This window comes from Malaya genurostris, chromosome 2 (assembly GCF_030247185.1).
Source record: "Malaya genurostris strain Urasoe2022 chromosome 2, Malgen_1.1, whole genome shotgun sequence".
In the NCBI taxonomy this organism is placed as follows: Eukaryota; Metazoa; Arthropoda; class Insecta; order Diptera; family Culicidae; genus Malaya; species Malaya genurostris.
Genome location: NC_080571.1, coordinates 44,203,699 through 44,275,787, shown reverse-complemented (window position 1 = coordinate 44,275,787; position 72,089 = coordinate 44,203,699). Strand labels below are relative to the sequence as shown.

The following is a 72,089-nucleotide window of genomic DNA, read 5'->3' as shown; positions in this document are numbered from 1 at the left end:
CAGCAGTTGCAAGATTCATATGGGTGGCCTATAATAGAACAGAATCTGAAACAAACGTATCTCCAGCAAGCCGTTTTAATTTTATTTATTCGAACAGATCTAATGTCAAATTTAAAACTGGTAACCGTTCTATTTTTTGTATTTTTGAAACACGAGTAAAACACTGCTGGGGCTGCCTGTTTTTCTTGCTATAATTTCCAGATTTAAATTTCGAAACTGACATAAATTGTGCATCTAGAACTGGAACACTCCTGAACATGCCCTTAGTATATCAAAAAATTCCATAACTCAGACTTGAATGTAGGATTTTAAATCCGTAGAAAACTTCGTTCGTTCAATTGCAAGTGGATCCTTTTCGGTTTTCACAACAGAAGAATTCTTTTAACAAATCCGAATGACTAGTCGATCCACTGCTTTGATGCTGAAGCAGTTTCCATGGGAAAAGATTTTCCCACTCGGAAAATCCATTTTAATTATTCGCTTTAAAATATCCGATTTGCAGTTTGTTGTGTTTACATTTCTCATGTGCAGTAACCAAGGTTATGGTAACTGTTAATTAAAATCAATAATTTATCAACATGTGTTGCCAGTTTCAACATTTTCTAAGGGATTACGTTTTGACATTACCAGTTACTGAGGGGTAGTTAAATTTACGATACAGTTTTAATAGACGAGTGGCAGGTCGTGTCGTCGTACAAGCCCTCAACGATCAACAAAATAGAACGGCCTGCTGAGAGGGTTTTTGAAGAAAGCTTGTAAATAGGGGAAATGGGGTAATGTGAACCACTAATCAATTACTTGTTATTAATGTTTACTTTATTTTACATTATTATTCATTTCCTCAACCATAAGATTATTTGATGGGGGATTAGTCATTGTAGTTCATATCATCTAGAGATGGGCAATTCGTTCGTGAACGGTTCTTTTGAAAGAATGAATGAGCAGTAGTTCTTTTTTCGAGAACGGCAGTTCCTCAGTTCAAAGTCGTGGGAACTGTTTTTTGCTCGCTTAACCTTTTTTTCGAGAAGGGTAGTTATGTAATAAGAAAGCTGCATCACAAAAGCTCAGTTGCAATTCGTGGGACCTTTTTTTTCTCGCCTAACCTAACAACACTAAGTTCTCATTTAGTCTTTGAACAAACAAACCAACTATGAAAAGAACAAACGAACGGCTCTGGAGAACTAGTTCTTTCAATAGAACTTTGACTCACTGAACGGTTCTTTGAAATGAACTGTTTTGCCCATCTCTAATATCATCACGTACTAGGGTTACCACCTGCACGGGCCTCGCCCGGCATTGTAGCTGCCGGGCTGCCGGACTAACAAAACATCTGCCGGGCCGCAGCACGACTCAACCGTCTCCTGGATTTTAGGGAACTGTTCTTCAAATTTCACTAAAATTTAACTAAAACACGGCATTCGAAATTGTGATCTTGAACCTCTATATTTTATATTGCGTTCAAGCTTATCCTTATAAGATTTGCATATCTTCATCTGGTATTGATAGTATTGTACAGTGATGAGTAAAGCACGAAAATATTTTTGTTATATTTTTTGCTCCCTCCAATTATTTTTATTTAAAAAGCGTTTTTGAAATGATAATCATTAATATATGGATATCCTGGCGAATTTGACCGATTTTTAAATCCAATACGATTTCGAAAAGGTGGAGTGTATTTGAGTTTATAGTTTATATGAATTTTCAACGAGTAAAATTGGAAGAAGAGCTATTTTCTTCATTTCTTCTATTTGACCATTGAATTGCAAAATATAACCTATTTTTTAGTAATAACCTGATAGTGTATTTATTGTTGAACAAATTGAGTAAAAACAATAAATAATGAGACTTAGCCTTAGCTGGTGCTAATAAAAACAGGTCATCTCTAATTTCTGTCCGATTTAGGTGAAATTTTGCAGTTTATAATTTTGATTTAAAATTTTATTATTTATATGTTGCATTCTATTTAAATTCCAAAAATCAAATAGGTCCTGTTTACATGCATATGATTAATTCTACTATTTTACTACACCGAAGAAGCAATGTAAATTCGTCGTGATTTTATCACGTGTACACAGACAAAAATATTTTTATGCATTTTATGCATGTACACAGACAAAAATATGTTGTAGATTTTCTTTTTTATTGTGCACATATTTGGAGCAAGAAATCTTAAACAAAGTTACATTACGGTTCTTTATATTAAACGTTTATTTAAATATAGAATCTTATTTATTGAAAAATCATTTTTCTTATTCTTATTCTTATTAGGTTTTCCATTACTTCTGGTTTTCAATCGAATATTCGATTCATCTAAAGTCGATTTCAAAGCATTGTTGGTTTACATACCGTGTATTACTATTTTTTTTCTGTGTAGTGTGTTGTTACGTCGGAGCTCTTTGTACACTGTTAAAAGTCGGTGAAACGTTGTGGGCTTTGCCGAATGGTTTCTTTTTATCCTATAATTTTAACAGCTGGTTGAATTTTTGAACATAAGTCATGGAAGAATTTTTGTTACCTTATCTTCATGAGGTTTAATATTTTCGCAAAGTATAAAAAATAAAATGGCTGAAGAAAAGACACCACATGTCACTTAGACAATGCAATCCGCCTCTCTCACGCATTGTTAAATTTCTAGTAATTAGATCTATAGTTAGTTACAATTAACATTCAGATAAGCTTCCAGGAACAGGTAATACAACGCAACTATTGCATGTTTTGATAAGTCGGAGTTAAACGAATAACTCTCTAAATTCAAGATCGTTTTTCCACAAATAAAATTACTTCCGGGCAAGGGATGTATACGAGGTGGTAACCCTGCCACGTACGTATGTTACCTTAGGCTGTGAACCATTTCGCCGTTAATTTTAACTTTTGGTTGAAATCGGACACTTGAATGGTTATTTTGTGTCGAGTAGTTAAATTTAACTAAAACTGTGACCCATTTCAAAATTTGACGGACGGAAAGTTTTTTGTGTTTTTTGTCTACTGGAAATAATTTCAACTAAAGAATTAATATTAGAATTTTCAACCATGGATCTGTCAAAACTAACCATGCTCTCGAGCATTTGGTTCACAGCCTTAGAATAAAATAATGACCATTTATTCCATCCATTGAGATACAAAAACAGGGTGCGTCAAATTGATGTTTTCTGTTTCAATATTGAACAACTCTGCCATTTGTCAACCGATTTACTTAAATAAACAATTTTTTCAAATCAGGGTTAGAATACAACATGGATTGAATGACCGTCCCTATTTGATACACGAAAAGCAGCTCTTTGTAGATTAGCTTTGAGATCGTTAATGTTGTTCGACTTGCTGTAATAAACTTTACTTTGGAAATGACCCCACTAAAAAAAAAGGCTGGTATCAATGAATGTGGAGAATGAGGTGGCGCCTAGTATATGCCATATTTTTTACGCTTCAGAACTGTTTATCAATCAAAATCGGTGAAGTTATTCAATGTTGAAATAGACTACATCCAGATAAATATTTCGAGTTGACTATGAGTTCTACTTTAATATTTTTAGAAATAATGGGCCGTATGAATAAAATGTAGCAAAGTCCACAAAGTATAACGCGGGTTGGTATGAATGAAAAAAAAAAACAAGTTCGAACATGTAGTTAACGCTACTTTAAAATTTTAGCATTTACTGCATGCCGTATGGACACGGAGCCGAAAAGCTGGAATAAGCATGAACAAAGCAAGAAACGTACTTACTGCTGCAAAAATGTCACTTTGTTCCATTTTTCTACTTTACTTTATCAGCAAACACACGAGTAGCAACCTTTAGAGCTACCTACCGAAAAACTGTAGCATGCTCGAAAGTTGTTGTGCAGTAAAGTCTCTGCTTTTGACAAGAACGTGATCCACATTTTCTACTGAAATTCAAGCTTGCTACGTTTTATTCATACGGGCCAAATTTTTGAACAAAAAAATGTTAAGTAGTTTGATATTTGACAGTATGACAACAGTTATAATAAAAATAACTTCGAGCAACAATTGCTTCGATTGATGATATATCCACACTTTTTGTTTAAATATTTCCAACGAAAGACAGCATTAGCATATCCTATCTATCATTAGCATGTAAAATCTATCCTGACAATGTCTAGATAATTTAGTTTAGATGCGATTAGTGCATAAAAACATAAATGTTGTCACAATAAAAATTAAGTGAATGTTATTTTTGTAAATGTAAGTCCATTTCTATGGCGGAATCATTTTTTTCTGCTCTTGTATCCAGGTAACGTAACGAAACATGAGAGAGAAATAAAATCGGCTCAAAAAGGCTGCCAAACAAGCGGCAGCTTTCTTGGATGTTATGTGATGTAATCAAACTTGTAACCGAAAATATCAAAACTTTCCTGGCCACCCGGCCACATCGAGAGTCATTTTACACATTTACGAGAGAGCATGGAGTGATATGTAATACGCACAGCAAGCTATGTGGTTTTACGCGACCTACTGGCCTCAGCCCTTAAAAGAACGATCTCACCAATATTCTGTATTTCCCACTGGAATTTCGTTCGACAGAACGATCACAAGGCTATTTCCACAATGTTTGAATCAGAGGATACCGATGATGTACATGTGGCGCTTTGATCGGTCATAATCGTTTACTTTTGGGTGGCATATTCTCAGTAACGGACACTGGCAAAATTTAATATTACCCGAAACAAAATTATAAAAGAAATAACAGTATTTTAATCAACGGATAATATACAAACAAATTACACAGATGAAGTTATTTCAAAAGGTTTTAAACTAGCACTTTTTGTAAGATTTTTTTCTAAGTTTATCAAACTGTCTAAGGCTGTGGATCATTTAGAGAAAAATTCGATACCTACAGGTGAAAAGGGCACATACTACTGTGGAAAAAACTTCCTCGAAACAGTTGTTAAAGTCAATTTCCGGAAAAGTCTTCAATACGCGTAGTGATTTACGTTTGATGTCTTCAATTGACTCAAAACGGTTTCCCTGGAGAGGTCGTTTAAGCCCGAAGTCACACGGAATTAAATCAGACGAATACGGTGGATGCGGAACGGTATAGGTTGAATTTTTGGCGAAAAACAACAATTTTTGGCGACGCTGTTTTTCGAAAAAATTGAGTGATTTTGAAACCAATCGTGCTTTCACTTTTTTAGGCCCAAGTGATCTTTCAAAATGGTTTTTACTGATCCTTCCGATATTCCAACGATTCCAGTAATGGTCGTTCTGAACGTGGTTCGTCGTCAACGCGTTGCACTTGCTCGTGACATAAAATTATCACCGAAAGCCTTTTGCAACATTCTGAACGTTTCGGCACCAGAAATATGATGCCGCACACAAAATTTAATGGAACTTCTTTGTTGAATAATTTGACTCATTGTACAAATCGCCGATCGTGCTTTTAATACTTCCAAAAGACAGACGTATACTAAACACTACTAAATATTTTGGCATGACACTTGGCAACCTAGAAAAAAAAATATTTCGACGAATAAAGTTTCCGCGCGAAATATAATTCAAAAGTCTTACTACTTTTTGTCCACAGTAGTAAGGCTTGTTCTGGACACCCCTAAATACGTATACACCCGAACCTCCGTTTACGAATACATTTTTTTACGTTACCTCTTTTTACGTAAAGCTTGGTTTTCCTGCAAGCACTAACCAATGCGATCTTGAATGTTTCGATACTCGTTTGATAACAGCCAGAAAGGCTGGAAGCGGAGCACAAATGGATCTCAGGAATCATAAGAAGAACGCGAAGGTGAAGCAAACCGCCATTTTGTGGCTGTAAAACCTTTCCAAAGTAACAAAAACGAAAAGGAAAACGTTGGGTGAGGTATTTTATATGTAGAAAGTGTGTGCAAAATTTGAAAATAAGTAGTAGTCTTTGAATGACAATGGACACGGACTTTTAAAACGTGCTTTTAAGAAAAATGCGTTTTAAGTTTATTATATATAAATATGGGCCAGATAGGGTCTAGCACTTTCGAAAAATCATATTTTTTCTTTGTATTTTGTTATAGAAAGCATTTCAAGAATGTTTCGTCAATCTTGGGTCTGCGAGCCGGCTTCTTGCCTCTTGGCAGTATGAGATAAGAAACGATGAAGGTCCATAACTTCCAGAGTTTTGTGGTTTGAAAATTTCACAAAATAGTCTTGAAATGTTGTATTATAGGAAAATACATAGGAAAAATAAATATTTTTTCAAAAGTGCTAGACCCTGCCCGTCCCTCCAGCTGTAAGTTACCGATGTAATGAATATACGAAACAATGGGTCGTATGAATAAAACGTAGCATGCTTGAATTTCGGTAGTAAATGCTACGTGTGGATCACGTTCCGGTCAAAACATGCTACAAACTGTAGTATCCACTACAAGTTTTCGGTAGATAGCTCTAGAGGTTGCTACTCGTATGTTTGCTGATAAAGTGAAGTACAGAAATTAAAAAAGTGGCATTTTTACAGATGTAAGTACGTTTCTTGCTTTGTGCATGCTATGCCAGCTTTTCCGGCTCTGTGTCGATACGGTATGCAGTAAATGCTTAAATTCGGAAGTAACATTAACTACATGTTCGAACTTGTTTTTTATTCATACCAAACCGCGTTATACTCTGTGGACTTTGTTTTTGAGAAGATACTACAAACAACAGACTTTACTACATTTTATTCATACGGCCCAATATCTTCTTGCATTATAGAGATTCTATTTTTACGGTTGCTATGGCCGTTTTCTGCGGAAATATATTGTTTTCTGTTTGACAAGTACGACGATGTTTGACAACTACGGATAGATGTATTTGACAGCTACGGAACACGTGTTTGACAACTACGGAAGATCGAATTTTCGATGATCATGACACCAAAGCAATCAAGCTGGACCAAGATAATACTGTATTCTTAAACTATCTAATTTTGATCTATTTTTTTTCATTATTTCGTCAATTTAAACAATTGCAATATTGCCAGATGTGTGCTAGAACTTTGCATAAAAAGCAAAGCGAAGTCCTGGCATAACATTCCTTTTGTGGAATTTGGCCTTCCTGTTTTAACAGACTTCGCAGCCGATTCTTAGTGTACAGAATCATTGCATGGCTAGTACTATGGATCCTACTGACACTAAGAATCCTCCCAGGTCGGTGCTCGAGCATACGATAACTGGCTTGTAAGACCAGCGTCCTATGCATTGAACCGCCAATCCGGGACTGCACAAACCCATGTTGGAATGCATAACGGAAACTCTATTAGTTTAAGAATTCCACGAACCTGTTGACAATGACTTCGTCATGAGCTTATGTTCTGAAAGATGACACCAGATTTAAAAACTTTCAAGTCTTTTGAATTTGGTATTCAGTCTATCACTTCGTACTTTCGGTGATTTGTTTCTGCTTAACAAATAATTTGCTGTCTGCTTTGTTCGTCGACATTGACCTTGAACGAAGCAACTTAGTCCCTTACAAGCAACAATAAATGAATGACACAGTTCCGTGGTTCTTGCCGAAGTGATTAGATGGCCTCGCAGGTGCTCCACTAAGACGGTTCGATGTTTACTGTTCTAGTGGCACAATGGCTCGTTTTACTTCACGCCCAGTAAATACAAATCACGTATGCGGATAGCACTCTTTTTGTTTATAATTTATTAGCACACCACATACTTACCGTTCTGTCATCACAGGAACTACCATCCATTCCCCGTACCATCGCGACCGTGCCGTTTGCGTTCTCCACATGCCGATATAGCACATGGACTATCCGAACGTGTGTATGTCTTCTTGTCTTCTACGCATTCCTTTGAATTTATGGGCTAGCTGGCTATCAAAGTCATAACTAATCATACCCACTAACTCATCTGCGTAGCTACGAATTCGCTAGTGCCGTGGTAGTGGAAGACCTACTATATTGGGCCCGCTGTGCTAGCCCGACGGCGGCGACGTGACGAGTCGCCGTTTAAGCGATTCTGATACGTGCGATGCATTTGGGGTGCTCGAAAGCTCTCATTTTTTTTCTTCTGGCTGGCTGTTGGGTTAAACAACTGTTCAGAGTCAGTATCACGTGCAGCGGCGATGACAAAATCAACTGGATAGTGTATTGCGTAACTAACATATTAAACGGTTTTGTTTGTTTGTTTGTTTGCCCACTAACTATAATACAATGGATCGTTGCTAGGTAACTACAAGTATGTAAACCTCTTTGCATGTGACGAATTTCGCGCCAACTTGAACTTCTGGAAATGTATGACAAATTCGTTTGAAGCAAAACGCAATCAAAAATTTTCGAATTATTTAAGTGGGTATAATCGAAAAATTACCAATCTTGTGTTGTATGGGTGACTTGCGTGGAATTAGTCAAACAAATAGGAAAACTCCAAATTGAATTCGGCACTGTAAAGAACAGATTATTACAATTCAAAGTCGTTTTACGAATTACACCATTTTCGATTTGGATGAAATTTCGTCTCATTATAGGTAATTATGTTCTCTAGCAAGCATTTATGTTTAAAGATCATCTGGGTCGGTGAATGCACTCAATTATTCCTAAATATCGACTAAGGCATGGTTCAGGGGACTGGATATGAATAGGGACTTCATTCGTGTGATGTCCAGACTCATGTCCAATCACTACACGTTAGATGCACATCTCCTTCGAATTGGACTTTCCGAAACTAATCATTGTGCTTGTGGCGCAGGTTATCGCGATATTGATCATGTCGTTTGGACATGCGTGGAGTATCGTGATGTCAGATCTCAACTATTAAATTCCTTGTGTACCCAAGGTAGACTATCCAATGTCCCAGTTCGCGACATTCTTGCTTGTGGTGACCTTACATACATGAAACTTCTTTATCATTTTATTAAATCCATTGGAGTTCCAATTTAAATTTTATTTTATGTTTGCCTTTTTTCTCTTCCATGAGTGCAACCAATAGCCAACTATATGATATTGAATAAAAGTGATGAACTGATACAAACAAACCTGAAATAGTTATAAGATCATGCACAAAATAAATGTATTTTATTTAATGTAATTTAAAATAGCAACTCGCTTGATAAAAACAGTGTTTAGATTAACTAATGAATACCAACATACTAATATGACATTCGAAATGTATTAGGTTTAAAGTACTATGTATTGTGGATGACACGGCGAAGAAAAACTTATGTATATTGCTATGAAATAAACGTATTTATGAGAAAAAAAAAGCATTTATGTTCCATATATCGCAAGATAGACACGTTTAATGAATGAACCTTCCTCAATCCACCTAGTAATTGTAATAACACCTGCAATTTTAAAATTATTCGATTCATTAGTTTTACCTTTTCTATAAATATAAAAAACAGGTAACGAATTCGCTCAAACTTAATAAAAATTTTCTGAGGCCCAAAAGGCCGAGTGTCATATACCAATCGATTCAGCTCGACGAACTGAGCGGATGTCCGTGTGTGTGATAAGAATACCATATACAAGTTATGCGAAAAGTCGATTAAACTTAAGCAAATATAATTTTAATATTTATTATATTTTTCTATAGATCGCATGCTGATTATATTTAATAGAAGTCATGGGAAAACTTACAACCTTACATCAAATCTGCAACAAGGAAGAAAAAGAGACACTGTGTTCTTAAGTTGCAGAAAGTAGCAAGTTTTATTGATATAATATTTTAATTTACACATATAATGGAGCTTGTTTTTACGAAAGAATAGTCGTGAATCGTTGTGTCCTCGATATTCATCGACTGCTCCAGACAGTTTTTTTAAAAAAAGTTCTCGACGTTTTTTCAAATCGCTGACAAAACAGCTCACTCAACTTCGTTCAAGGATATGCCCCAACGAACAATGAAATAAATATTCGGTACGTTTGATTACTCTGTCTGCCTTAGTTTTTTAAATTTTAGTTTCGGAATCCCACTTCTCCTCCGCAAATATCAGGAGTAGTTTGCGATTAGCTACTATTCGTAGTGCATCTGAATCGTCTGGTAGCAGTAAATATCCGATGAAATCAGCCAGTCTCAAAGAAGTAGGTGTAGCTGAAATATTAAAATAAATTTATTTTATGAAACATACAAAAAATATAACAATAAGTTTTTGATAAGACAATTATTTTCATTGCCGTTTCAACCTTCCGAGCGAACGGACGTGATTTGGATTTACTGCGAAAGCATTGAAAACCAGTTGTGTGTGTGTGATAAAGTGGTCGGACGATATTGTGTGATAGACAATAGTGCTTTTTCCTCTGAGAGGTTTTTTTTTTCGCATTATATAATAGAACAGTGCCTTATTGCGAGCGGTCGATCGAAACGGTACCGTTAGCCGATTATTGTTTCGCCGATCAAGGCCAAGTGTGAGGATTATAAACAAGCGGCCATTGTGTGAGGATTATAAATAAGTGTGCCTTTTCCTCTCGGAGGTTTTTTGCACATCATCAAAGCGGCGATACGCCGATCGACGAAGTCCAGCTTGGTGTCCCCCGTTGGATCTTAGTTAAGTACCTTTACTTCGTTTATTTTTATTTCTTTATTTGACCATTATATTTCCCCCCGAATCATTTGTTTTTGCGCGGAAGTAGTTCCGCTATGTCTAATTTAAAACCTGCCCCCCCCGCTCCCGATGTTCAAATGAAGACTTCCCTTGTCAGTAAAAAGTCCCGCATAAAGAGCTATCCTGATGGGCTCGCACTACCGGCCGGGCCTTACGCGGTCTATTTCCGGACCAAATCAAAGGAAAAAAAACTGAATATTTTAAAAATATCGCGGGACCTGAATTCGCGATATAATACCATAAAAAGTATAGATAGAATACGGCCAGACAAGCTCAGGGTCCTGTTTACCAGCTCAAAACAGGCTAATGAGCTTGTTCAAAATGATCCTTTTACGCTGGAGTACCGCGTCTACGTGCCAGCTCGTGAAGTCGAAATCGACGGTGTGGTCACCGATTCGAGTTTGACTTGCGAGGATATTCTTAAGTACGGGGCGGGTTGTTTTAAAGACCCCTCACTTAAGAATGTCAAGATACTGGATTGCAAGCGATTGCATTCAGTATCGATCGCCGGGGATGGAACAAAGTCTTATCCCCAATCAGACTCTTATCGTGTGACCTTCGCCGGCTCGGCATTGCCCAACTACATCCTCTTGGACCGGGTTCGTTTGCCTGTTCGTTTATTTGTACCCCGGATAATGAATTGTACCAATTGCAAACAACTGGGGCATACAGCTACCCATTGCAGCAATAAGCCACGTTGTGCTAACTGTGGGGAAGCTCATGCGGACGGCTCTTGCGGTAAGGAAGCTGAAAAGTGTCTCTACTGTAAGGAGGGTCCGCATGACCTCTCTGACTGTCCCGCTTACAAACTGCGAGGAGATCGGATGAAGCGTTCCCTGAAGGAACACTCCAAGCGTTCCTTTGCCGAGATGGTTAAGAGTGCCACCCCTCCTAAACAGGCAACGAATCCATATGCCTGCTTGTCAACTGACGAGAGCGATTCTGACGACCCTTTGGAAGGTCCATCTTCAGCGGTCCCTCATAGCTGTAGGAAAAGAATGAATAAATCTTCTCATAAGCTACCTAGTAAGGGTTCGAAGGTGTCTTCCGAAGGGCTTCGAAAAGTTACAGCTAACGGGAATCGGGAAAAATCACCGAAGCAAAAAGCTCCTGGTCTCGGAAAACTCAATTCCGAGATGGAATTCCCACCGCTTCCAGGGACTAAAAAATCCCCAAGCGTCCCTGAAAATCCACCAGAGAACCAACTAGGTGCTGGACTTATAAAGTTCTCTGATGTTGTGGACTGGATTTTTACAACTTTCAATATTTCAGACCCTCTTAGAAGCTTTTTAATTGCTTTCATGCCAACAGTAAAAACATATTTGAAGCAGTTGACTGCAAATTGGCCCCTTCTTTCAGCGATTGTATCTTTCGATGGCTAAATCATCCACCGAGGTCACGGATCTAATCACTGTTTTACAGTGGAATTGCAGAAGTATTATCGCAAAAATAGATTCATTTAAATTTCTAGTAAACAATCTGAAATGTGACGCATTTGCATTGTGCGAAACTTGGCTAACTTCTGAAATACCCTTAAACTTTCACGATTTTAACATTATTCGTCTGGATCGAGATAATCCCTATGGAGGAGTACTTTTGGGGATCAAAAAGTGCTATTCTTTCTATCGCATTAACCTCCCCTCGATACCAGGTATTGAAGTTGTCGCATGTCATGTTACAATCAAAGGTAAGGACCTTTGCATTGCTTCCATCTACATTCCCCCAAGAGCCTCGGTTGGGCATCGGTGGCTCAGTGATATCGTAGAGCTCCTTCCTGCACCGACGTTGGTTTTAGGAGACTTTAACTCACACGGTACGGGATGGGGCTGTCTTCACGATGATAACAGATCAACTATGATCCATGATATCTGCGACAACTTCAATATGACAATCTTGAATACGGGAGAAATGACACGGATTCCTGCACCACCAGCAAGACCAAGTGTGCTGGATTTATCCCTTTGCTCGACATCGCTACGGTTGGATTGCACGTGGGAGGTAATTCCTGATCCCCACGGTAGCGATCATCTACCGATCGTAATATCAATCACCAGCGGCTCAAAACCATCGAAGACAATCAATGTTTCGTATGACCTCACACGAAATATTGATTGGAATAGCTATGCGACCTCGATATCTGAGAAACTTGAAAGAACTCAACAACTTCCTCCGGAGGAAGAGTACACGTTTTTGGCTGGCTTGATTCTCGACACCGCGACTCAAGCTCAGACGAAACGTGTACCCGGCGCGAAAACTAACATCCGTCCTCCCAACTCGTGGTGGGACAAAGAGTGCACAAATTTAAACGCGGAGAGAGCCTCCGCGTATAAAATATTCAGAAAAAATGGAACACCTGATAATTACCGGAATTACGCGGCGTTAGACGTTAAAACTAAGAACTTGATTAGAGCCAAGAAACGCGGTTACTGGCGTCGGTTTATAGACGGCTTAACGAAAGAAACATCTATGAGTACTCTTTGGAACACAGCCCGACGAATGCGCAATCATAACACCACGAATGAAAGCGAGGAATATTCCAACCGCTGGATATTCGATTTCGCTAAAAAAGTATGCCCAGACTCTGTTCCGGAACAGAAGATCACCCGCGCCGCGACACCAAATACAAACGAAACACCGTTTTCGATGGTAGAGCTCTCACTTGCACTCTTGTCATGTAACAATAAAGCCCCGGGATTAGACAGAATAAAATTCTACTTGTTGAAAAATCTGCCAGACCCCGCCAAAAGGCGCTTGTTGAGTTTATTCAATAAGTTCCTTGAGGACAACATTGTTCCACATGACTGGAGACAAGTGAAAGTGATCGCCATTCAAAAACCAGGAAAATCAGCCTCCGATCACAATTCGTATCGGCCGATTGCTATGCTTTCCTGTATCCGGAAATTGTTCGAAAAAATGATTCTCTTCCGTCTAGACAATTGGGTCGAAACTAATGGCTTACTTTCAGATACACAATTTGGTTTCCGCAGGGGTAAAGGAACGAACGATTGTCTTGCGTTGCTCTCAACAGAAATTCAAATGGCATTTGCTCGTAAAGAACAAATGGCGTCAGTTTTCCTAGACATTAAGGGGGCTTTTGACTCAGTTTCTATAAATATCTTATCTGAGAAGCTGCATCAGCATGGTCTTTCGCCAGTTTTGAACAACTTTTTACATAATCTATTGTCTGAGAAACACATGTATTTCGCGCATGGTGATTTGTCGACAATACGATTCAGTTACATGGGTCTTCCTCAGGGCTCATGCTTAAGCCCCCTTCTATACAATTTTTACGTAAACGACATCGATAAATGTATCAACACATCTTGCACGCTAAGACAACTTGCCGACGACAGCGTTGTGTCTATTATAGGACCCAAAGCTGGCGATCTGCAAGGGCCGTTACAAGATACTCTTGTCAACTTATCCACATGGGCTCTTCAAATGGGTATCGAATTCTCTACGGAGAAAACTGAGCTGGTTGTATTTTCGAGAAAGCGAGAACCAGCACAATTACAGCTTCAACTAGGGGGTGAAACCATAGCTCAGGTCTTCACATTTAAATATCTCGGGGTCTGGTTCGACTCCAAAGGCACCTGGGGATGTCACATTAGGTATCTGAAAAGAAAATGCCAACAAAGAATCAACTTTCTTCGTACAATAACCGGGTCGTGGTGGGGTGCCCATCCAGGAGACCTGATCAGGCTGTACCAAACAACGATATTGTCCGTGATGGAATACGGATGCTTTTGCTTCCGATCCGCGGCGAACACTCATTTCATCATGCTGGAAAGAATTCAGTATCGTTGTTTGCGTATTGCCTTGGGTTGCATGCAATCGACTCATACGATGAGCCTCGAAGTGCTGGCGGGTGTTCTCCCATTGAAAAACCGGTTCTGGGATCTCTCATATCGTTTGCTCATTCGATGCGACATTTTGAATCCTCTGGTGATTGAAAATTTCGAAAGGTTAGTTGAGCTTAATTCTCAAACCCGTTTTATGTCCTTGTATTTTGATTACATGGCTCAGAATATTAATCCTTCTTCGTTTGTTTCCAACCGTGCTCATTTCTTGGATACTTCTGATTCTACTGTGTTTTTCGACACATCCATGAGAGAAGAAATTCGTGGAATTCCGGCTCACGTGCGCCCTCAAGTGGCCCCAAATATTTTTTTATAATAAATTTAGAACAGTCAACTGTGAAAAGGTGTTTTACACTGACGGATCAAACATTAACAAGTCCACAGGCTTCGGCATCTTCAATCAAAACATCACCGCTTCTTACAAACTCAGTGATCCGGCTTCAGTTTACGTCGCAGAATTAGCTGCTATTCAGTACACCCTCGAGATCATTGAAACCTTGCCCAAAGACCATTACTTCATTGTCACGGACAGTCTAAGCTCAATAGAAGCTCTCCGGGCAATGAAGCCAGGAAAGTGTCCCCCATATTTCCTGGGGAAAATACGGGAACATTTGAGTACTTTATCTGAACGGTCTTATTTAATATCGTTAGTCTGGGTCCCTTCGCATTGTTCCATTCCGGGCAATGAAAAGGCAGACTCATTGGCTAAAGTGGGCGCATTAGAAGGTGATATTTATGAAAGACCAATCTGCTTCAATGAATTTTTCAGTATCTCTCGTCAGAAAACTCTCGAAAGTTGGCAAACTTCATGGAGCAATGACGAACTGGGACGATGGCTACACTCCATTATCCCTAAGGTATCGACGAAACCTTGGTTCAAGGGGATGAACGTGAGTCGTGATTTCATTCGCGTTATGTCACGACTCATGTCAAATCACTATACATTCAACGCACATCTCCGGCGTATCGGGATCGTGGAGAACGGGCTCTGCACCTGTGGCGACGGTTATCAGGACATCGAGCATGTCGTGTGGTCGTGCGTAGAGTATCGCGACGCCAGGTCGAAGCTACTGGAATCCCTCAGGGCCCGAGGTAGACCGCCTGAGGTTCCGGTTCGGGATGTGTTGGCGAGTCGGGATAGTTCATATATGCTTCTCATATACCAGTTTCTCAAACACATTAATATACAAGTGTAATCTGTTACATCTGGCTTAGAAAGTTCCTCCTATTTATCGACGTTGTTTCAACTGTTGAGAATTATTTCTCAACTGCAGGTTCGACACTAACTTCCGCCGATTATCCCGATTCCTCATCTGTCCACCATCTTCATCGGAACTAACAAGATCTTTTTGCTGTCACTAACCTTTTCGCTTCCCCCCTCCCCGTTTCTTCACCATCTCGATGTCAACTAATTAGATCTCTGTCGTTTTAGTCATTTCATTCCCATATCCCCTTTTTACTCCGTTTTACGCAATATTTACTTCGCTATATTTTTTTTTCATTTTCTTCTGTAACAACACCATCATCGCCCACGGAAACTTATCAACAGCATGCGGGCCACCCGCCGGGTATTCGTAACCTGGGGGTGTTTCCCGCGGACCCACACGGACCGAAGAATGCGGCCAACATGAATATTCACCAACGCCATATGGAAGACTCTCATGAAATATTCAGATCACCGGCCGATCACCACATGAAGGCTGGATCTGCCAAAGTCAACCACTGCGACCCAAATATGACATTACTTAATGATACAACCCTAGTTTTAAGTTAGTCGTAAATTTTAAATTAGTAAAAGCCCTTGGCATCTTAGAGCTTAAGCAGTGTGCCTTAAACATTATATTCTTGAATAAAAAAAAGACAATTATTTTTGTTGTAGTTTTCGATTCCCATAATCTCATAATATAATTTATAGAAGTTATATGGTATCATATACGCATCACTTGTTCAAGAAAATGACAATCATTTGATCTAAGGAGTTATCCACATACATTTGTGTTGTACGCATGTATTTGTGATGGTTTTACCTTTTTTTATATATATAAAAAATAGGTATAGAATTCGCTCAAACTTTCGAAAAATTTTCCGAGGCCCGGAGGGCCGAATGTCATATACCAATCGATTCAGCTCGACGAACTGAGCAAATGTCTGTGTGTGTGTGTGTGTGTGTATGTGTGTGTGTCTGTATGTGTGTTGTCAACTAAGAGGTCGAGATCTCAGAGATGGCTGAACCGATTTTGATCAAACTAGTCGCAAATGAAAGGTCTCCTCGTCACCCAAAACGCTATTGAATGGTTTTGAGATCGGATGTTTACTTTTTGAGTTATACGAAGTTTTATGTCAAAATTTTCAGTTTTTTGACGGTATCTGTCACAATTGACCTTGAAAACAGAATATGTTTTCAGACTTAGATTCCGCACGATAATAGCTATCCAACAAGCCATAGATTGTTAAAATCCGTCCATTTTTAACGGAGATATCGAAATTTTTGTGAAAACGACTTTTCCCCCTATTCCAGCAGCAGAAGTTTTGAGCGCTGTATGACAAAGAAATGTTTGGGAGCAACGGAAAACACGATTTTTATACTGTTACATACAATTGTTTCTAAGTACCAAAGAGACAGTGTACAGCATCCTTTTTCATGACATTTAGCCTCGGACCGATTTTAGCACGGTTCGTTTTTGGCAACATAATCGTTCGAATATGACATATATAAACCAGATTATGGCAGAATTTTTTTAATTATATTGTTTTAAACTACTTACAGCAATAAATGCTGGAAGAAGATAACATCCATATACCATTCGAATCAGTTCGTCGAGATCAGCAAATGCGTGTGTGACAAATAATTTCACTCAATTTTCTCGGAAAATTTCTTTTCTACAAATTCAGATTCATACGAAAAGTCGTATGCTCCCAAACAAAGTTCCTGCATTATGTTTGGTTCCGACCTCTGGTTCCGGAACTACAGGATGATATGTGAAACGAAATCAAAATTGTGTAACTCATTCTTCTCGTAGATGTCTGAACCGATCTAAGATTCAAATGAAATCTAAGAATCATCTAAGATTCAAATAAAAAGTTTCAAGATTCTATAAAACATCTTGCTCTTCAGTCAGATCCAACTTCCGGTTTCGGGGATACTGGGTGATTGGTATAAAAATGTCTATTCCACAAAAAATAATCAGGTTTATCGGGTTAGCAGATTTGGATAGCCGATATAAAAATTAACTTTTTTCAGTTTTAGTGGTATTCAGTTGTCGATTCAGAAGGCACCTAAAAATCTAATTCGTGCTATGATTTCTCAAAGATGTCTTCACCAATTTTCAAATATTTTGAAACAAATGTAAACTATACAGCTACTCAGGTGAATTTATCTGACTTCGGCCATACCGATTTTAGAATTCCGGTTCCAGTATCAAATAGTTTCTCAAAGCTCAATCGTTTCCTCAAAAAAGGCCTAATCGAATTTTAGAAACAAAAAATCAAATTAAAAAAAAACTTATAGTCCCATACAAAATTAATTAATTTTATCCAATTATGGCTTCCGATTCTCGAATTACATGAATTTTTTAAATTCAAACCGATATAGAAGATGACAATCCCGAAAAACTTCAAAGTTGGACTCAAAACTGTAATTTATTCGTCATATGGCCATACGAATCGGTTTGGGGTATGCTGGTTCCTGAATACCGGCTCTGGAAGTACCTTAAATTACCGTAAACTCTAAAGTGGAACTTACTTCGACATATCAAGGCATGTTTAATCGATTATCACACTTTTAGATTCAAATTCGATCCGATTTGCAGTTTCGACATTACAGAGTAATTAGTAATTAAAATCTCAAATTGTCGCTTAAAACTTCGGTCATTAAAATAATGTCATGAAAACTTAAAAACCGAAGAATATTCATGCAAAAAACACATGCGGATTGATAAAAAAAGGTATCATCTCACTGCTAGGTGGATTAAACTCGTTTTTTATGCTCAGATCACAGCATGCTGTGCGTTTGGCTGTCAGCTTTCGTATGTTTATTTGTTTGTGAGATTGAAATTCTGCGTTTTCAAAATGTCACGTATTGAAAAGGAAGTGAAAATTAAGGTTCACATGACTAAGTAAGAAGGGTATTACTATGCGAAAATTGGCGAAGCGGTTGGGAATTCATCATGCCAGTGTTAAAACCATCAGTAATAAATTTGGGGAACACTATTCTTTGGATGAGCTACCACGAAAGGGCAGATAACTCGGTTCTTCCAACCCGAAACGGGATCAGAAAGTGGTATTTCTAATCGTGAAGAACATATCAATGTCAATACGGGATTTGGCCAAAAAAGCAGGAAAGAGTATCGGGATGATCCAGCGTATCAAGAGGCGAAATCACCTGAAGACCTGCAAGAAGCAGAAAATCTCGAAACAAGGTGTAGAACAGAAGAAGCGAGCAGCAACAAGGGCCCGGCAGTTGTATTCGCTCCTTTTGCAGCGTCCGGATACATGCGTTTTAATGGACGGTGAGACTTATGTAAAGGAGAACTCAAAAACCCTTCCAGGTCCACAACACTTTATTGTCGTCATTGGAGAGGATGTGAGCGATGCGGACAGGTCGATTCAAGTGGAGAAATTCGGTCAAAAGGTACTGGTATGGCAAGCAATATGTTCCTGTGAAGTCAACCATTTTTTTACACCACCGGAACTATAAATGCAGAAAGCTATCAATCTGAGTGTCTCCAGAAGAGATTGCTCCCTCTCTATAAGAAGCATAGTACACCTCCACTGTTTTGGTCGGATTTAGCGTCGACGCACTATGCCGAAACCACTCTCAATTGGCTTGCGGAAAAGGGTATGAATTTCGTTGAGAAAAATATCAATCCACCAAATTGCCCTCAGCATCGACCCATCGAACGTTACTGGGTAATCGTGAAGAGGGTCTTCAAGAAGACTGGTAAGCCAGCTGGGAGCATGCAGAAATTCAAAAAAATTTGGGCTCAAACGTCCAAAAAATGCGATGCAACACTTGTCCGGAACTTGATGAAGAGCGTTCAATCAAAAGTTCGAAAATTCGTGAAGGAATAGCTTAAATTTCATCCGGTTTTCATTATGCTCAAGTTCATCCTCATACAATAAAGTATCAAATTTAGTTTGAAAAAAATATCGTTTTTTATCATAACTTGAAAAAAGAAATTGTGGATAGCTTATTTTCGACACACTTCTTACTCGGCAACAAAGAAGAGAATGGAGAATGTCGCAGATGCATGAATCTTGAGCTGTACCAAGAATACAAAGATGCGGACATTGGAAGGCTTATAAAACACGGCAGACTACAGTGGGCTGGACATGTAGCAAGAATGCCGGAAGAGAGAATGGCCTATGTGATGCTCAGCAGAGAACCTGAGAGCGATCGTCGACTGCAGGGTAGACCGAAGAGGATGCACGCGCAACGGGAGTACAAAACGACTGGATAACGGAGGCTCAAAATCGAGTATTCTGGAAAGCTACAATTCGTTCGGTCATGTTCCGAAAACGGGGTGTGCACCATCAAAGTAAAGTAAAGTATGTACTATCTTTTCATAGGGTTCTCCTGCTAGGCAAATTTGACAGTTGTCGTTTGCTGGAAAATATGATAAAAACTGAAAATATCATTCGACAGTTTTTCGATGTAAGGTTTTGTTCGACTAAATAAGCATTGCATAAGCCATTTTTTGATATACTAATTTACTCAAAACAGTCACTTCACGGACATTTTAAGGGGCATAACGCATCATTGTTGTGGGCTACAGAGATTCTTTCCATCGAAGAAGACAAGTGGAAGAACTTTTTCCCCGGTACACCTTCTTATGTGATTTTCGGCCAAGATACAAGGTCTCCGGGCAAATCACTTGTTACCTATGACAATCAGATGACCAAAAAGCTGCTCACTATGGTAAGCCAAGTGAAAAACTGGACAAGAAGACATATGCACCAAAGAATAACAGCACTCCCTCCACACCAACCCCGAAAAACCGCAGTATATCGGAGACAGCTATCAACTATCCTGCTCAACGAAACCATTAAGACTATCCTCTATAAAGACTGTCCCAGAAAGTATGAACGCAACCAAAAACCGCTGCCATTTCGCAATGGTTCAGAATCTGTCTCTAACCACTTGTGCAGTTGATTATTTGTTTTCATTAGTTTGTTTCGAAATGCGTGGACTTTCAGCAGAACAACGTCGAAAAATTGTGTAGAAATGGTGCACAGAACGCAGACTGTCACTGAGAAAGATAGCAAAAATGGAAGGAGTAAGTGAAAAAGCCGTGCGAAATGCAATCAGGAAGTTCGGTGAAGATAAGACCTTTGAGGATAAATCGAAAACGGGTCGAAAAAAAGGTCCTGCTAACCCTCAGTTGGATAAACGTATACTGAAGGCGTTCGAGCAAAAGAAGGAGGTTTAAGTTCGGGATGTGGCCAAAAAAGTGGGCACTTCGAAGTCAAATGTTATTCGTGCTAAAGAACGTTTAAATCCTCGAACCTATAAGAAGCAGAAACAACCAAAACGTAGTCCGAAACAAGAAGCATCGATCAAACCGAGGGTTCGAAAGCTGTACAATACGATTCTTGCTGGAAGTTTGAATTGCATAATCATGGACGACGAAACCTACGTGAAACTCGATTGCAAATCCTTGCCGGAACCACAATATTATTGAAGTCGAAAAATTTGGTAAGAAAGCTATGATCTGGCAAGCAATTTGTAGCTGCGGTAAGATTTCAAAACCCTTCATCACCACTGCTTCAATGAACAGCGAAATATACATCAAGGAATGTTTACAAAACCGAATTCTACCCATGATTCGAAGCCACAAAAATCCTGTTGTCTTCGGGCTAGATCTTGCTTCTTGCCACTACTCGAAATCAACGGTAGAATGGTAAGCTACCAAAAGTGTCACTTTCGTCCCAAAAGACATGAATCCAACAAATTGCCCACAACTTTGACCAATTGAGGAATTTTGGGCATTAACGAAGGCACATCTTAGGAAACATGTCTCGGCAGCCGAAACCATTCAACAGTTCGAAAAAGATTGGAAAAAGTGTCAAAACTTGTCGCCTAGAAGTCTGTACAGAATTTAATTAGGAGCGTTCGCAAGAAGGTGCGCCAGCTAGTCTACAATGGCTAAGTAGCAAATGTTGAGAATAAAATTCTGTTGTTGTAGTTTAATATTATCAGTATATCAAAGTGCGTCCATACTTTCTGGGACAGTCTTTAGAACAAGGTACACTAGCTGCAGCTAACAACTTACCCTACGCCCCACCGATTGTTCCGTCAACAACAGTAATGCCGAACCAATGGACGGGAGCGTGAATAGCTAACCACTGCTCTCCCTTCATTCGCTGGATAGCAATGAAAGCGCTTCGCCTCCAAGGAAGCAAATAATAACGAGAATAAGCTTAAATGCAAAGGAGCCGGGTAAAGCAAACTTTATAAAAAAAAGCATGACGAATGCAAGCTAAATTTATATTACTCTTAATGAATGATCATTCATTCGGTGTGACTCATGCAGCTTTGTTTCAATAATTAGGATATTTATCTGATTAACCTCTTTTCGTAGATCACTTTGGTCACGGCCATTCTCAGAACATCTTAGAAGTTCACAAAATTATGAATTCTTGTTCGCGATGGGCATCCCTAGACGTAGCGATCGTAAACACTCCAAAGTCGCGGCCGCTACCGTGCGCCCGCTGTCGATGATGATAAAACGCTATTCGTATGTTTCAATATGTTACTATAATTTTCAGAACCATCGGTGAGACACGATCAGTTCTATTCCATCCATTAGCGGTAGAACGTTCTGCCCGATCGATCGGAGGTTTTGTACCATCCGGTACAACAACAACAAAAAAAAACCACAATCACAACACACAATATTCGGTGGTTATTCGCCACAGAAAGTGTAGACGTGCTCAAACAATAAGTGCATTACATCAGCAACTCCGGCTTACTCGGTGCAAATCGCGGTATCCACCTGGGATAACCCAACAGGTTTGCCAGTCGAGAATCAGTAGCAAACAAACCACGGCGTGGATCGTGTGTACGGAATCATCTTTATTCTCATGACGCGATCGCACTCGCGCGGGCGTACGGCAGACTGAACCGGTGGAAAGTGAGACCAGAGCTAGTAACAATACAAAAAAACAATCAAACAGTGTGTTGAAATTGCCGGTGGTGAGACAGCTGAGAAAAGCTCTATCCAGACAGATCGCAGAATTAGTGCATCGCCTAGTGCATTGTTGGAATAACGTGCCTCGAACAGCATCATCACTGCATAACCAACCGGAAGCTGATGTAGAGTGTCATCACAAATAAACAGTACATACGTTAGTGGATGAAGTTTTCACTTTCACGTTGTGGTTAGCTGCTGCCAGCTTTTGGAACCGCCCAACCGGGTGCAGGAAAAGCCTCTACCGAATCTAGCAGAAATGCACTTTACAAGGTACTAAAATCACATCAACCGAGCTCGTGACGGGGGAGGGAGTGTATAATTAAGAGTTTATATTTTGTGACGCAGAATTATTTTTATCATTCAGTGGAATCTGCCTGCGATAGACTAAGTAAGATATTAGTTCCCAGTCGCTGGTCACGCTCTGATGTACGTTTTTGACCTTGACTGGAGAAGAGGTAGTTTGAAGCGAGGTTAGCGGAGCAAAGTGCGATCGTACAAAAAACAGGAAATATATTTCTTCGTCGAATATCGGTATAGCTTCAAACAAGCACAGTTTTGTTCATTCATCTAAATTGAATCGGATTACAAACAAAAAAACGTTTCTAAACTGCTGCCTAATTTACAGGCATGTCTGCTTTTGTGGTAGCCCCAAACATCAAACCCAGGCACCGTCTATGATACACAAGACAAGAATCTTTGTCATATATTCACAAACATATTGATATTATTTGAAAATATGATCTTGGAATTCCTGAACGGATTCAGGAATTCGAAAAAATTGGCTCAGGTGGCACGTTCTCCTGGTTCTTTCAGGATTTGTATCTTGGTTCCTTATGATTTTCCCGACGGGAAGGTGATGATAGAATGGTGGTTTAATTATACCTTTTTCATATAACTCATATTTTCATGAATATTACTAAGGGATTATTCAAAACACTTTTATTTGAATATTGAAACAGATAAAACGAACAAAGATGTGTTCCACATCAAAATACCCAAGCATAAACTTTCCAAATTATAAAAAGTTTTGTGCCAAGTCTATTGGAATTCTTCGCTTTTTTGGCATTTTCGCTCTACAGTATAATTTGTGACAATCTACTCAGCCGTCTCTGAAAAAAATGAAGAGAGTTCCGTTTTTAATTTTTTTACCACTATTTCCGTGAACAGGGATCCGGCATAGCTGAAATCACAACCTACAAATTAAAACAATTCTGAGCCAAATTTAGAAGATTTTTTTTTTGTATTATTGCTCTAGATAACTGCTTGCAACTTCATACATACTTAGCCCTGTATTTCTGGAATCCGGGATCCGGACAAAATTCTACACTTACTGATGGGAATATAACACCTTCCGTTTGAACCTACGGTAATGAAAATCGGTTAAGTCGTTTCTGAGAAATCGGAGTGATTTCTGGGTTGGAGTACACGATCACTTTTTTGGTACTTCCAGAACCGGAGACGAAGATCCGGTATAACCAATATCAGTATTATTTTTACGTTTCGTCTTTGACTCATCAGTGCAAAGCAGTTCAAATTTAACTGCTTAGTGTTAAACTCGGCAGTCCAATTTGAACCGTTAAGCAGACGTAAAGTTTCTGCTATTTACAGAACACTTTTTGTTTTGCAACGGAGTGCAATGTCTTTTCTGACGTGCCGAACGAAAACGTGTTTTCGACTATTTCTGGCCGATGCAGGTTTGGCCATTTAGGGGTTAGCCAAATTTTGTGCTAGGGCACATAACCGTTTTTTATTATTTTTGCGTTTCGCCTTTGACTCATCAAAGTCTCCACTACGTCTGCTTAGCGGCTCAAATTGAACTGCCGGGCTTAGCACTAAGCAGTTCAATTTGAACTGCTCTGCACTGATTAGTCAAAGACGAAACGTAAAAATAATTAAAACGGTTATGTGCCCTAGCAGAAAATTTGGCTAACCCCTAAATGACAATATCAGTATATTTGTTCATCAACTAACTGAACCTGTTCAGTTGAGGCTATTTGAAAATGTTTTTCTCAGTTTCTCAGTGTCACGTATAAAAAAACACGCTCATGAAAATGAATTTTTTATACTTATCACCCTGTAATTCCAGAACTGGAAGTCGTATCCGGATGAAATTTAAATGAGTTTTTGCTCATTTTACCTTGTTACTCCGGAATCGGAAGTTGGATCGAGATTAAATTCAGAAGCATGCTATGAAGGACCTTTCATTTGAATATGAGTTAAAGAAAATCGGTTATGCGGTCTCTAAGAAAATTGAGTGAACTGTGTTCTTTTATTTGCTCATTTACCCCGTTACTCTCGAACCGGAAGTTCGATCAGGGTAAAATTCAATAGCAGGCTATGGGACCGAGAGTCCTTTTTCATTTAAATCTAAGTTTGTGAAAATCAGTCCAAACATCTCGGAGAAAATTTGATGCACATTTTAATAACTGACTAACATACATACAGACACACACACGAAGGGAGAAAGACACACACACAAACATTTTTCTTACCTGACGGTTCTCCGGCCTTCGGTTTAGATTTCGATTTGCAGTAATTGCATAGGCTTTCTATGCGAGAAAGGAAAAAATCTGTTTCTGTCCATCTAGTGGTGTAATGAAGCCTTTCCTGTTAGCATTTGAGTGAAATTTCGATGAAATTTTTTTATCGATATTTCATCAGACGGATTGATGGAGCTGAAGCCATGAACTGAGAACTGACATAATTAAAATGTGTTTGTTTGACTATCACATAAAAAGATTCGAAAGTTTGAAAAGTGCTGGTATAAATTATGGAGATTTTTTAAATATATTTTACAATTTTGCGGTGTCGTTTAAAAAACGGTTTGAAATTGTTAACACTCATGAACATGTAACTCCGAAGCTTGAAGTTGGATCCGTGGTCGATTCAATCATAGGATCTTCTCTTTAGATTTAAGTTTGTACAAATCAGTTCAGTCGGCACTGGAAATCGAAATTAGTATCTTTCCTTAGTATTTTGGTCAAAATTTCCGGTCTTCTCGAAACCAGAACTTAGCAACCGGAACAGCCAAACTGAGTTTCTTTGGCCATCACCTCATAACACATCATTCAATGAATCGTATGATCAACTAAGAAAAACACTTTTTTTGGTCAAAAACCGATTTTATTTATCAATGTAATTTTTTTGAAGAGCAATACAATTATTCCAACGCTTCTCTAGCTTCTCGATATCGTGCTTGTAGAATGAATTGTCTTTTGTCTCAAAATAGGCCTCACATTCAGCAATTGCTTCTTAATTTGAGATGAATTTTCTTACCGGCGAGTATGTTTTTTAGATCAGCAAATAGCCACTAATCATTGAGGACCAGATCTTGACTATATAGTGGATGAGGAAGCAATTCGAAGTGTAACTCATTCAAGTCAACCATCGTAGGAATCGACTTCAGAATCGGTGCATTGTCTTGGTGAAACAGTGATTTTTTCATCGATATATGAGGTTGGGTTTATTTGATTTTTGAATTCAAACGATCTAACAACGCTACGTAGTGCTCGCTATTGATTATTATTCCTTTTCTCAAGATAGTCAATGAAGATTATACGTGGGCTTCGGAAGTTATTCGCCGATTGCAGTCCACTCTGATGACGATCGTTTTGATTCAGGAGTGAGATGATGAATCCATGTTTCATCCATTGTCACATATCGATGCAAATAATCGGATGTGTTACTTGTAAACATGACCAAACGTTGTTGTTTTTGAACAACTGTGAGCAAACGTGGCACGTGGAAATAAATGCTCCGAAATCGAGATTATGTTTAATGCCTATAGTATTAGAATTGCATGTAGCCACGAGATTTAGTGTCCCTCGAAAACACATTTATTTGAAAAAATCGAGTTTCTGGAATTAATGAGAATTTTGATTATTTTTTATACAAATCTACTTCGACTGGAGTGATAGCTAGTCAAAATTTTATAAATCTTCAAGTTCATAGACTCATTTTGCAACGAAAACATTAACAGCCACACTTACAAATTGCTTGCCAAATCTGATCTGATTTCGTCCAAGATTTTCGAATTTATTCTATATTTGTAGCTTTCTGCACGGTATATTTTCTTGTTTACCGTACCTGTAGTGATGCGGCTTTAGCTTACTCGACCACAACTGCAGATTGTCTGATAAACCAAATATGTTTTTGGAAAACTTGGCGTTTTCTTATCGTCCTGAAATTTTCCTCTCCACCGTTCCGTAGCGTGGCAGTATGAATATAATATAGTATAAAGTTTCATCGTCCATTACCATGCAAGAAAACTTCGTGAAATATTCGCGATACAATTTGCGAACCTGAGTTTTAGCCGTCACATTCTTTTGATGTGGAACACGTCTTTATTTTCTAACATATGTAGGGGTGCAAATCAGAAATTCAAGGAAAAATACACGTAGAAATGTGGTCAGGGTTTAAACACTTACAGCTCAGTCTATTTTGTATCAATTATTAATATTATTTCATCATTCGATTGGAAATATTTCTAAGCTTCGATTTGAATGTATCAAGCCACGTATTTTCAATTATATATGATTGAAATTTCGATTCGTAGCGAACAGTGTCCTATTTTGTCTGCTAAAAATCTCCGGCAAACCGGATTTCCCTGCCATAGACGACGGTTTTGAAGGAGTAAGCGATATACCAAAGAGAATGCATCGCTTTGATTGGTCAATCGATGAAAAGCGAAATTATAGCTAACTTTTCAGTCCTACGCGTTGCGTGCTAGAGGTAGGTTGTTGCTAGACAGCAAGACAAAAAGTGCCATAACACGTTTTGAAGCTTTCATTAAAATGATGAGCAATACTATGCTCTGATCTATTGTCATACAAGTTCGGATGATATTCCATGTTATGTCGTTTCACCTGAGAAATTGACAACTACCCCAGGATAAATGTCGAGTGGTTAAGATTAATTTCTAATTTATATAAGATGAACCCGATTGATAATGAGAAAAAGTTTATTGTTTCAACGAAATCGCAGAATGATGAAGAAACTTAACGCTATAAAAATAACTGTTTGCAGTTCGTGCTCGCATCTCACCCGCACAGTCTAAAATCGTTTACGATCGAAGCAACCGAAACAAAGACAATACAGTACAGTGAACAATAGAGTGTACGGAATGGTCAAATACGATTTAACAAAGCCTGAAACTTGGCCTACAAGACCAAATTCAATTTGTATTGATTTCAAGCGCTGCAAAGTTAGACCAGCAGCAATCGAAATTGAAATCTGACTTAAAGAACGAATGCATCTAGACGCTAATAATGTAAGTGAGATTCAATTCAACAAGGCGTCTAACTGTGTGTACAGTATGTTTAAACGTGAATGCATTGCAATTGCATTCGCTTCGATTAACAACGTGGTGCACAACGTTTAATGTGACAACATTAAATACAAAATCCCTGTGCACATGGTGGACAATGCCATAGAAGTATGCGTGCATGACCTTCCCCCGCAGGCCAGCGATAAGTGCGTTCGGGAGAATATGTCGCAGTACGGTGAAATCCTTTCCATCGAAAGGGAAGTGCGGCGGAATTTTTTCCCTGGTATCCGGAATGGCGTACTAGTGGTACGTATGCAACTACGTAAGGCAATTCCATCTTACATCATTTGTGGTCAAGGTGGGACACATCCATGTAAAACGCTGATTACCTATGAAAATCAGCTGGTTACATGTCAGTTCTGTGAACAACCTGCACACTACGGTAAACCTTGCACTGAAACTGCGAAAAGGACATCTTCAACCAAAGACAAGGTTAACCGTTCAACGACGAAAACTAGTGAGCGCAGTACTTCTGTTTCACCATCAAACCAACCAGCACCTGTAACCAATGTACAACAAGGCTTTTCTACAGCAACTAGCAACGAGCTCAAGACTGCGAACAACAAGAAAACCGAAACGAAGACGGAAATCAACATCAAAACCACCGATGCGGCAATGGATGACGAGACGAGTCACGAACAGAGTGCCCCTCAACCCTCGTAGGCAAGGAGATCCACTTCAAGAAATTCTTTATTTAAAAAATCGGCTAATTCGGCCACTTAAATCTTGTTCGCAAATAGGCCTAAATAAAAATATCTTCTAAATAAAAATGACTGCTTGCATACAAAACTTGAACACAAGCTTGGCGAAGAGAAGCTTAAATATCGAAATCCGTATCTCAAGTATGTACAAAGATATAATTGCATACATTTGGAATATTGATATAATTTCGTCGGCTATAACACAAATACAAATCAAGACGAACAATGTTCGTTGTTGGTTCCTAATCAAGATCAATCTAAGCAGACTCTCGTTCAATTGCGGATTCGAAAGTGTGACGATTGATTGAACTGTTTGATTGTACACGGAGAACCCTTCGATCATAAAATTGCGATATCGCAGTTTTTGATTTTTGCGATAGTTGATTCAACTAATTTATTTTTTATTCAACCAATATGGTTTTTGATTTGCATATATTCAAGTAGCTGAAAGATATGTTGTTTTGAATGCTGTCAAATGCCGGAGACAGTTGAAAGCAAAACAATAATTGCAATGCAAATTCAACAACTTTTTTAGTTGAAATCTGTTCGCGTCGCTTCAAAATGTCAATGAAAACAACATCGATGGTTAAAGCGTTTGGTGGAATTGTGTTCATTCGATTTGAGAAATTTATGATAACAAGTGTTTATCTAACAGCGGTGTTGTGCTAAAGTTAACCTTGTTTAAGATGAAAAAGATTTGGTGACAAATTAGAAAATGTTAATGAATGATCATCTCGTAATCTTTCAGGTATGCGCAGAAATTTTATGTTTCAAATTCGATCATTGATTTACTTCCAGCAGACTGTTTTGCTTCCAGCTGTTTGATACCGATGATGATGTTCATGCATTAGCAATAAAATGCTTTTTGACATGAATTTTATTTATGAAAGTAACACGAGCGAAGGGTTTCAAACACACAGAACGCGATTGAATGGCGCGTTTAAATTAACAGAATTTTGTTTCAATAACAACACCAGTTATTTCAACTAAAATATTTGTTAAAATTGAAAGGTATGTGTCCTCACTAATTGACAGCATTTTTTTTTCAAACAGTTAAATTAGTTGTTTCAACCATCGTTTCTGCTAATCGAAAAACAAAAATGACAGTTCAGTTAAAACAACAATCGATTAGTTGTACCAAATTTTAACCAATCGAATTCAGAAAATCAGCTAATATTCTGGTTGAAATGGGATCGCGGGTGGTTCCGTGTAGATCATTAGAAATTTTGGTTTCCTTGTTCTACATCAATGGCTCGAACAACCCCCTGGGGCTGATCCTTGTAGTTTTTATAATTACGGTTTCCTACAGTTTTCATGTTGAACGACTTTATATCTTGCTGGTGTTTTGAAGTAAGCTGGATTGTTGGAGACATTTTTATTTTTCTAACCACAGTACGTACCGAAAGATTTGGTCTCTTCTGCAATATTTGCTTCACTTTTGCGTCCTTCTGGTGGTTCCTGAGTTTGATTTTTGTCCCTCTCCCAGCCTTCCTGGCTATTATGAAACGTGTATCGACATATTTAAGAGCGCTATGGACAGTACTTGCAGGAAAACCAAACTTTTTTGCAAATTTCCTTGCTGACAGTTCTGGATTTTCAATGCGACCACACGCAATAACTTTTCGCACGTTCTCTTCTTCCGACGACATCTTCGATCTAGAAGTTAATCTTGAAGTATCACCAAAAATATATTTTACACAATGAACAGACGAATGTGATGTAGCACTTCCAGATATATACGTATTCGGGGGTGTCCTGATTTTTTCATGAGCAAGCCTTATATTGTCGTGAAATGACTTTGTTTCAAGTGTTCCAGTTAATTCAATTTCGACGATTGTTGCGATCCGTCGTTGTCAAAACACCACCACAACCGACTACTTTTCTGTGAAAACAAAAATAACTGTGTCCAAAATTAGTGTGTATTTCAAAAGCCAACCACTCAGTGTATTTACAGTTCCAGTCGGTAGATTAGCAGTACGTATTGTATAATCGCATCCGTTTCCTTTTAGAATGGATGCTAAACTTTTAAGCCTTATAGGGAAAGTAGCTTATCATAGTGCATGTTTCAGGCAGTATGATGTTGTCAGTCATTGAATTGATGCGATTAAAATGATTCAGCACTTATACCACCACTTAACACATCAAGTATTTAATTGCTTTCAGATTATTGACATATTGTTAACAATTAATCGTTACATGTGTTGGCGATTAAAAATAGCTAAAAAGAAATAGAAGTTAAACATTCCTAACACAGCTATAATCTGCATTCGACAACCGAAGGAATGAAATAAATTGACTAGAAAATTTCACATCTAGAAAAGTACCATTCTTATCGAACCGTGCATCAAGCAACCATCAGGCACTGATTTATTTGTTTTGAGTATTGGCGGATAATGCTAACCTAATGAGTGATGTAAATATCATTCATATCTATATTCCTCCTAATATGGTACTAAAATACACATCACATGCATACATATTGACTAGCGTAATCAAATGGGAGGAGACTGATTAGTATGCGAAAGGGAACATCATCTCCGAGGTTCAGGTGATCGGCGGGCATTTGAATAATATTACCACGATTTGTAACGACTCGAATGCGGATGGAACTTCTTCCCTAACTGAGTTTATTATGCATATTAAAAGAGCAGATTAATTATTTATTATATAGCACTGATATATTGCAAAAAAAAAAGAATGTACAAGAATGGGTAAAACTGAATCGCGAATATCTCTTGTTGTTTTTAACGCAGTAATCCATATCAACGACAATATAGTCAGCAATTTATGATAAAATTTTCAGTAGTATGAGATAACCACAACTGACTCAAAGTTGAAGTTTTCTAGTATTAAAATGAGGCGCGCAAAATTTCAACCGCATGAATTGAACGAATTACCGCACAAAGCGTATCGTGCAAAAGCGACACATAGAAATACGAAATAATTGATTTTCTCGCCTATAGCGAAATTGTTCTAATTGTTATCGACCAAAAACTTCGACATGATGCAAATACTTCACCTCGCTGGTTCCAACTATGCATCGTTTTATAAAAGAACTGAATAATGTTCAAACCTTTTTTATATGTTCAATTTTACATAAAGAACCATAGATAGAAGTTGTTTCGAATGAACCGAAAGCGAAAGCTCGATTGTTTAAATAACAAAATGATCAGCTATCTATCAAACCAAAAACAAATAGTTGTTTTAAACTGAGAAATTAAAGATTCAAGCCTGAATCTGCCTATTGTAAATTAGAGCTTGATTGGTTAGAACAAATATGGATTGTTTCAAGAACTAAACCAATTGGTTGAGAAAAACTGGGGTGGAATATTACACATGGGCTGGAAAGTTCCGGACCTAACAAAGAGAACACGATTGTTTCGATTCAAAATTAACTTTATTCATCAACGTAATCTCCATCAAGAGCAATGCAATTTTATCTTTTACCTCAACATAGGCCTCAGTTTCAACGATAACCTCTTCATTCGTGCAAAATTTCTTATCGGCGAGCATTTTTTTCCGATCTGCAAACAGCCAGTAGTCACTGGATGTCAAATCTGGCGAATACTGTGGATATAGAGAAATTCAAAGTTCAATTCATGTAATATCGCCATTGTTTTGATTGACTTGTTACACGGTGCGTTGGTCTGAAGAAACATTTTTTCTTTACAATATGCGGTTGTTTCTTTGCAATATTAACATACACTTTGCAATATAATATACACTGTTACTGATATTTCCTTTCTCAAGATAGTTGATAAATATTATACCACGCACATCCCAAAATACCTAGGCCAAAACCTTTCCAACCGATTGTTGTGCTTTCAGAACTAGGTTCACAAGTTGCTGTCCACTCAGATGAACATCGTTTTGATTTCGGAGTGAAGTGATGAATCCATGTTTCATCCATTGTCACATATCGACGCAAAAATTCCGGTTTGTTACGTTTAAACATGGCCTAACACGGCTCAGAATCATCACACGTTCTCGTTTTTGGTCAACAGTGAGCAAAAGCGACACCCACTTTGAATAGACCTTTCTCATAGCCAATGCTCGTGAAATATAAAGCCAACACGTTCTTTAGATATCTTTACGATGGCAGCTAACTTACGCGACTTAATTTTTCGATCATTAAAAACAATTTTGTGGATTTTTTTTTGTTTTCTGGTGTTACTGCCTCATTTGGAAGTCCACTGCGTTCTGCATCATCGTTGTCCCTATGACTACGTTAGAAGTCCGCAAATCAATGTTTTATTGTTTTTTTTCTAGTGGAGCGGACTTTTCAAGCCATTGAACGGTACTGTTTCCCATCAAGAATCAGTGTAAAATTAAAACACTGAATTGGTTTTGATCCAAAATAACAAAAGTAGCGTCACTCTTAGCACAATAACTCACAAACAAATAAATAGAATATCATGCAATTTCATGAGCTGGCTTTTGAAGGTTAGTACTAAGAAAAAAAGGTGACTGCAATAAAACTAGCGCCATCTATGTGTTAGGCCCGGGACATTTCAGCCCATGTGTTATTATTGATTTACTTCATTTCGAATGAATTATATCTTAAAATTTGAAGGCATTATAGATACATTTTGTCCAAGCTATATGATTTGTGTTTTCGAGAAGAGACGAATAATTTATTGAAATTTATGTCATAAATTTAGAAATTATTGATGGTCACAATCGATTTGTTGTGGATTTTTCAAATTTAAATGAATTTATGAATTAATTTAAACATTGCATTTTTAGCGTCGTTGTAATGGGTCTACACAACCCTTAATTTTTTTTCTCTAGTGTGTTTCTCTTTATGCCGTCAGAATTCTGTAAGTGAAGTATTGAAAGTTTACAGTATTCACACAGTCAATCAACTAGTACGTACGATTATCGGTTTTCGTAAGTGTGGAAGAAGCACGTCAGTTTTATTGGTATTCAAGTCCTCCAGTTATGTCTTTGACATTACCCACCCACCTTTTCAATGTATTCATTCAATATAAGTTGAATCTAAATGGTTCAGATTTAAGTTAGGTGTTCAGTCGAAAGTGATGACTTTTCAGCTCTATTATATACATGATTTGGTTATTACCATTAACACATAAATTTTTCCGTTTTTCTTGACTTGTCGCTCTAAATATTGGTTTGAAATTTCAAAATTGTTTTTTTCCTGTAGTTTCGGAACAGGTAGTCGGATCCGATAAAATAAACAGCAACATATGGAGCAAGAACACCTTTAACTTAAAGCGAATCATGTGAAATTCGGCTCAACCATATCTCTGAGCCTTTTTGTAACTTTTGACCTTTGGTAATTTTGGAACCAAGAACTGGGAATTGGTTAAACGAAAAACGATTCGTTTGGCTACCAACTAACATAATCTACTATATGAAACAGTTTTGGTTTCAATTTAGAAGCATGTCTCCATTTGAATCTATGTTTGAAAAAACTCGGGTTTTTTCGGATAAAAGTAAATGAGATTTATCATGGAGTTTTTGGTCCCTAAAATCCTTTTTTTTTGTTCATATATACGTTTATTTCTTAAGGTATTTCACAAAAAAATTTCTCAGTCGTAACAGTAATTTTACATGTCAGTTTTAACCGAATAATAATCTACTAGTCACAATGTTTTGTATTTAATAAAACATATTTCAACTGTATTACTTTATGCGAGTATCCGTTACTCCAATTTCTGAAGTGCTGCCAGTTCGCTTTTTCACTACACTGACGAATAGCATGTTTTAGTTCTTATAGTGTTGAAAAATGTCGATTATCGTTATCTGCATCAATTGCCATCGTCTATTTAGGATGTTCCCTTCAAATCCCATGACCAACAGCCATGGAATGAGTAGTTTTACAAAGAAAAACTTTTATTTTTACCGTGAAAACTGTTTCACTTTTCAGTAAAATCTCCATCTAAAGCGATACACTTGACCCTTCGGTTCTCGAACATTTTGATGCCCTCTGAAAAAAAAAGATTTGTCAAGGCCTTCAAAATAGGTTTCTGCAATGACCTCAGCATTCGATGAAAATTTCTTTACTTGGAGAAACTTCTTCAGGTTTGGAAATAAATAATAGTCGCTGGGGACCAGGTCTGGAGAATACGAGGGATGGTGGACCAATGCGTATCGCAAATCATTCAATTTTACCGTTGCTTTTATGCATGAATGCGCTGGTGCGTCTTTTCCATACCAATTATAGTAAAATGAAATACTATAATTGCTTATTTAGGCATTATTTACTTCGGTATAAGTTTGCTATCGCTATTTATTCAGGTAGTGTTTATATTTATGTTTGGCTTATTTTACCTAGGCTTCTGCCTCGGTCATTCACCGAAGGAAAGCGCACTGCAGTTCTTTGTTTCTATCGTGTAGATCGTAAATAATTTTTCTGTGTCGATTCTCTCGGACGAAGGAAGAATGCGATCTGCCTCACAGGTGCGCATGGATTTTAAATGTTTCACAATCAATTCAATTTAATTCTTGATTTGAAGAAAAACAGGGCATAAGCGAAGTAGGTGGTCGCCTAGGGCGCTGAGATCAAGGGGCACCGAAGCACAGAATTTTTTAATTTTTTTTTCTTTTTTTTTGTATTTTTCCCAATTTGAAAAGTAAAACGTGCGATTTTGGCAAACGGAATTTCTAACGCGTGGAAGTTAGACGTTAATGATTCAATTTTCTCAGTGCCATTCCAAATCTTTTTGAAATGATCGTTCTTGAGCTAATTTTCCACAATTGTAAGCAGTATATTGTACAGACTCAACATGGATCTATGTCCGTTGGTTATCAAACAGACGTCATTTACACGGATCTCTCGGCAGCCTTCGATAAAATGAATCACGCTATCGCCATTGCTAAAATAGACAAACTTGATTTTGGCTAGAACGTTCTCCGCTGGATTATTCATACCTAAGCGACCGACGCCTTACCGTAAGAATCGGCGGTTGTGTATCTGATGAGTTTTACGCTTCATCCGGAATACCACAAGGCAATCATCTAGGCCCACTGATAGTTTTGCTGTACTTGAACGATGTAAATTTTGTCCTTGATGGGCCGCGGGTTTCATTTGCTGATGATCCTAAAATTTATAACTTAATCCGGAAAATAGATAATGCCGTATTCCTGCAACGCCCACTGTTAATTTTTGCTGACTGGTGTGAGATCAATCGAATGATTCTAGACTCCTAGAAATATTCGATCATAACATTCACAGAAACAAAAAATCCTGTTCGTATTGACTACTGTGAAAGATCTTTGCATTTTCCTCGATGAGCAACTGACATTTAAACAACATCAACCATAGAGGATAAATTTTATGTTATAAGACCCTTTTCGGGTCGATCAATTTGGTATAGATTGCGAAACATTCACAAAAAATGTCTATCCCAAAAATGAACCTTGAGTCGGCCCTGGAGAATAGTTTATAAAATATATACGCAGTAATATGAATTATGATCATAGGGGACGGGTATGGGTAAGTCGATGTCTTTCACGCAGCCCGCCTGGGTTCGATTCCCAACCCCGCACATAGGGTCAGAAAGTTTTTCTGGCCCGAAGAGGTGAATGACATTAATGTTAAAGCCTCTATAATAGAAACAAAAAAAATTATGATCAAATATGGACTGTGGAATAACAAATTACACAGTCGATCGATCAAACTATACGTGATATTATTTTCCTAGCATATCAGTCCATATCAATTATGGAACTTGAATACATGAAAAGGTTGAAAATGACATTTGGCGATATAGTTGTCAACTAAAAAGAGAGAAACACACTTTACGGTCACGTAGTTCTTGACAAGAACGTATCGAACCAACACTGGTTCGGATTATCGGTGAAGAGGTGAGCCCGGCTTCGAACTATACATAGCTGAACATTATCCTTGGCAAAATAATTCTCGATCTGCATTAGTCGCTGTACGGAAAGCGAAAGATGAGCTAGTGAATTTGTAAGGGACATTAGCGGTCGAAAAGTTTCCCTACAAGAATTCAAAACTTGTGACAACAACTGCAAAAATGCTGAGGTTTGTGAATATTTACAGTTCCAAAAAAACGATTGGATGAACACTGTTTCGAGTTCTGATTGTTTGTATACCATTTTTACTATACAGGTTTGATAAGTTTTCCGTCTTGTAGCTTTACAAGACACTCAAAAAATGTAGATCATACTATACTACTGTGGGCAAAAAATAGTAAGACTATGTTCATAATTTCAAAACTCTTATTTCATTCTTCCAAATCTTTTTCGTCCCCCTCAAGGTAATCCTCCCCGGCCCCAATACACTTGTGCCAACGTTTTTCCAATCCTCGAAACATTTGTTCAAGTCAATTTCTGGAATAGCCTTCAATGCGCGTAGCGATTCACGTTTGATGTCTTCAATTGACTCAAAACAGTCTCCCCGGAGCGATTGTTTGAGTTTGATGAATAGTCATAAGTCACACAGAGCTAAATCAGGCGAATACGGTGGTTGGTAAAAAACATGGAACCATGGCAATAAAATTTCCATTCAATCATTTGAATGCGAGAATTCACGATTGCTCAGGCAACATGAAAGTTATCACATTGACCATAATCGTCGCTCACTTACGCATCGAATGAAATGTATGCCGTTCAATTGAGTGTGAGTAAGGCTTGGAAATAGGGTACATAGGTGAAATTATTCAAATTAACAGATGAACAATAAACAAATCATATCACTGAAGGGTTAATCGTAGAATTAAACTGAATTTATTACCTTCTTTACTGGTTGCAAACTAAATACCGTAGTAAAAGACATCTGGTTCATATAAACAAAGAGCATTTTAATATGTGTGCAGTGATAAAACACTGAAGTAATGTTCCAACAGGCACGTTCTAATGATTCGCTGCAACTACCGATACTCGTTGTCTAAAATTCCACTAGTACGCGGTATGCATGCTTAGTGATAAAATGTTTCATAAATTGGAATCCAACTTCATCTGCACGTGCAGTTGCATTGCTCATGATCACTAACTGATCCATCATAGACACTCATATTATCCAGTGTTTTGTGACTTTCCAATGATGCCTGCGATAGACGAAAGCAAAATGACAACATTCATGCGATAGGAAATGTTTGTAACTCGTCAAGCTCAAGCGATCCATAAAATGGCGACTAGCTGCCGCATGCCTTCCCATTCCTTCCTCTGTTTCGCTACTCACCGTATGTAAACAAAGGAAATATCACTAATTAAAACACAATTTTCTATACACGAGACTAAAAGATTTTTCGTCAAATGGCTACAGTAATTGAGTAACATTCATCGTTTAGAACAGAATCTTTAACAAAAAATTATCTCTAACGCAGAATTTGTGCAAAAATACATCAAACCTGAACTTCTTGAAATTTTTATACGTTTTTTTACCCACTTTATCAGCAATTATTTCAACACGTTTCAGTCCCTCTCTGGTACAAGTATACTTCACAATTCATTTATTTGAAAGAATTTTAAAACTTTTATAATTTTCTTCTTCAAAACTTTTAGAATTTTCTTCTCAAACAAAGTCTTATTCCAAGATATCCGCAACTGTATTAAAAGTACGTACCGTTGTCAAGGAAACAAAGAGTAAACAAATCGATTCAGTTATTGCAATCGTTTTTTAAAAATGCCACGTCCCTCTAGAAAAAAGTAAAACAGCACTTATTCACGAATATTTGAAGGAAAATCGAGTCGGTTAGTACAGTATGATCTATTAGCTGAAGAATTTGGTGAACATTGACTACTGAAGAAAGTTTTCCATTGGAATTATGTAACTATGGCGATTGAACATCTTCTTCCAACGAGAAGAAAAGGTCAAATCAATAGGTAAAGTTATCATATCTTCACCTTAATTACCGTGAGAAATATTTACTCCTTCGTTTTCTGATCTTTGAATTAATTATTGACTCCGAGAAATACGTTCTTATTATTATTATTACGAAAGTCGTTTATTTATCCCCGGCTGTAGTGTTCCAGAGAGTATTTATATTATTCGCATCGTCACTTTGAGTGACTGTATGAAATTTTTAACATTCATGACCCCCAGTAACTCTGGAACCGGAAGTCGGATCCAAATGTAATTCTAACCTAATTAAAGTTCTGTGAGATAAGTTTGAGAAAATCGGGCTCAACTACTCTGAAAAATTTTAATGTGTTCGGTTTCAGTTATTTTTCGCTATCCGGAACCAGAATCTGGGAATCGATTGAGATTGTTTGGTCATCTGCTAAGAAAATCTATTAACAAAAACAGCTTGTAGTAGGTAATGCCAGAGACATAGTCGCGAGATTGACGTAGGACTGCATTCGAGATGTTCATAGATATTAACTGATTTGATTTGACAATTTAAGATTTTGTAGTCCTGAAAAGGACCATTTGGTTTCGCAAGAATTCGTTTATATTCTAGGATTTAGAGCGGCACTTTAAGATAGTTTTCTAAATAAGTTCTTTACGTTACTCTTGGGGTCGTTTGGAGTTTGTGGCTTTGAGTCCTGGAAAGGACTATTTTTTTACGGATGATTACGTTTGTATTCCAGAAAGAAGAGCGCCATCCCAAGTCATTCACCGAGAAGAAATCATTACATAAATATAATCGTAACAAAGGTCGTACAATCGCTCATATATTTAAATATTTCATACATCTCAATATTTGAGTGAAAGAACCTGTCAAAATGCTGTACGGGATTCATTTCTGGCATTCAGAAGGGCCGAATTGTGGAATTCTCTACGATATCAAACACTGTTCGGAACATTTTTCTCGAACGCGATGCAGTCAAATGCTAGCTTTATTTGCGCTCATTTGGTGCAAATTTCGCGCAGCGTAAAGTGCACATCAAATTATTCTAGATTTGCACTAAACTAAGTATTTTTACCTCCGATTTGCAAAGAAGTAATCTTAATAGTTCTTTAGATAACATTTAGAGCCATTAGAACGGCTGATTTTGTACAATGTTCTCCATCGATGTCCACTTTTCGTTTTATTTTTCTCCAATGCAAACGACCAACACTCTTGTTTGAAGTTGTTGTTTTTCTGCGTTTAGGCTTGAGGAACAGAACCTAATATTCGCCATTGACTAAAGCACCAGTTGAATAATGCCGGGTGTAGTACCATTGTCTTTACGTAGGTAGAGGCCTTCGCACTAGATGTGTTTCCGCTTTCGTGTTGTGAAATTCTGTTCTGAAATGTTGTTCTATGAACTAGTTTCAAGGAAATCGCAGCTCTTTACAGAGTAAGTTTTTTTACGCAATGTTGTATGGCATTTTAAGCTCTTTCATTTGAATTAAAGTTTGTTGAAATCGGTTCAGCCAATTTTGTATGGAGCCACAAGACCTTTCATTTATATCTAAGTTTGTGGAAGTCGGTTTAGCCATCCCTGAGTGACTATTTTTTCCTTATTTTTGGTGCATATCACCCTGTGGCAGTCGGATCGAGATAGATTTCAAAACTAGTTTCAAAACCATTCGGGAAAAAACAAATTTCGAAAATCAGAAAAAATGCACAAATGATTTTTAAACAAAAAAAAATCATTGATCAGAAAACTTACTGCAGTCAGTACTGACTTTTTGACAACGCGATTCTTACTGAAACTGTTTTCGTTTGGCAAAAAGAAACAGTTATGAAAAGTTCACTAGCGAACATTCTGCTCGATGATATTCAAGAAAAAAGTTCGCACATTGAACATATAAGATGGATTCTCGAACAGAAGATATTTGGGAAATGAATTTTCATACCCGTTGTATCTTAACCCTTTGCAAAATTCATGATGGATAAATTCGCCAAAGAACAAAAAACTGAACCTTTCTGAAAATGTTCAGTGTGTGTAGGGTGGTTGATAAATTGATCAATAGTGGTGATGTATTTGAAATTTTGTACGGCACTTCATCAATAATAAAAGCAGCAAGTGCTTTGATTAATAATAGATGTAATGATAATAAAGCATGTTAAACAGCTGATTAAAAATATAAGCCATGCCATGCCATTTAGCTTGAATAACGTACGCATAAGTAACAGGAGCGCAGACTATCGCTATGCCAATTCAAATGCGCCATTCAAACATTGCGCCCACTGTGTGTTCGAACTTTGCTGACAATGCTGCGCTCCTGTTTGTTGTTTAATTGGGTTTAACCTAAATAGTGTTATGGCTCAGCTTGCTGGAATTAAAACAGCCTTTCGCTGCTATAATCAGTATTTAAAATTTGGCAAAAATATGTTTGTTCATATTATTTACCCTACTTACATCGAATATATTGCAGTCATTATTTCTCAGTGGCAGTTCAGTTGCGAATTTATTCAGTAGAGATTATTTTTTCCAACACTGAAACACAAAATTAAGAAATTTGGAAAACGTTTATTTCTCTTTTCGCGTGGAAGGTAGATGTTAATAATTTAAACCATAAAGAATCAAGGAAAGGTATTTTGGAGAATCTTATAGTAATAAATGTTAGGCGGAGACCTTTTTTTATAGCGGTTTTATATGCGTTTTTTACGCGGCTTTTCAATGCGGATTTCCGAAGTTACGCGGTTTTCTTATTTTGTCGCAGAAATGCATGAAACATCGGGATCTAGTGTTATTCCGATTTTGTTTAAGTCATTTCTTTGACACTTCGAATTTTCTTTTTTTTCAAAAAAAAATTTTTTGATTGCACCAGATCTGGACGTTTCACGCATTTCTAAGACATTTGGCCTCAAAAAAGATTTTTTCTTTAGTTTTAAGGTTTTTTCACATGGATTTCCAAAGTTACGCGGCCTTTTTAAGCGAATGAGGAATGCATTGAGAGGCATGAATTGAATCAGGGTTTATTTTATAACATATTCCGAAATTTTAGTTGAAATAGTTTTGCAAATAGGTGTAACACAACTATTCGCATCAAAGGGCACACTGAGGTACAAACGTGACCTCTGTACTCAGGTTTGCGCACGAGTTTAAAACATGATGTTTAAACTTGTACACTGCGCTTCAGTACGAATTTGAGTACGATTCAGTGTGTTCAAGCTTAAACGTGCGCATCATGCACATGCTGCGAATTCATAAACTCCACTTTGTGTCTTTACAGTGTGTTTTGGAACATGGTTTGTCACTTACAAAATTTGTTCATGTTATAGTGAATAACTATCGTGAATACATCACACAACTGAAATAAACCGTCAGAAAACAATAAAAGGAACTTTCTTTGCGTTTCGCCTTCGGCTCGTCAGTGCTTAAAGCAGTTCAAATTGAACTGCCATCTCGTGCCTAGCAGTTCAACTTAAACCGCTAAGCAGACGCAAAGTCCACACTACTTATGTGACCCTTAACGCCCGAGACGTCAGATAGGATATGGCACCTAGTGTTATATCCTTAAAGGGTCACATAAGTAGTGTGGACTTTGCGTCTGCTTAGCGGTTTAAGTTGAACTGCTAGGCACGAGATGGCAGTTCAATTTGAACTGCTTTAAGCACTGACGAGCCGAAGGCGAAACGCAAAGAAAGTTGAAACCAAATATGTGCTTTTTTGCACAAAACAAAAAACCCCTAAATGTTCAATAAAAGGAAGTCAAATCCCATTACGACCACTAGCGGCAGTGTTGCTAGATATATTAAGAAAAGAGCCATTGTTTGGACCTAATGTTGGGTTTTCTTTAACACCTTGTTCCCAAACGTTTTGCAGTCTTCGAAGTTATGCTTTCTCGTTAAATTTTCTAAGGAAATAATACAAGGGCTGATGTTTAAACTATTTTTTTTTGTAAAAGTATGTATCCTAATATAAAATTCCAAACGAATTTGAATCCGTTTGCATGAAAATATGGTATCGCTAATCAAGCTAAAACTTTGCATAGTTCTTATGGGACTCAAAAGGAGCACGAACAGTTTGGTGGAACGAAAAAATAACCCTTTCAATTTTTTTCTCTTACAACCTTGTCCCACCCTAGTATGTACTGTCTGTTGATTCTTTGCTAAATATATAAAAATAATTATACCTCATTAATTTAACACTCGAGCTTTTAGCCGAATAACTCTACGAGAATAATATTTTTATCATCTTTAAATCAGTGAAGAGTGTAAATGCGAAATGCGAATCTGTGTTGTGATGATTAATACACACATTTAAGGTTCTGTTTGATACACAGAAGAATTCAAACTTGATAAAAATATTATTAAAGTTGTAATTAAATCTACTATAAAACGTGCAGGCCGGATCTAATGGTGATAATAATGACAACCATAAGCATTGAAAAATATGTATTGATATAAAATAGCATCATTAATTATTACCTCTTTTTTTCAGCTTCCTGATTCGGATACGTCATTTCCGCATAACGCTACTCATACTGCTAGTGATCGACAGCTGTGTAGGGCACGTGACGGCCGATGAATGTGTCAGCACAAAGAGCGATCGTCACCGTACGATCATGGAAAAATACCGAGGCTCTGACAAGTGGAACACGATTCTGACGGAAGATTCGTTGAACCTGAAGGAAAATCAAACCGAATTGAATCTCTCGAAGCAAGGCTTCAACGCCGTGCACTGGCATTTGAGCAGCATCGTGGGCGAAGGATACGACGTGTACGAACTTGATATGTCGTACAACAATCTCGAGGACATCAATGAACTAACGTTTCTTAAGTTCTACTCGTTAGAAATGCTAAACCTGTCATATAATCGAATAACTACGATTCGCAACTTGACCTTCGGATCGTTGATTCGGTTGATGGATTTGGATTTGTCCTTTAATCTCATACATTCAATCGAGAAAGAAGCGTTCAATCGTTTGTACGGCCTGGAGTCCCTGAACCTACGAGAAAACTGCTTGATAACACTGAACCAACATCAGTTCCATTTCAACGATCATCTATCTTCGGTGCATTTGGATCACAATCAACTACTGTTCCTGCCTTCCGTCCTGTTTGACACACTGGCCATGGTTGAAGAGCTGTTTGAAATTGATTTATCCTTCAACCGTTTTCGGCGCATGCCTTATATAGAAGCTAAAGAAATTGGCTTGCTGAAAATCGACAACAATGAAATCAACATCCTATCGGTGAACCGTAGTTACCACGTGAGAGCACTGGAAGCACATCACAACGAAATTCATGATGCAGATCTCTTCCAGTTCAGTTCCGCGGAACACGTAGATCTATCGCATAACCATCTGGATAACATTGTCGGATTGCACGAAATGAATCAACTGGAATATCTGGATCTGTCCTCCAACAACGTTACGAAGTTTGATTATAACCTGAAATATTCGATTCGAAACATTCCTACGCTGGTAACGCTACGACTTCAGAACTGTAGTCTTACGGAAAGTAACATGGAAGGTCTTCTGACCTCGGATTCGCTGTTAAATCTAGACCTCTCGCAGAACAACTTCGTTTATCTGAATATCAGTCATCTGTCCAAACTGAAAGCCTTGCAGTACATGAGCTTGAACTTCAACTATCTTCAAGAACTAGTCGATTTCGAGCGCATGGGAAAACTTTTCCCTTATCTCGAAATGATTTCTCTTTCCTTCAACCGATGGAACTGTTCCTACTTTGACAAAGTGATGACCTACCTGAACCAAACCCACATTCGTACGACGACAGATCCCCGAGATTGTTGGGTCAATGGCAGTCATGTGGCCGATTCGGATGTGCTGGACAAATTTGAACCGGAATACACCATGAACCAGGTGAAACGGGACATGAGCATAGTCAAGAATCTCAGCCGCAGTATGACGTACTTCATGTATGCGTTGTTCTACAACATGCACGAAATGAACAACAACACCCAATTCCTGAGGATGCAAAACGATCGCAAGTTGATGCGAATGGACGAGGAAATCGCACACCTGATCGGAATGGTCGCCTTTCTGGTGGCAATGTTTGCCATCATTCTGGTAATCGCGGTAGGCTATGGGCTGCGCCATTTGTATGTCAAGTGGAAAACCGATCGATCGGTTAAGGTAGTTACGTACAGTAACAAACGGAACAATGAATTCAGTAACGGCGTTACCATCAACGAAGTTATGCGTGATAATATGTAAGGAAGTGGTTTTCCCGCCCACGAAGGGTGCCATAACTGTACCAAAATGTGAGAATCTGATCTTACGTAAAGTGATATTGATAATTGAAGTAAATATTTTTTTTCAAATAAATGGTAAATTGTTCTGTGATCCGAAATGTTATTGCGGCGATAGACAGATAGTTTTGTTTTCAATACCCAATGAAAAGAGTTGAAGTTGAATGAAGTATCAAAATTGAAAAGTACAAAAAAAGAATCTCCCAGGGAAAATAGGAGGATGTCCGATCTGCTCTATCGAAAAAGTGGAAGCGCCCGTACAAATGTTTATTTTTAAGATTGAAGAAATTCTATTTCAACTTTTGTCTATCATGTGATGTCATATAACAAGTAAAGTTCACAACAGATTTTTTCTGCAGTATTACTTCTTAGAGCCGAAGCAGATATTGCATTCGGTTTCTTCACAATTCGTTGATTGAAAATCGACTAATCGGCAAAATAACATGGGGACTCTTCTAATGAGGTGACTATTGGTACAATAACCCTATTTAAAGCAATAGAAAAAACGCTATTATGATGAATTTGATTTATCGATTTATAGAATATTTATAATCGAAAATTTTCGATTTTGTAATCCACCCTAACATGGAAATAGTCACCCTAGTGGCAAAAAGAGAATGTGATTTTTCCGTATAAATAGAGCTTCAAAATTATGAAGCCAGAGTACATCACGGCACAGTTTGGAACGGCGCAAAAGTTAGGTTAAATTGTGTGCTTTTGAATGAACATTGATTGATTCAGTGCAAACTGGCGCAAGATATTTTTTTTTTTTTATTCAATATTATAGTATAATTTTAAGGCACACTGCTTAAGCTCTAAGATGCCAAGGGTATTTACTAATCTTAATTACGACTAACTTAAAACTAGAAAAATATCATTATGTAATGTAGCGGTAGCGGATTCTCGAGAAGCTATCGGTAGTGGCCGGTGAATTGAATATCGCATGAGGGTCTTCCATATGCCGTTGGCGAAGATCCATGTTGGCCGCATCCTTCGGTCCGCGTGGGTCCGCGGGAAACACCCCCAGGCTACGAAGGCCCGGCGGGTGGCCCGCATGCTGGTTTTCGACTGGGGCGGCCTTCCGTGGACGATGATGGTGATGTTACGGAAGAGAATGAAAAAAAAAGTAAATATTGTGGAAACGGGGTAAAAAGGGGATGTGGGAACAAACTGTTTGAAAACGATAAAGATCTAATTAGTTGCCATCGGGATGGTGAAGAGATAGGGAAGGGGTAACGAAAAAGTTAGTGACAAAAAAAGATCTTGTTAGTTCCAATGAAGATGGTGGACAGGGACGGGGATCGAGAGAATCGGGCGGATGTTAGTGTCGAACCTGTAGGTGGAGTTTATACTTTCTGAGCGAGGGATAACACATTACACTTGTATATCAATGTGTTTAAGGTACTGGTATATGAGAAGCATATATAAACTATCCCGACTCGCCAACACATCCCGAACCGGAACCTCAGGCGGTCTACCTCGGGCCCTAAGGGATTCCAGTAGCTTCGACCTGGCGTCACGATACTCTACGCACGACCACACGACATGCTCGATGTCCTGATAACCGTCGCCACAGGTGCAGAGACCGCTCTCCGCAAGCCCAACACGCCGGAGATGTGCGTTGAAGGTGTAGTGATTTGACATGAGCCGCGACATAACACGAATGAAATCGCGACTCACGTTCATCCCCCTGAACCAAGGTTTCGTCGATACCCTAGGGATAATGGAATGTAGCCATCGTCCCAGTTCGCCATTGCTCCATGAAGTTTGCCAACTTTCGAGAGTTTTCTGACGAGAGATACTGAAAAATTCATTGAAGCAGATTGGTCTTTCATAAATATCACCTTCTAATGCGCCCACCTTAGCCAATGAGTCTGCCTTTTCATTGCCTGGAATGGAACAATGCGAAGGGACCCAGACTAACGATATTAAATAAGACCGTTCAGATAAAGTTCGCAAGTGTTCCCGTATTTTCCCCAGGAAATATGGGGGATACTTTCCTGGCTTCATTGCCCGGAGAGCTTCTATTGAGCTTAGACTGTCCGTGACAATGAAGTAATGGTCTTTGGGCAAGGTTTCAATGATCTCAAGGGTGTACTGAATAGCAGCTAATTCTGCGACGTAGACTGAAGCCGGATCACTGAGTTTGTACGAAGCGGTGATGTTTTGATTGAAGATGCCGAAGCCTGTGGACCTGTTGATGTTTGAACCGTCAGTGTAAAACACCTTTTCACAGTTGACTGTTCTAAATTTATTATAAAAAATATTTGGGGCCACTTGAGGGCGCACATGATCCGGGATTCCACGAATTTCTTCTCTCATGGATGTGTCGAAAAACACAGTAGAATCAGAAGTATCCAAGAAATGAGCACGATTGGAAACAAACGAAGAAGGATTAATATTCTGAGCCATGTAATCAAAATACAAGGACATAAAACGGGTTTGAGAATTGAGCTCGACAAGCCTTTCGAAATTTTCAATCACCATCGGATTCAGGATGTCGCATCGAATTAGCAATCGATATGATAGATCCCAGAATCGATTTTTCAACGGTAAGACGCCCGCCAGTACTTCAAGACTCATCGTATGAGTCGACTGCATGCAACCTAAGGCAATACGCAAACAACGATACTGAATTCTTTCCAGCTTGATGAAATGAGTGTTCGCCGCGGATCGGAAGCAAAAGCATCCGTATTCCATCACGGACAATATCGTTGTTTGGTATAACCTGATCAGGTCTCCTGGGTGGGCACCCCACCATGATCCGGTTATTGTACGAAGAAAATTGATTCTCTGTTGGCATTTTTGTTTCAGATACCTAATGTGACATCCCCAGGTGCCTTTGGAGTCGAACCAGACCCCGAGATATTTAAATGTGAAGACCTGAGCTATGGTTTCACCCCCTAGTTGAAGCTGTAATTGTGCTGGTTCTCGCTTCCTTGAAAATACAACCAGCTCAGTTTTCTCCGTAGAGAACTCGATACCCATTTGAAGAGCCCATGTCGACAAGTTGTCGAGGGTATCTTGCAATGGTCCTTGGAGATCGGCAGCTTTGGGTCCTATAATAGACACAACGCTGTCGTCGGCAAGTTGTCTTAGCGTGCAAGATGTGTTGATACATTTATCGATGTCGTTTACGTAAAAATTGTATAAAAGGGGGCTTAAGCATGAGCCCTGAGGAAGACCCATGTAACTGAATCGTATTGTCGACAAATCACCATGCGCGAAATACATGTATTTCTCGGACAACAGATTATACAAAAAGTTATTCAAAATTGGTGAAAGACCATGCTGATGCAACTTCTCAGATAGGATGTTTATGGAAACTGAATCAAAAGCCCCCTTGATGTCTAGGAAAACTGACGCCATTTGTTCTTTACGAGCAAATGCCATTTGAATTTCGGTTGAGAGCAACGCAAGACAATCGTTCGTTCCTTTACCCCTGCGGAAACCAAATTGTGTATCTGAAAGTAAGCCATTAGTCTCGACCCAATTGTCTAGACGAAACAGAATCATTTTTTCGAACAATTTCCGGATACAGGAAAGCATAGCAATCGGCCGATACGAATTGTGATCGGAGGCAGGTTTCCCTGGTTTTTGAATGGCGATAACTCTTACTTGTCTCCAGTCATGTGGGACAATATTATCCTCAAGAAGCCTATTGAATAAATTCAATAAGCGCCTTTTGGCAGAGTCAGGCAAATTTTTCAACAAGTTGAATTTGATTTTGTCTAACCCCGGAGATTTATTGTTACACGATAAAAGCGCAAGTGAGAACTCGACCATCGAAAAAGGTGTTTCGTTTCTGTTTGATGAAGCGACGCGCATGATTGTCTGTTCCGGAACAGAGTCAGGACATACTTTTTTAGCGAAATCGAATATCCAGCGGTTAGAATATTCCTCGCTTTCGTTTGTGGTGTTTTTGTTGCGCATTCGTCGGGCTGTGTTCCAAAGAGTGCTCATTGATGTTTCTCTCGATAATCCGTCTACGATTCGACGCCAATAACCGCTTTTCTTCGCTTTAATCAAGCTTTTCATTTTAGCGTCTAATGCCGCGTAGTTTCTGAAATTATCAGGTGTTCCGTTTTTCCTAAACTCGACAAATGATGCAGTTCTCTCCGCGTTTAATTCTGAGCACTCTTTGTCCCACCACGGGTTGGGGGGACGGATGTTAGTTTTCGCGCCGGGTACACGTTTCGTCTGAGCTTGAGTCGCGGTGTCGAGAATCAAGCCAGCCAAAAACGTGTACTCTTCCTCCGGAGGAAGTTCTTGTGTTGTTACTAGTTTCTCAGATATCGAGGTCGCATAGCTATTCCAATCAATATTTCTTGTGAGGTCATACGAAACATTGATTGTTTCCGATGGTCTTAATCCGGTGGCGATTGAAATTACGATAGGCAGATGATCGCTACCGTGGGGATCAGGGATTACCTTCCACGTGCAACCCAACCGTAGCGATGTCGAGCAAAGGGATAAGTCTAGCGCACTTGGTCTTGCTGGTGGTGCAGGAATTCGTGTCATTTCTCCCGTATTCAAGATTGTCATATTGAAGTTGTCGCAGATATCATGGATCATAGTTGATCTGTTATCGTCGTGAAGACAGCCCCATCCCGTACCGTGTGAGTTAAAGTCTCCTAAAACCAACGTCGGTGCGGGAAGAAGCTCTATGATATCATTGAGCCGCCGATGCCCAACCGAGGCTCTTGGAGGAATGTAGATGGAAGCAATGCAAAGGTCCTTGCCTTTGATTGTAACATGACATGCGACAACTTCAATACCTGGTATCGAGGGGAGGTTAATGCGATAGAAAGAATAGCACTTTTTGATCCCCAAAAGTACTCCTCCATAGGGATTATCTCGATCCAGACGAATAATGTTAAAATCGTGGAAGTTTAAGGGTATTTCAGAAGTTAGCCAAGTTTCGCACAATGCAAATGCGTCACATTTCAGATTATTTACTAGAAATTTGAAAGGATCTATTTTTGGGATGATACTTCTACAATTCCACTGTATAACAGTGATTGTATCCGTGACCTCGGTGGGTGTCTTAGCCATCGAAGGATACGATCGCTGAAAGAAGGGGCCATTTTGCAGTCAACTGCTTCAAGAATGTTTTAACTGTAGGAATAAAAGCCATTATCAGGCTTTTAAGAGGTTCAGAAATATTGAAAGTAGACATGATCCAGTCCACAATATCAGAGAATTTAACAAACCCAGTATTTGGTAAATTTTCTGACTGATCTTTAGGGACTTTCGGGGGTTTTGAAGTCCCAGGAAGTGATGGAAATTCTTGCTCGGAATTTAATTTTCCAAGGCCTGGAGCTTTTTTCTCTGGTTTTTTGCCATCACTACCAGTTGTTGTAATTTTTCGGAACCCATCAGAGGACATCTTCGAACCCTTACTAGGGAGCTTTTGAGAAGATTTATTTCTTCTCTTTCTAATTGATGAGCTATGAGGGACAGCCGAAGATGTACCTTCGAGGGGGTCATCATATTCGCTCTCGTCAGTTGACAAGTAAGCGTAAGGATTTTCGGTAGGTGGCGTAGCACATTTCAACATTTCTGCAAAAGAGCGTTTGGAATGTTGCTTAAGTGAACGCTTCATTTTATCCTTACGCAATTTGTACACGGGACAATCAGAGAGGTCATGCGGCCTCTCCTTACAGTAGAGACACTTTTCATTGTCTCCACTGCAGGAGTTATCCGCATGACTCCCTCCACACTTTATACACCGGGATTTATTGCAACAATGGGATGCTGTATGTCCCAATTGTTTGCAATTGGTGCAGTTCATGACCCGCGGCACAAAAAGACGAACAGGTAAACGGACTCGGTCCAGGAGGACGTAATTAGGCAAAGCCGAGCCAGCGAAAGTCACCCGATACGAGTCTGATGGGATATAGGACTTAGTCCCATCCTCAGCGGTCGATACTGAACGCAATTGCTTGCAGTCCAGTATCTTAACGTTCTTGAGTAGGGGGTTTTTAAAACCGCCTGCCCCATGCTTAAGAACGTCCTCGCAAGTCAGACTCGGATCGGTGATCACGCCGTCTATCTCGACTTCGCGAGCTGGTACGTATACGCGATACTCCCGCGTGAAATTCTCACTTCGAACGATCTCATTAGCCTGTTTTGCACTGGCTAACAAGACCCTAAGCTTGTCCGGGCGTACTTTCTCAATTTTTTGTACAGTATTGTATCGCGAGGACAGGTCATTAGAAAGTTTTAGAAGGTTCAATTTTTTACCATTCGCTTTGGTCCGGATGTAAACCGCATACGGTCCGGCCGAGAGTGCAAGCCCATCGGGATAGCTTCTAATGCGAGATTTATTGCCATCAGAAGCATCCATTTGATCATCTAGGGGAAGGTCAGGCAATTCTGTGCCTTTTGTCATGGCACGGAAATGTGTCCGTGCGGGTAAATATTAGGGGGCAATAAAAATCTAATGGTACTGAACAACAGGGAAAAAGAAAAAAAATACTTAGCTTTAGCTCTCGAAGGGTGATCGGCCGACAAGGCCCGGTCCTAGGCGACCGGTGAATACTCCAGTTCAATAAAGTGCAAAAAACCTCTTTGAGGAAAAAGCACTTTGTTTTTAGTCTCTCACTACACTGTCCAATGAAACCAATCTTTTTATCACTATATATATTTATCACTGTTTCTAATGTACAACGATATATACGCAGCGCCCAGCGCTGGCGCTGGCTAACGGTACCACACGCAGTGCTGCTTTACACAAGCTCACAGTCGGCCTTGAGAACGGATTAATTAGAACTATCACTCGACCGCACTGATGCACACAATAGAATACGGGATGACCTTGATAACGGAATAAAACAATTCACCACGCGATTGGAGAAAGCAGAATTTACGTCCGATCGATCCGATAGTCACGGCACGAATGGCGCAAGATATTGAAATTTGAATAATAAAAAATAAGTATTTACTCTGACAACATCATTGACTTCGAATTCAACCGTTATTTGAACATCTATTTATTTTTAATATTCTAAAATAAAGTTATATTCATCCCTTACGACCTTTACCATAGTTTCAGAATATTAAATAAATTTTATTTGAAACACCAAACCAAAGATAAACTCAAGATTATAATGTCCCATACGATTCATTGAAAAAAGTTGGGTCAGTAATCGTGAACCAGTTGGTCAGTAATTGTGAACCAGTTAGTAATTGTGAACCAGCTGGTTAAGTAATAATGTAATTTTATTGACCCTCCATTAATAAGCGTTGACAAGTTTCGACCAAATGCCATGGAAACAATAGAAGTTAGGAAAGAAGCAAACGTATGTTTACATTTAGCACATAATGATTTCTTGCCTCAATTGACTTTAATGCTTCATGGGATGAGATTTCCTCAAAACTAAATAAATTCTAGGCAATGGTTATAAGTAGTTCTTACTTTCTTATTGTAAGAATCACAGGATATGAAGCAAAATTGTTTAATAGCGTTCATACTGTAACTTAATTTTTCAAACATAACAATCATTGTCTTCTAGCGATCAGACGCTTGTTGTTTTGCTTTAAAAGACTGAAACTGATACATAAGAAATCGCAGACTATTCCATCTTGAGTTTATCTTCGAACCAAACGATCAGTTAGGTTGTTATCAGTCCGCATATTATTCTCTTTGTTAACAAGCAGAACTAAAACAAAAAAACTTGTTCAAGTTCAAGGAGGCTGATCAGCGCTCTATATCTAAATATGGAGTTAAGTAAGTTGACATCGGTAATACAAAAAAAAAGTCAGGTAGGTAATATCGGAGACATAACTATATAACGTGAATACGAACAAAACTGACATGCTTTTTCCACACTTCCGAATATCAATAATCGCACGTAGCAGCTGATTGATTGAGTGAATTTTTGCATACTTTTGATGCTTGTGATTTGTAAAGGTACAAATATAAGGCAAGGTTCTGTAAGGGACAAGACCTATTATGAGGACATTAAAAATGCAATGTTCACATTCATTCATAAATTCATTTAAATTTGAAAAATTGACAACAAATCGTTTGTAATTAATTAAAATTTCTATATTTAAGATAGGATTTCTATACTTATTAAACATGTTTAGAAAATACAAAGTAGAACATCCATCGAAAGCCGACATCTTGGATTTTAAGAATTCTAAAACTATAACTTATTTCTTATGCACTTGCCAAGCGTGGACAAAAATTGTCTTACATTCATTCAAAATCTCAAAAGAAATAGCAAAAAATTTATTCGCCTATAAGGAGTGTATCGGAAAGTGGTTAGCAACATTGTTAGTTGAATAAAAAAGCGAAAAAAAAAAACATGTTTTGACATCAGTTTGATTGTAGAAAAATTACATTTTTATGCATTTCACTGATTATATTGAAAAAAATCCTAGTTTCTGTGAAACGCTCGCACTTTGGACTTGACATTCTTCATTAAATTCTGCACAGTTCCTTTAGTGACTTTGCTGGTGGCATCTGTCCAGTTTTTTAACTCCTGCATGTTTTGGGACACTGTACCTTCCTTCCGAAAGTGCCGCTTGACCATTGCCCAATACCTTTCAATTGGCCGAAGATCCGGGCAGTTCGGTGGGATGATGTTCTTTTCCACGAATTGTACATTATTTTTTGACAACCACTGTAGAACGGAGTTGGCGTAGTGGGCTGAAGCCAAATCCGACCAGAAGAGAGGAGGACCCTTGTGCTTTCTGTACAGTGACAGCATTCTCTTCTTCAAACATTCTTCCTCGTACACCTTGGCGTTAATTGTGCCCTTCGTGAATAAAATCGACGACCGCCAACCACAGGTACAAATTGCTTGCCGGATCAACACCTTCTGCCCAAACTTTTCCATCGCGACCGTGGTGTCAGCGTCGTCCAGGTCCTGGTACACCGATTTCGTATAATATTGCGGTCCGGGCAGCGCTCGAGAGTCTTCCTTGGCGTAGGTTTCGTCGTCGATCAGGATGCATCCGTCTTTATTCTGTAGAATCCGGTTATACAGTTTTCGCGCTCTTGTTTTGGCCTGAACTTGCTGTACCAGGGACTTTTTCGGCACCTTCTGTTTCTTGTACGTTTTCTGGGAGTTCCGAACTTTGATCCGTTGAATCATCCCGATGCTAGTGTTGAACTGCTTGGCCAAATCGACCGTCTTAAAGAACATGCACAAATGCGTCTACCTCATATCATTAATTAAAAATACGCATGGATTATAACCATACATAGTTAATACCTGTTTTACTAGAAAACTAAACGTATCATAACCCACTGCGCTCAATCACTGCAAATAATTCGTTTTTCTATGTGTTGGTTTTACACGATACGCTCTGTGAGGTGGTATGGAGAAAAAAATTTGTTTCTGCATTAAAGTCAACCATCCCTATTCTGTACGTCGATCGATTCGAAATATTTCGATCGAATGTGCAATTTCCATTCTGTATTCCGTTCGAGTTGGGTATGAACTCGAATATCATTCTTTCGAGTTGTTAAATTTTCGAACATTACTCGATCGACTTGCGTACGTATTTCTACTGTTCGGTTTAGAATCGTTCTAATTTGTGTATACAAGTGTGACGGTTTCGTTTACTAAGAAATGAATAATATAAAAAGAAAAAGAACGTGTAACGTTCTCGTGATCCTGCTATGAAAAACATAGTTAATGATTTACAAAAAGAAATTAAACATAGATTTACTCTTTTGCGAAATTAAAGTTTTCATTAGTTTGTTTCGAAATGCGTGGACTCTCAGCAGAACAACGTCGAAAAATTGTGTACAAATGGTGCACAGAATGCGTACTGTCACTGAGAAAGATAGCAAAAATGGAAGGAGTAAGTGAAAAAGCCGTGCGAAATGCAATCAGGAAGTTCGGTGAGGATAACACCTTTGAGGATAACCCGAAAACGGGTCGAAAAAAAGGTCCTGCTTTGATAAACGTATACTGAAGGCGGTCGAGCAGAAGAAAGAGGTTTCAATTCGGAATGTGGCAAAAAAAGTGGGCACTTCGAAGTGTTCGTTCTTCGTGCTAAAGAACGTTTGAATCTTCGAACCTATAAGAAGCAGAAACAACCAAAACGTAGTCCGAAACAAGAAGCATCGATCAGGCCGAGGGTTCGAAAGCTGTACAATACGATTATTGCTAGAAATTTGAACTGCATAATTATGGACGACGAAACCTACGTGCATTACAAATCCTTGCCGGGACCACAATATTATACGGTGCGAGAAGGGCAAGTGTTAAACCAGTCCGAGACATCGATTGAAGTCGAAAAATTTGGTAAGAAAGCTATGGTCTGGCAAACAATTTGTAGCTCGAAACCCTTCATCACCACTGCTTCAGTTAACAGCGAAATATACATCAAGGAATGTTTACAAAAACGAATTCTACCCATGATTCGAAGCCACAAGGATCCTGTTGTGTTCTGGCCAGATCTTGCTTCTTACCACTACTCGAATTCAATGGTAGAATGGTATACTATCAAAAATGTCACTTTCGTCCCAAAAGACATGAATCCACCAAATTGACCACAACTTCGACCAATTGAGGAATTTTGGGAATTAACGAAGGCACATCTCAGGAAACATGTCGCCGAAACCATTCAACAGTTCGAAAAAGATTGGATAAAGTGTCAAAACTTGTCGCCAAGAAGTCTGTACGGAATTTAATGAGGAACGTTCGCAAGAAGGTGCGCCAGCTAGTGTACAATGGCTAAGTAGCAAATGTTGAGAATAATATTCTGTTGTTGTAGTCTAATATTATCAGTATATCGAAAAAAATTTGAATATCTAACACTTGTGAATTATTTACAGCGAAATCAAAGTGCGTCCATACTTTCTGGGATAGTCTTCATTAAAGGAATACCATCTGGTCCGGCGATAGTAAAATAATTTAACTTGGAACAAGCCGTAATAATCATGGTCGTTGTGATACTAGGGTGAGGTCCAATAGGAGAACGAATAGGAACGTTAATTCAGATACCTGATCACTGTTGAGGACTACTTTCGAGAAAACGCTACTGAAGTGCCTTCGAAATAGATTACAGGTGTCGACTAGGGTTGATGACTGAAGTGAAAGGTTAGTACACATATTTTCATTTTTTTGCAAATTTCTCCCCATAACTCCGAAACAGGAAGTTACAGTATGCGTCAGAAAATAATGAGACTCAAACATTTCCTAAATCATAACCTGTATTAGCATAAAATGTTCGTAGAAGATTAGGCTTCCTTTTCACTAAATATGTCCGCTATTTGCATTTACGACCACTTCTAGACGACGCCTGAAGCTTTTGCAGACCTTGGCAATATAATCTGATGACATTTCTCTCCAATGCTTTGTTATGGAGGTTATGGAGGATGTTCACATACACGTGCTACAATATTCGCCCATACACTGAAATCAAGAGGATTTAGTTTAGTCGAGCTAGGTGGTAACATCTCTTTGGACCAGAATTGAGGCATGTTGTCCCTCAACCACATTTGTGTTTTCTTCGACGTGTGGGCAGAGGCTGAAACACAATGTTTGCATCCTTGTCGTAGCTAGATGTAATCCAAGGCAAACCATGATTCTTAAAAATTCCTAATTACACATCTGTATTTACTTTCAGGCCTTCTTGGATAAAAACGGGGTCCAACCAATCCAAACACCATCAACTCTGCTGGATGCTTGTTCCGAAACGTTAATTCGATTAGTGAGAACATTCTACTAACAGCTCAAACAGAAACTTAGTTAATTCGATGTTATCCGGATACTTTCATCTTAATGGATTGTATCAACCTTGGCGTTCTCACAGATCGCTTCCGACCCCTTCCAGGTTTTCTTGGTACTGTTGGGAGTCCAACTGATCCCTTGAGTCCCCTAGGTTGAGTGACTTAAGCGGTAAGGTAGTATTAGTGAGTCTCACAATTTTCTGACGCATACTGTGAATCCAAACAAAATTCAGGAATTTTGTATGGAACCGCAAGACCTTTCATTTGAATCTAAGTTTGTCAAAACCGGGTAAGAGATCTCCTGGAAAAGTTGGTGCACTTTTTTTTTATTTAAAAGATATTTTTTATTCAGGCCTATTTGCGTACAAGCTTTACGTGGCCGTGAGATTTTTTAAATATTTTTTTTTTTTGAGTTGGATCTCGTTGTCACCCTTTTTCTAGGGGGATGAAGGATTTGCCCCGATCCGATAGGAAAACGGGTCCCAGCCAGCCCGGCCGGGACTTAAAAGTGGTTGAGTACATCAGGAAAAACCCATCGGCGTCGACGCGGGATTTGGCCAAGTAGTTCAACACCAGCATCGGGATGATTCAACGGATCAAAGTTCGGAACTCCCTGAAAACGTACAAGAAACAGAAGGTGCCGAAAAAGTCCCTGGTACAGCAAGTTCAGGCCAAAATAAGAGCGCGAAAACTGTATAACCAGATTCTACAGAATAAAGACGGATGCATCCTGATCGACGACGAAACCTACGCCAAGGAAGACTCTCGAGCGCTGCCCGGACCGCAATATTATACGAAATCGGTGTACCAGGACCTGGACGACGCTGACACCACGGTGGCGATGGAAAAGTTTGGGCAGAAGGTGTTGGTCTAGCAAGCAATTTGTACCTGTGGTTTGCGGTCGTCGATTTTATTCACGAAGGGCACAATTAACGCCAAGGTGTACAAGGAAGAATGTTTGAAGAAGAGAATGCTGTCACTGTACAGAAAGCATAAGGCTCCTCCTCTCTTCTGGTCGGATTTGGCTTCAGCCCACTACGCCAACTCTGTTCTACAGTGGTTGTCAAAAACTAATGTACAATTCGTGGAAAAGGACATCAACCCACCGAACTGCCCGGATCTTCGGCCAATTGAAAGGTACTGGGCAATTGTTAAGCGGTACTTTCGGAAGGAAGGTACAGTGTCCCAAAACATGCAGGAGTTAAAAAAAACTGGACAGCTGCCACCAGGAAAGTCACAACAGTAACTGTGCAGAACTTAATGAAGTTCAAGTCCAAGGTGCGAGCGTTTCACAGAAACTAGGATTTTCTTCAATATAATCAGTGAAATTCATAAAAATGTAATTTTTCTACAATATATCGAAAACTGATGTCAAAATATGTTTTTTTTCGCTTTTTTATTCAATAATCAATGTTGCTAACTACTTTGCGATACACTCCTTATAGGAGATAATGATGGATTCGTTGAAGGGGATGCTTCATTGTTGTTGGTGGCTGTCACAGGTGTACTGGGGTTGCTTGCGATTGGTGTGAAGGAAGCACCGTTGTCCTTTGGTGTAGTTGTCTCCTTGTCCAGTTTATCACATGGTTTACCGTAGTGAACAGCTTTCTGGCAATATTGACATGTGGCCATCTGATTGTCATAGGTGACAAGTGATTTGCACGGAATTCTTGTGTCCTGACCGAAAGTCACATAAGAATGTATAGGCCTCTTCAAGCGCATGCGTAACAAACGTACGCCATTTAGAATACCGGGGAAAAAGTTCTTTCACTTTTCTTTTTCTATAGAGAGAATCTCTTCGTATTGGGACATAGTTTTGCGAATATAAGGATCGATGACGCTTGAGGTAAGATCATTCACACGCACTTCTATAGCACTATCTTCCATATATACTGGTGTGTTGTACGTAATGTTTTCGTGTTCCACATAGTGCATATTGTTATTGTCTTTGGCGAATTGAATTGCATCAAACTCTTTATGAAACTGGAAGTAAATAACATTATTTGTCTTATTGCATTGAAGTAAATGCACACGTTTAATGTCAAGATGTATTTGCTTCTTAAGTAAACCTTCAAGTTCTCGTATCGAAGGTCGAAGTCAACAACAATTGTATTCTTTCGTGTCGGCGGTAGCTTTTGTTCGTTTGGTTCACTCATTTCGAGGTCATTCTATTGTTCACTACATAATACTGTACTTGGTTTCTTCCGTCCCGAACGTAAGCGGTTTTTTTTTATCGACTGACTTGGATGAGATGTGAAAGCGAATTGTAGTTGGTGCACTTAGTTTCATATATTTTGCACATATTGCACCATAATTCCGGAACCGAAAGTCAGACCCAAACAAAATTCGAATTTTGTATACACATATATACAAACATACGCACGCAGACATTTTGCATACTCGACGAACTGAGTCGAATGGTATATGATGGCCGGCCCTCCAGACCTCGATTCAAAAGTTGATTTTCACAGTGATTGGATAACCTTCCTATATGTGAAAGGCAAAAACACGGACACTAGGAAAACATGAAATTTTCAAAAAATTCCAATTCAAAAACAAAAATAAAACATGCATCGTAAATTGGAAAAAAAATAAAACCATGAAACCGTTAAAAAGTTATACAATTGACTTTTTCAAACACAAAACTTTAACTCCACAATATTCGCATGTTTTCCCTAAAGCTATAGGCATTTACTGACAATATATCCAATCGGTTGAGTGGTTCAAAAATTATGGTTTAAAAAAAATGTATTTTGTACAGACTCGTTCAATGAGGCTTTCAAAAGTGATTGGCACAAATAAGCTTAATAAATTATAAAAACCTATACACGAGTCATCGAGGAATTCATCTAATCTCTGTCTATATTATAAATTGCTCGAATTTGATAGATTGTTTTCGATAAATGATGCATGCCAGTATGTGTGAGATCTTGTTCAGATGCTGCCTATAGATAGACAAATGTTATCAAAACAAAGCTCTGAATTGGAATAGTCATTTTAAATGTTTGCTTAATATCCAGTTTGTGTGCTACATTGTGTTAAATGAAATCCACTATTCATGCAATGGCTATCCACTTCACGGTCATAATCATCGTTGTGTTGGGACTAAGCTCGGTCGGAGCTCAACTACCTAATTCACCCTGCCCGCGAATATTCTCCTACCGAAAGGATCCTGTAAGCAAACAAATATATGGGCACTTAGAAATAAGGAATCTAAAAGCTGAACAATTAGTGAAACTCAATGTTGATTTGGCAGTAGGAATTCGGCCGCTGTGGGTAACATTTTAGGCATGAACTAAAAAATTCAGTTAGCATTCAGCTTTTTATTTTCAGAACAATGTTGGCTCCATCACATTGGTTAAGTCCCGTGCCGATTCGTTCCACGATATAATACGAGGTCTTCCAGCTCAGTATCGGATTGAGTTCCCGATGCAAAATCCATTACCACTCATACTGTCAATTGTTCTTAACGATCAGCGAATCTGCACTGGCCAAGCTGGTGTGGGTCGGTATATCAGGGCACTTTGTTGGAAGCATACGTGGTATACTCAACTGTTATCACAAAACCTGAACAGAACTGATCACCATTCAGTGCATTCTATACACCAACCTCAGTTGGATCTGGACAGGATGGCTGTTCTCCGACCGAATAACGAGCCCCATACTCCGTTGGATAAATCTACCGAAACCGTTTCACCTCAAAAATCCCGAAACGACTTGTAGGACTTGCATGTAATCCTCGCATCTTGAAACTACAATAACGTCTATTGTGCTTTGCAGCGCCTGTGGTAAATCGTCAACCGCCATTTTGAACCGGCTGTCTATCAATGGACAATTGGCAAACAAAGGCCAATTCCCATGGATCGTGCCACTGTTTGATCGTATGCAACCTCAAAATCCGAAATACATTTGTGGTAGCACGATTATCAGCAAGAAATATCTCGTCACGGCAGCTCACTGTGTTTATGGAATTGATGATTTTATGCCACCAGAACGGATCCTGGCCGTACCGGGAATGTACAATACAGACAACTTTCTGGAGGAGAATGCCGAGTTTGCCTACGTCGAGAAGGTTCAACCGCACCCGGAGTACGTGTATGACGATGATGTGAATGACGCGGATCTGGCCACATTGCGTTTGAAAACTCCGCTGGAATATACCAACTTTATTATACCGATATGTTTGTGGCGTGGTGATAACGACCTACTGAAAATCGTAGGCCAGGATGGTATCGTTGCCGGATGGGGATACACGGAGCTGGGTCCGTCATCGGTCCCAACGTATGTCCGCTCTACCGTTGTCGACCGACAGCAGTGTAATGACAATTGGTCCCGAATGTACACCAATACAGCGAGAATTTTCTGCGGTGATGGACACAATTCTGTTCCCTGCAATGGAGATTCTGGCAGTGGATTGGTGATGAGACGAGGAAACCAGTACTATTTACGAGGTGTCGTATCTAGGGGTAAAGTCGAGAAAGTTACGCTTAAATGTGATGCTACAAAGTATGCAATTTATACGGACATTGCGCCATTCCGGTTTTGGCTAAAAAGCGTGATGAGTTGAAGAGTCATCTTCAATGAAAGAATAATTAATCTTCGTGCATATGACGATCAATCGTTTTGTTATTTGACAAGTTGTACAATGTATGTAGACCAATACAGTGTATTTTCAGAGTAAAAACTGTCGTTTTCTTCTAATCATATGTTGAATAATGCGACAAAATTTGTTTTGTTTTGTGTTTGTCAGCCAAACACAAAGGACAATCAGAACTCTTTGCACCTTTGTCATGAGTAAATTTTCCTACTTACTCCTAATTAATTTTATGGTTTTGTGAATAAACAAAATTGATTTCCATTATTCTTATTTTCCACCGCTCACTACACATTTTTGCATCTTTCGAATAATTTGCGACATTTCCAGTAGAATAAGCTACTTTTGGTGTTGTATTAATTCCGCAAATTTCCGTAAGAAGCGAAGCTTTGGTTAACGTGCAAAGATATTGGAAGCTGGATCGGGCCAGGTTTGTTGAGTAAACTGTAAACGTTGGAGACTTGCCAACGAGTCGCGAACGCCAAGGTCAAGTTGAATGACCAGCACTACTCTCGCACAAACAGGATGTGGACGACAATGAATTCAGTTTGAATAGCTGAATTGGTGGGTGGGTAATGTTAAATACACAACCGGACTGACGTGTTCGCGATTACTTGATGTCAACTAATTGACTAATGAGAGATGCTTAGGAAATAATACTGGGAATTAATACCATTCCATTTCAAACTGGAAATTTCAACGGCATGATGAACGCCATTGCCAGCCGGCCCTGGTTTCCATAGTTCACAGGGATAGACAAATAATAAGGAACAGTTCAACACATTTCCCGAAAGGACGAAGAAACATCATTTTCTTCCATAAGTGTCATGGAGTTGGAGATTTGAGTGAGTATGAGATCTAGGATTCACTCTCAGCAAGCGATAAGACTATAGGATAAGCAGAAATTAAGCAAAATAGGCGGTATTCACCAAAAAGTGAAAAAAAAGGAAATAAAAATTCGAATGATCTCACCTACTAACGGGTGGCAACTAAAGTTTTGGAATTTCTTTCGCAAGCTGTAAAAAAAAGATAAACATACTTGAAGATGATCTGATTGATTGAAATTAAACATACATTGTCCATTGTGGAAAAAAATTAGTGAACATTTGAAAACGGTCCGTAATCGGATGTTCGTCAAAGCCGCAACATTTTCGCTTTTAAAATGTTGTACCGTATACCTTTTGCCGAGATTTCTTTGCAGTTTGTAGAACTGTACAACGCGCTCGCGAAATACTTCTTGTTTTGACGGCATTTTGAGCAAAACTGAGCAAGCAATAACAAAACAGAAAATACTAGCAGAAAGAGGAGAGAGAGAGAGAGCTAACGCATTCACACTCTTATTTTTCTCTGAGCTCGTTTGTTACTAAGCATACAGGCCTCGAAAAAATTCCAAAATTTAGTTGCCACCCGTTACGCCATTCCTGTCAAAATCGGGAACCTTTCGGTAAGTACTATGGATAGTGAAATAGAAATGTCTCCAACTTTCGTGCATACTTTTAAGCATCGGCAAGATAAAAAGTCGTTCAAGGTGAAGAAATTACCGAACCGTAATGATAAAAAGAATGGCCAAATAAATGGAACTTTTTTTATATACTACCAGCGTAGTCTTGGTTTGGCATGCAATGTGCAGCTGTGGTCGAGCAAGCCAAAGCATCATTTCTACCGGAATGGTAAACAAGGAAATATACCGTGAGGAATGCCTAAAAAGCGATAGTTACCATTCCTAAGCAGCCACGACGCTCCCTCACTACTCTGGGATGATTTAGCATCTTGTCACTATGTCGAAGATGTTTTCGAAGCGAATGAAGTCCTTCGTCGTGCTTCATCAGCATAGTATAGCTTCTGAGTACGTATTCTGATCAAGAGACTCAGCTTCAACGCATTAATCGATCGCTAGGAAAGCTTTTGGTTTGTAGCAGGCAGAGATGTCCATCTCCTCTGTGTGACGAAGAGCAAGCAAAATCTATCCCCTCACACTGACAACTTCAACGAGAGCTCTTCTCTTTCACATATATACACCACTGTTGTATAAAGTGTGCACGCATCATGAGTGCGTTTGTTTATTTCCTTTTACCTCCTCCACTGAATCGCACCAAAGTGCTACAGCATTAGCTAATAAATTCTCTGAGGGGGATGCAGATACTTTCACGGCGTGTACATGTCTGTGTGAGCACTCTGGTGTATGGTTTGCGTAGAAGAATCGTGGGCACGCAAAATCAGCAAAATAAAACAATTTATCGTTAAATTTTCGGTTTTCATTGCAAATTTTTCATAGCAAGGCCAGATCTACTCTCTATTAATTGAAGTTCGCAGAAGTGTACGCTCACCATCACGCGCCAGTGATCACTTGGGTGTATTTAGGCGAGAGCACGTGAGAGCGATTCGTGCGAAGAGAATGTTATTCTCTCGCACCAGCTTCTTTCAACACAAGCACGCATTAAAAGTATGTCTGTCTGGACACTGATAAGAAGTGCGCTTTCCTCTTTGTGTGGAGTGGAGCAAATGTATCCGCAGTGTATTATTGAAACCTACGCCCTGGTGTATCACTCTAGTGAAATGCCATCTCTGGTAGCAGGCTAGTAACATTATTAAACATAAGAGCAAATTCAGCAGCTGCATGATTCATATGAGTGGTCTATAATGTAAATGAAACTGAAACAAACGTATTCCCAGCAACCCGTTTTAGTTTTATTTATTCGACCAGTTCTACTGTCAAATTTAAAACTGGTATACACTGCCGTTCTATTTTTTCTATATTTGAAACACAGATAAAATGCTGCTGAGGCTGCCAGTTTATTTTGTTATAATTTATAGATTTAAATCTTAAAACGGCTATCTATCAAAAACGCCGGTAAAAGCCGCACCGAGATATAGGCACAAAAGCAATCTGCAGTAACATTCCCGATCAACAGTTCCAGAACTGTATACATTTGTGATTTTGCTAAGGACCTTTGATATGAGCGGAGGTAAGATATTATTTTTAGCACTTATTAACTATACACTAAAACCTCAATTTACGCGAATTTAATTTACGCCACTTTTTTACGCGTTTTATTTTAAATAAGGCGAATTTTTAAATAAATTAAGCGATGATCGCATAAAAAAAAGGTTTTTGAATAATGAAGGAAATCTCAATTTATATACATATACAAAAAATCTAACATGCTTCAGGGAATTGAATATTGTGAAATGTACATTAATAAATTGTTCAGTTTCAAAGAATCTAAATAAGATCGCGGGAATCCAAGAATTATCTGGAAAGCAAATATTGTATATAATCACTTTTATATGACTATTAAGTGCGGTATGTACTCGTTGTACTATTCACAGAAAATTGACATAATGTGATAAGATCTGTAGAAAAACTTTCACATCCAAAACCTTGTCGGAAATGGCCTTAATGTCTACCAATGTAACCGATGATCCATCCAAAAACTACCTGAAGTTCAGGCCTTAAGGTCTGAGCCCAGCGTGTTTTACAATGATTGAGAAGGCTATTTTCACGTTTAAAATCTGATTTCTTAGAAACGGTGACGAATATCAAAAAACCCAACTGAAAATCTCTTAGAAATTTAGTTCAGATTATTCTGTGGAAATTCCAGGATGTGTCATTGACTTTAGCGGTCGGGAAAGTCTTTTTTCTGAAGGAAGAATTACATAGCTGAAAACACCGTCTTTCAACTTGTTCATTGAATATCTCGCCTTGAAAAACATGGATCAAAAAACTATCCTGATAATGTCTAGATAATTTAATTTAGATGCGATTTGTGCATGAAAACATATATGTTGTCGCGATGAAAATGAAGTGAATGTTATTTTTGTGAAGGTAAGTCGATTTCTATAGACGCGCCATTTTTTCTGCTCCAGTTTCTTAGTAACGTAACGAAACATGAGAGAGAAATAAAATCGGCTCAGCTGCCAAACAAGTGGTAGCTTTATTGGATGCAGACACATTTTATGCAAACTTGTAACCGAAAATATCAAAACTGACAATGACTCTCGATGGGCCGGGTGATCAGAAAAGTTTCGATATTTTCGGTTACAAGTTTGCATAAAATGTGTATGCATCCGATAAAGCTACCACTTGTTTGGCAGCCTTACTGAGCCGATTTTATTTCTCTCTCATGTTTCGTTACGTTACCAAGAAACTGGAGCAGAAAAAATGGCGCGTCTATAGAAATCGACTTACCTTCACAAAAATAACATTCACTTCATTTTTATCGCGACAACCTATATGTTTCCTGCACTAATTGCATCTAAATTATATTATCTAGATTTTGGCAGGATAGATTTTTGATCTATGCTTTTGAAGGCGAGATATTCAATGAACAAGTTGAAAGACGGCGTTTTCAGCTATACAATTCTTCCTTCAGAAAAAAAGACTTTCCCGACCGCTAATGTCAATGAATCATTCTGAAATTTTCACAGAATAATCTGAACTAATTTTCTAAGAGATTGTCAGTTGGGTTTTTTGATATTCGTTTTTTTATTTCGTTTCTGAGAAAATCAGATATGAAGCGTGAAAATAGCTCTTTAAAACACACTGACCTCAGCCTTTAAGATCTACTAGTGTAACAAAGTGCATTAACGAATCGTTCTCGGTCCATATTCGTGATGCCACATGCGATCAATAGGACAATTGTGATTGCTCTAGGCCATCCTAAAACTACCTGGAGTTGTAGCTCTACGACTATGAGCAGCATTGAAAAATTATACATAAACTGCTGAATGTTCGTGTAGATCTAAAGACCTGTTTTCACTGAAATTTTTCGACGACTGGGAACCTATCTGGAACTGCTATAAATAGACAAGTAAAAACAAGTGTAGCTCTAAAAGTATGAACCACAAACAAAAAAGACGTTTTAGTTCTTGCTGTGACACAGTGTTGTCCCTAAGGACAATACTCCAAGTAGTTCTTGGACATTGGAACATCTCTTAAGTATTTCCATAGTCTCAGAACATACTCAGAGGGTCCTTAAGCGCTAAAGCATTGGACGTAGTAGGACTGTTCATGTTAGTTAGCATCCAAGCTAGTACAAACTTTCTCAAAAGTGCTGTGTAAAGCATACAAGTGTAAATCCGTTAAAAATCATTGTATGGAAGCTCGAGCCCAAGAGCCCATAAGCGACTGCTGGGCTGCTCGTAGCGCCTCTATAGGCGAATTGCTATTTGGTGATCTCTTTACCAAACAACCGTTAAATTTCTTACACACATTGAAATCTCTGCTTGTATGTCTGTTCTCTGTGGTTTTATTTAATCTACGCGAAATTTAATTTATACACCCCCGGCTCTGCGCGTAAATTGAGGTTCAAGTGTAATTCATTGTTTCCTTAGAGCTTGCAGTTTCTTATATGGAGTTTGTAGAGCTACTTATTGCAAAACAAAAAAAGAAAGATTTGATTCTGCAATTTTAAACATGCTCTTCGCGGATGAAAAATCCCAATGTTTGAACACAACTTTAAAAATTTTAAAAATATCTCCTCCACCATTTTTATAAAAGTGCTCGAAAGTATTTTCTTTAAAATGCAAGAAACGGATTTTTTTTTCGTTTGCCTCAATCTTAGACGTAGCAGTTTAAAAATAAACTGTTTTTGAACAATTTATGGTCACAACTTCGGTTCAGAAAGCACCAGTCACCAAAAAATTGATTTTATCAAATCAAGATGTGAAAAATAAAAAATATAGAGCAAAACATTTCTGCTCTCTTAAAATAGCTGTCACACTGTACTTTAATGGTGGCTTCAGCAAAGCTGTTTGATATAATTTTTTCTACAATTTTGCCGAAGAATGCAGTCCTCTTTCTCAACATACCCGGAAAATAATTTTTGCATCACCCTAATAATAAGAGCCACCCTAATACTACCCGCATCAAAATATGGCTTATCTTTAATTGATCATTTGTTCTGAAGACATAATAGCTCTAAAGTATAAGGCTAAGCCACAAATGTTTTTGTTCCCTCTAAATTGTGGATCCGGACCACACTTTAGGGGCGTCACGCACCCAGTTTTCACCAGACGGAACTTTTATGTCACATTACAATTACTCTGGAGTATTTAGATATATTTTATTTATGATTTTGGTCAATCACAGAGATGTGTCTATTAATTCCCTAGCACATCGTTGTAGTTTTAATTTTAACAAATCATAAATGTAACTTCACGCGGTTAAAAATACAAAAAAATATTATTCATTTAAAAATTAATACTCAATCGGCGCCAGTTTAATGATGCGTTTGGAATTGTAAACAGTAATTATAATGCTCGTGATGCTGTTCTTTGAGATACTATTCGATGAGATTACAAAGCCTATAAAAAGGAATGCGTTATTTATTCAGTGCACAAACGTGGCTTCTGAGGTTGTAGCGTCGTTATCTGTGAATTAACAATTCCACTATAATTGGTATTTAAACTACTTTCTTATACTAGAACTTCCTATGCTAGCATATTTCATTGTACCAAAATTGAAAAATAAAATTACGTTACTTCACTAAGTGAACGATTTCAAGGTCTACATCACAAACTAAGCCTAAATTAAGTATAGTTCTAACAATGATCACCCCGGCGATACATAAAACAAAAGAATAAAATGATCTACTGCTAAAATATTCTCTCGAAATTTATTATGAGAAAATATCGAATAAAGATGAAGATCCGATCGCCGAGAGTGAAAGAAAAACAATCTTTTTCCAGTTCTCATCTCGTTCGGAACGATCAGTGTGCGTGTAGATCTGCTAGCGTGAAGATCAGGTTCGGTGTTGTCCGGATTCTCGCGGAGTATTTCTGGTGTTCGGATTCATTCACATGCATGCAGCTAGAAGCTAGACGCTGCCTGTATATCAGAACAATCAAAATAGTAATGCAACACGACGATTCAAATCAAATCCCATTAGTAATTAACGAGTAAATAGCTGTAACACGATACGTGAGTAGGTCTATGTTCGTGTCTACTGGCAGTGACTGTGGATGAGTGTGTGAATTAATAAAATAAACAAAACAAGTTCTATAGCATTACAAGCATCGATTACAATACTGGATTACGTTCTGGCAGTTCTGCTCCTCACGTGTATAATGAAAATGTGACATCAGTATCGTTATCAGTTTAATCGAGTGACACATTAGGAAATCACATCGGTTTACTCAGAATGGCATCAAGCAGCTCCTTCGGTGTGGCAAGTCGTCCTTTGACTCTAGTGGCCTTTGTGATTCTTCAATTGATTTACGTTCGAGCACAGTACCTGCAATCACCGTGTCCCGATGTATTTACATATCAGGTGGATCCCAGTACCAATCAGGTCTTCGGCTATATCGAGATTAACAACATCCAAATAGGACAATCGGCCAAGCTCAACGTAGATCTGTCCATAGCGACACGCCTAGCACCAGTAAGTTACAGACGAAGACATGGAAATCCTTAACCACTCATTTGTCTCTCTCTCTCTCTCCCTCTTGATGAGTTCGCTATGAATGAACGTCAAAATATATAAATATCAATAGTCCCGTATCGCCGCGCATTGACATGCCTATCGCAATATTTACATCAGAATCCCCCGGTTTTGTAGCGTGATTCTGTCTGATGCTACCGACGGATGGTGTTTTACCATCGCGCCTGCTAATAAACCGGCACTATTTACTGTGACATCAACGCGATACCAGAACCGGTTTTACCACTTGAAACGCCAGCGAACTTGTCCCGAAAAGCACGGAAAAGCGCCGTTCGCCGTTGTCATCAGTAGCAATTTTAGCAAAATGCGATATGGGCGAGTCGAAGGTCAACTAGATAGAAACAGTTTAACACATATTCCGCTCGAAATTCATATCAAACTCAATGCCCGACTGAACGGGATTATTTATAATTTGAAACAACCGCACTATGAGAGAGTCATCGTTTTGCTAGATCAGATCATGCATGTATTTATTGAGTGAATATAAATTGCAGTCTTGTAGTTGAACAATCGGTTAATTAATGCCGGACATTTAATTCATTTTATCAGAGATCAAGATACTATGTAAAAAAATTTCATGAAGCCGTTCAAATATTGTGAAGTTGTCGATAAAAACTATAGTCAAATTTCTCTTTAAGTTTTTTAACAAATTCATTTCGCTTTTATCTGTATTCTTCTCAGTCCGTAAAACTGGTTTAAAAACATTCCAACTAAAAAATTTTAAGATAGAGAGAGACCCGACGCGGGATCTTCGTTCCTCAAGAATTTTATTGCAATATTATGATAATGTCTATTATCATAATTCGAGTTTCCAATTTTGCAGATTTTTCTCATGTCAGTAGGTATTTATTCAAGCAACACATTTTCAATATTTTTTAGATTCGAATACGTGAGGTTTTCTGAGCATTGATTAATAATTGATTAGACCACAGTAGTTGGTAAACATGACCACATCTGAACTAATGTCTGAGCCTCCGCAGACTTTAGAATTGAAAATGATTACACAGAAACACAAAAGTCAAAAGACAGTCTTGATTTCTTATTGGTTTTCATCATTAATGTATTGCTGAGTTACTAGTAAGCTTTCATAAGGATTTTTTTTTCAAAATCTGAGAACCCACTCTAGGTATTATATATCAGAAACTGCCATCTTCTTCCATCTTTTTGCAATCAATAAATTCCTGGCCTGGAGTCGAACCAATTTCCGATTCTCCTGGCTGAACGTATTTCAACAAGAGTGTTGTATGTTGATCGAATCAAGCGATGTTCGGATACATGTTATGCACATATTTTTTTTTTACCATAGCCATAAAGGTAAAGGGCATTTTGTCGTGAATACGACTTACTTTACTATGGGGTGCCTTTTCAAAATTTACCCTCTGAGAGAGTGATAAGTTTTTGATCGTGAATATCTCTTGTTGTACCTAACGAATCAACATAATTTTTGCCATCGGACATATGATCACAATTTTATGATAAATTTTTCAGTTGTGTTACATAATCTCAAATAATCCAAAAATGAAATAATTGACATTAAAATTGTATATGCTACTACAAACAAAATCACGTAAATGTACAGTTTGTCGTTTGCAAAGCTAGTTTCACTTCCGACAAGAGCGATTACGTCACAGCTGCCAGTTTTTTGCATTGATGAAAAAACAACGAAAAGAGGACAATGGTGGGGAGCATCACACAAAATCAGCCGTTCTAATGGCTCTAAACGTTTTCTAAAGAACTATTAGGATTTAGGTAAAAAACCTCAGTTTAGTGCAAATCTAGAACTGTTTGATTAGATTTGTGCACTTTTCGCTGTGTGAAATCCACAGTAATCGAGATCAAGTAAAGCCTTTGTTTTTGCGAAAAATGTGAAAAAGGGGAATGCTTGCACAATTTTTACAATTGATCAACCAATTGATATTCGGAAGTGTTAAGGAACATGTCAGTTGTTTTCGTATTCACGACATCCAGTCATGTCTCTGACATTACCCACCCGCCTTTTTTGTTTCACGAATTACCACAAATTAGCTCAAGTGAAACGTTCCCCTCGGTTCAATGCATAGGGCACTGGTCTTACAAGCCATCGGTTGCGAAGTCTATTGAAAAAACTATTCTTAGCTATTCTCAATTGCGCTCATTTTGGTCACATATGTATTCAGATTAATTCGGTTCACAAAAGCATGCTTTGGCGTTTATGTCACATATTCGATAACATTTCGCAGACCAAGCGTATCAGCAGTAATACCAAAGATTACAATGTCCCTTAGTAATCGTGAACCAGTAGGTTCAGTAATAGTGTAATTCTATTGACCCTTCGTTAATAGGCGTCGACAAGCTCGGGTAAAATGTCATGGAAACAATACAAGTTAGAAAGAAAACAAACATATGTATACATTCATCACAAAATGATAGACTCTAATGCTTCGTTGGGATAAGACAAAAACAAATTAAATCAATTCTGAGCCAAACAATATTAAGTAATTTTTACTTTCTTATTTTTACTGGATATGCGGCAAAATTGCTCATACTGTACCTTTATATTTTTTCAAACATATACAAAAATTGTCATAGTTACGACGCATGTAGCGATCAGACGCTTGTTGTCTTGTTTCAAATCATGATTAGACTCAAACTGACAACGAACCAAGTTGATCGAGGGGTCAAATTCAAATGATACTCGAGAGATTGCAGACCAATTTATATTTGGTAATACATTACAATACAGACCAGAGTTTATCTTTGGTAATACATTTGAACGAGATCATAGGAAACTAGCTGAAACAATTATAGGGATAATTTGTAATTTTGTCAATTACGTCACTTGTACAATTATTATCTTCGAAATCGACGCTCAGCTCAATTTTAATCTCGAACGGGCCTAAAATTATTAATATCGGGTAATCCATATACAAGAAAATAGAACAGTAATGAGTTTTGACATTTATGTCAATTATGTCATTATATTTCCGGCATTAGATCTTCGAACTTGATCAATAACTCAATATTAGCTATCAAATAAGCCTATGTTTGTTGGAATCGGTTCAGCCAACCTCAAGAAAATTTAATGATAATAACACAAATCGATTTGTCCGTTATGTCACTTATACCATTGCATAGCCGGAATTGTTACTGACAGCCATTTGATCTTCGAACTAGACCAATGATCCAAAAGTAGCTTTCAAACGAACCTAAATTGGCTAAAATCGGTTCAGCCTTCCCTGAGGGAATCGAGCGATAAAAAAAGCGTTTTGTTGATTACGTCATTTATACTACTATATCTCCGGAACCAGAAGTCACAGCCATTTGAACCTCGAACTTGATCAATAACACAACAATAGCTTTCAAACGAGCCTAAGTTAACTAAATTCAGTTCAGCCATCTTCGAGAAAATCGAGCACGAAAAAAATCGTTCAAAGGTGCAAACACATACACACAGACATTTGCCGATCTTGTCGAGCTTTGTCGAATGGTATACAACACTGTGGATCTCCGAGGCACCGTTTGAAAGTCGGATTTTCCTGAAATTCTATAACCTAAATCTATAGAGAATGGCAAAAGATACGAAGACAAAAGTTCCGAAATTACTAAGGTTTTTTTATGTGAATTTGCATTTTGAACGTCTCTATAGAAAGATGATAGAATTACTGGAAAAACTGACTTTCAAACGTAGCCTCGGAGGCCCATAGTGTTATATACCATTCGACTCAGCTCAATTAAAAAAAAAA

At 38.4% G+C, this 72,089-nt stretch overlaps 3 protein-coding genes across 3 annotated transcripts in view; all 3 read left to right on the top strand.

Annotated features, from left to right (window-relative positions):
* The first annotated feature begins 22,160 nt into the window (after positions 1-22,160).
* Positions 22,161-44,709, top strand: LOC131430102 (chaoptin-like). Its single transcript, XM_058594785.1, has 2 exons — positions 22,161-22,850; positions 42,858-44,709. Exons 1-2 carry the CDS (start codon positions 22,837-22,839, stop codon positions 44,596-44,598), a joined length of 1,755 nt encoding a protein of 584 aa, XP_058450768.1. The 5' UTR covers positions 22,161-22,836; the 3' UTR covers positions 44,599-44,709.
* A 14,613-nt stretch (positions 44,710-59,322) lies between these two features.
* On the top strand, positions 59,323-60,899 carry LOC131432045 (serine protease gd-like). Its single transcript, XM_058598085.1, has 3 exons — positions 59,323-59,607; positions 59,665-60,050; positions 60,112-60,899. The coding sequence occupies exons 1-3, from the start codon at positions 59,374-59,376 to the stop codon at positions 60,896-60,898; spliced, it is 1,407 nt and encodes a 468-aa protein (XP_058454068.1). The 5' UTR covers positions 59,323-59,373; the 3' UTR covers position 60,899.
* A 6,730-nt stretch (positions 60,900-67,629) lies between these two features.
* LOC131430132 (serine protease gd-like) overlaps positions 67,630-72,089 on the top strand; it is an 11,941-nt gene continuing 7,481 nt past the window's right edge. Inside the window, exon 1 of the mRNA XM_058594852.1 lies at positions 67,630-68,307. Coding sequence (XP_058450835.1) covers positions 68,068-68,307 — 240 coding nt within the window. The 5' untranslated portion in view covers positions 67,630-68,067. The remainder of the gene's footprint in view (positions 68,308-72,089) is intronic.

What these genes read in the sequence shown, in the direction of transcription:
- LOC131432045 (XM_058598085.1), top strand. Translation starts at nt 59,374, where the DNA reads ATGAAATCCACTATTCATGCAATGGCTATCCACTTCACGGTCATAATC. An exon ending in TAGGAATTCGGCCGCTGTGG is followed by an intron (nt 59,608 to 59,664) that starts GTAACATTTTAG and finishes TTTTATTTTCAG; the next exon opens with AACAATGTTGGCTCCATCAC. An exon ending in CAAAAATCCCGAAACGACTT is followed by an intron (nt 60,051 to 60,111) that starts GTAGGACTTGCA and finishes TGTGCTTTGCAG; the next exon opens with CGCCTGTGGTAAATCGTCAA.